At 43.9% G+C, this 70,968-nt stretch overlaps 3 protein-coding genes across 6 annotated transcripts; 1 reads left to right on the top strand and 2 right to left on the bottom strand.

Annotated features, from left to right (window-relative positions):
* Positions 1 to 2,950: 2,950 nt before the first annotated feature.
* On the top strand, positions 2,951 to 18,554 carry Cdkn3 (cyclin dependent kinase inhibitor 3). Of its 2 annotated transcripts, none has more exons than XM_057786488.1 (8): positions 2,951 to 3,006; positions 5,113 to 5,195; positions 9,611 to 9,666; positions 10,047 to 10,091; positions 13,165 to 13,387; positions 14,930 to 14,961; positions 16,376 to 16,476; positions 18,345 to 18,554. In XM_057786488.1, the coding sequence occupies exons 1-8, from the start codon at positions 2,998 to 3,000 to the stop codon at positions 18,429 to 18,431; spliced, it is 636 nt and encodes a 211-aa protein (XP_057642471.1). In that variant the 5' UTR covers positions 2,951 to 2,997; the 3' UTR covers positions 18,432 to 18,554. The 2 variants fall into 2 exon arrangements, with proteins under 2 accessions (XP_057642471.1, XP_057642470.1); XM_057786487.1 differs by having other exon boundaries at positions 16,373 to 16,476.
* Positions 18,555 to 21,907: 3,353 nt separating this feature from the next.
* On the bottom strand, positions 21,908 to 34,070 carry Cnih1 (cornichon family AMPA receptor auxiliary protein 1). 2 transcript variants are annotated; one of them, XM_057786464.1, is made up of 6 exons: positions 33,877 to 34,070; positions 29,214 to 29,282; positions 28,934 to 28,981; positions 25,343 to 25,455; positions 24,244 to 24,387; positions 21,908 to 22,772 (listed from the first exon to the last, which is right to left on the bottom strand). In XM_057786464.1, exons 1-6 carry the CDS (start codon positions 33,955 to 33,957, stop codon positions 22,745 to 22,747), a joined length of 483 nt encoding a protein of 160 aa, XP_057642447.1. In that variant the 5' UTR covers positions 33,958 to 34,070; the 3' UTR covers positions 21,908 to 22,744. The 2 variants fall into 2 exon arrangements, with proteins under 2 accessions (XP_057642447.1, XP_057642448.1); XM_057786465.1 differs by lacking the exon at positions 28,934 to 28,981 and having other exon boundaries at positions 33,877 to 34,066.
* A 16,373-nt stretch (positions 34,071 to 50,443) lies between these two features.
* On the bottom strand, positions 50,444 to 64,441 carry Gmfb (glia maturation factor beta). 2 transcript variants are annotated; one of them, XM_057786248.1, is made up of 7 exons: positions 64,302 to 64,441; positions 58,829 to 58,925; positions 57,410 to 57,459; positions 56,894 to 56,943; positions 56,070 to 56,155; positions 55,380 to 55,453; positions 50,444 to 54,136 (listed from the first exon to the last, which is right to left on the bottom strand). In XM_057786248.1, the coding sequence occupies exons 1-7, from the start codon at positions 64,302 to 64,304 to the stop codon at positions 54,065 to 54,067; spliced, it is 432 nt and encodes a 143-aa protein (XP_057642231.1). In that variant the 5' UTR covers positions 64,305 to 64,441; the 3' UTR covers positions 50,444 to 54,064. The 2 variants fall into 2 exon arrangements, with proteins under 2 accessions (XP_057642231.1, XP_057642232.1); XM_057786249.1 differs by having other exon boundaries at positions 56,070 to 56,152.
* Between the last annotated feature and the right edge of the window lie 6,527 nt (positions 64,442 to 70,968).

The following is a 70,968-nucleotide window of genomic DNA, read 5'->3' as shown; positions in this document are numbered from 1 at the left end:
TTGAACGAGAAATACCAGTCCCCCCACCCACCCCCCTTATGCACATGTATCTGAACACTTGGCCCTAAACAAGTTGCACTGTTGTGGAAGGTTATGGAACAATTAGGAGGTGGAGCCTCTCCAGAGGAAATGGGTCACTGGAGACAGGTCTCGAGGCTTTATTGCCCAGTCCTGTGGTCCTGGCTGCCGATGAAATGTGATTGGCTGGACGCCTGCTCTTGCATCCATGCCCCCCTTCCCTGCTTTATTTCTTCTCTGCCATGGTGGGGATGAGTCCCAGGAAACATAAGCTAGGATAAACCTTCATCACATCTTGTCAGGAATTTGACCATAACAATGAGACAGGTGACCAGGCAGAAAACTGAAACCAAGATGTGGGGCCGTTGCTATCATAAACCTGACCAGGTGGCTCTTTGGTGTTCAGAGTTGATTTGTGGGAAGAATGTGGACGAGTTTGAAGCTGTGGGCTAGAAAATCCCTAGGATGATGTAACTAGAGCTTAAAGAGTCGTTCTGGTAGAAGTGTGGAAGGTTAAATCCCAAGGCAAATGCAGACAGCGGACAGCTGGCTTAGGAAGTTTCAGGGAACAAGAACTCCACCAGAAACTGAGCTAAAGACCATTTTTACTACTTTCCTATTCCTGGACTAAAACACTGACAAAACCAACTTAAAGGACAAAGAGTTTGTTTCGGTTCACAACAGAGGATGCGGTCCGTCATGACAGGAAGGTCCTGATGGCGAGAGTTTAAGGCAGCTGGACTGTGACCTGCCATCAGGAAACAGTGAGCTAACTGTTTCTGCTCACTTGGGCCACGTAACAGATGACTAAAGTAACACCTAGTGTCTTACCTATGCTGAAGGATTATAAAGCTTCTGCTCAGGAAGAAACTGGCATAGAAACAAGCTGATAGCACTGGATAGATGCTCAGAGGTTGCTGCTCTTACAGACTTGTGTTCCGTTTCCAGCACCCGCTGGGGACAACTCACAGTTGCCTGTAACTCTAGCTCCATTGGGTCCAAAGCACACTTCTGGCCTTCATGGACACAAGGCAAGTACATGGTACACACACACACACACACACACACACACATTAAAAATAAATCTTTAGCCAGGCAGTGGTGGTACATGCCTTTAATCCCAGCACTCGGGTGGCAGAGGCAGGTGGATCTCTGTGAGTTCGAGGCCAGCCTAGTCTACAAGAGCTCGTTTCAGGACAGGCTCCAAAGCTACCGAGAAACCCTGTCTCAAAAAACAAAAAACAAAACAAAACAAAATCTTTAAAGGAAAGAAGCTCATGATGACTCCTGTCCTAAGACCTATCCAGACATGCTTTGTTAGTTACTTATCTTCACACTGAACAAATGCATGGCCTAGGCAACTCTAGGGAAGGCTTCTTCTGGCTCATTGTTTCAGACGCTTCATTATATCACACGAGTGGGCATAGAGGAGCAGAACAATTCACATGGTGGTGAATCGTGGTGAAGAGGATGAAGGGGCCACTAGAAGTAGATAGGACAATATACTCACACTGCCCACCCCTAGGGACCTACTTTCTCAAATGAGGTCTTTGAACTCACCACATTCCATAATGAACATGGACAATTCTATATACAGCATTTCCCACTCCCCAAGTTTCTAGAACTTCCCCAAATAGTGCCCCCAGCTGGGACAAAGCATCCAAAACATGACCCTGTGAGGAATATTTAAGACTCAAACCATAACCCATGTTTATGGTAAGCAAGTGAGGCTGGATGTGGGATGTGGTTTCATGGGGTTCTGTTGCTTTAGCAACATCCCTAGGTCAGCCCCTCGCCCCCCTTTCCAGTGTTTCCATGTCTGGGCTCCTCGCGCCTTGCTCCACACACACCCCGTGTGCACCTTACTATCCTGTAAGCCCTGCATCCCACCCACTGCCTGATCCTGCTCACCTCTCAGTGTCCTGGAAGCTCAGAGTGAGGCAGATGTTCTCACCCGACTGACCTCTGAGAGAATGGGATAAGCTGTCAGGGAGCGAGCCCTAATAGCCAAACGCTACCTATTTCACAGTTCCACACAAGCCGTTCTGGCACACTGGGAAATGTTTGATTTTTTTTTTTTTTTATAAAGCCAGTATCCTAGGCACATATCAGAATGTAGGTGCTTAAATCCTGGATGATTCTTTGAACTATACACACTCATGGAGGCTCTTCTATATTGTACCATGACCAATAGTAAATTTGTGGTTAGGGATAACTAGTTTGCTATGTCTACTGTGACATCGTTTAAGGAAGTGGACTTACGTTAAGAGAGAATAGCTGTAAAGTAGCATTTATTGCTTTGTTGTTCTAACTTAACCTTTGATTTTGGAGATAAGCGATCAGTATAGAAAATCGTATCGGGCCACTATGTTGATTAATGCTGTACATCAACCTAGCTGAGCCAGGGGCTCAGATATTTGGATAAACACTATTACGGACGTTTGGGGATACTTTTAAGTCTGTAGACTTTGCGCAAAGCTGATTGTCTTCCCTAGTACTCAATTGAAAACCTGACTACTACGAAAGATAGACTCCCGCACAAGGAAGATTCTTTTGGCTTATGGTTTTCACAATTCATTTACAACACAGGCTCTTTCTGGTCCCACAAGAGTCGGCCTTTGAACTTGAATTGTAATCCTTTGAGTCTGCGGCCACCAGCCTCTACAGAACCACGCCCCGCCCCTTGCTACGTCCACGCCCCCAACTGGCTGAGGGGGCGGAGCCCTCCAGCCAATCAACTTCCTCCCGGGCCCGCCTCCCGCGCGTCTTTCAAAGACTTCCTTCGAGCCAATGAGCAGTTAAAGGTTAAGCCAGGGCTCGGAGGAAGAAACAGAGAGAGGATATGATTGGTTGTTCGACGGCGCCGCGCCGCCTCCCACGCGGATGGACCAATGGGCTGACGGGGGACTGACTAGGCGCGGGCTGCGACGCGGATGCTGCCAGAGCGGCCGCACTGGTTACGGCGAGCCGCGGCCAGCCATGAAGCCGGTGAGTGGGGCCGGCGGGACCCGAAGGAACCACGCCGCGGGGACAGGTGCTGGCCGGTCTCGGCTGCGTGGCTGAGCGGGCAGCGGTGCGACTCGCACAGTAACCGTTCTGCGCGTCGGGGAGGTGGAGAGTGGCGGAGCTGACCGCCTGCGGGGGCTCACGACATCCCTGTCAGAGAAGGCCAAGCCAGTAGGCTTGAAACCTCAGATGCAAAGTCTGTCACAACCCGGTTTGTGGGTGACTTGATGCCTCTGATGCAAAGGTTGTCACGACCCCGTTTGTGGGTGACGTCACGACCGCCACCCTCCCTCGGGGTCCTCTTGGGACTGCATCCTGTTCCCTGAAGGTCAGAATCACTGGGCATGGGGAAGCAGGGACGCCTAGCATGTTAGGATTTATCCACACCTGGCTGGGAGGGGTGGAGTGAACGGGCCCTACAAGCTTAAAATCTTGGGATTTTTTGGGGGGGAGGGCTGGGGGCTAGTCAGGAGTTGAAGCCTCACCTGACACCTGACTACCTCATAGCTGACACCTTATTTAAAGGGTTCATTTGGGTTCTGTTTATTTTATTTATTTTTTTTTTTTTTTTTGGTTTTTTTTCGAGACAGGGTTTCTCTGTGGTTTTGGAGCCTGTCCTGGAACTAGCTCTTGTAGACCAGGCTGGTCTCGAACTCACAGAGATCCGCCTGCCTCTGCCTCCCAAGTGCTGGGATTAAAGGCGTGCGCCACCACCGCCCGGCGGGTTCTGTTTATTTTTATACCGAAGAGCAGTCCTAAGAAACCCCAGTCCATAGCCTAAGTCAGTCGTCATGAGCTCCTCTGGCAAGACCTTTCTACAAGGGCTTGAAAGCCAAGCAGCCCGTTATTTGCTTACTCTTGTGAGTCCTGTATCCACGAGATGTCAGCTGTCCTTCACTCCTGCCTTCTGACTCCAAAGAAGAGGAATAAGCTATCTGATCTCTGAGTAGAGAGGAACTGAATACAAGTAGTGAAGCCTCTCTTTCCTCCTCTCTTGAGGTCTGCCTGCTTTCTGTCTGCTCTCTGGCATATGGGAATTCTGGGCTGTCCAGCACTGCCTGGGAAGTGTTGGATCCGTCACATTCCGGAATGATGTGGGAATCACTCAGACACACATTCTTTTTTTCCACTCAATAACACGGAAGATGGCTCCAACTAGGGAGTGGGGAAAGATATGTTTTTCTTCCATATGGAAGTTCTGCATCCAGAATTGAGCCCCAGTTGCTTAGATCAGCATGTAAGGTCGGTCTGGGTTCTTCTAATCCAGTGACTCATAAAGATGAGGGGGAGCTGGTTCACATGTGTTCACCCATTTGCTAGGCTGTATGGGGTCATTTTGTAGAAAGAGGCTGAGCAGTTCCCACTGGCCTTGTCTCTTCTGAGTCATCCCTACTGAATGCACAAGCCTCCACCACATTCTCTCTCGTGCTTTCTTTTGAGCCAGCCTGGCTATGTATTCCACTGTTCTAGATCTTGTACCTCAGTTTCCCCAGTGCTGACATCATAACTGGCTCAGCTCTTGAATCTTCACACTGACTGCTTTAACTTCCCTGTCTACCTAGAAACCTGCAGTTTCTTCAAAGCTTAGCTGGATGGTCTCTGTGAAACCCTTTGCTGCTCCCTCAATGGCGAGCCGTTCCCTCGGCTCCTCAGCACAGTTTCTGCGATTTTAGCACTTCCGCCATTCTATACTCTTGCAGACTGCTGTCTCTTTACCTATGTTAGAGGTGGACTGTGTATCACAGGATCTCCAGAGCATGTCAGCACAAGATCAATCCAAGAGGTGCTTGAAAAGGAACAGGCAGATTGCACTTCAGAGCTGCACCCGGGTGCCTTGCTTGAGATTATCCAAGGACCAAATCCAGGAGTCAGATATCCTTTTGGTCTAAGTCTAATTCTGCCCACCGTACAGTGCTATGATTAATTAAATGGTCAACACCAGTCATTTATTGATATTGCTGACAGTTCAGATTAATGACCAAAAAGACACAAGTATTAATTCACTGGGTGTTTAATCAAGGATTGGCTATGTAAAAAATCATATGCAAATATTCCTTTCAGTAATTTAATATAACATTTCTTTTGAAGCCCATTTCAATACAGGCAAGTGAGTTTGATTCTTCAGACGAAGAGCCTGTTGAAGATGAACAGACTCCAATTCAAATCTCATGGTACGTTAGCATTTCAGTGGTAATCTACAGTGTTTGATGGTACAGCAGTTCCGGGCAAGATAATTCATGTAATTGAGAATAGCAAGTCTTATTCTTAAAACGTTCCCCGAGGCGGGCTGGCGGAGCCAGCGAGCCAGCAACAAGCGGCGACAAGCGGCTACAGTTTCCCACCAGCAGGAGGGCAAGCGCCGCGCAGCTGGTGGCGGCGGTGGGTAACAGACACGTAAACACAAAGATAGGCATAAAGCATTTTATTGAGGGAGAGAGGCAGAGAGAGAGAGAGAGAGAGAGAGAGAGAGAAGAGATAGAGAGAAAGAGGGAAAGAGACAGAGAAAACGCGTACGCACGCCGCTGAAGAAACAGAAGAGGGAAGGGGCAAGATGGCGACGAGCAGGTCAGAGGTAATGGGAGTGGGCGTGGCTTGTCCCTTAAAGGGACAGGAAAGCACAACATTCCCAGGTCTTCCTTATAATAAAAAGCAGGAGACGAGACACCACAGCCCAAAGGAACTGGGGCGGCGAACTCTCAAGACTGCTTCCTGATGATTGTGGGCGTCGTCTTTTGGGGGGAGGGAGTGAGAGAAGGCTGGGTGCTGGTCGCATCCTGGCATGGCTGGTCTCTTTGCTTTTGACCATTGTCTGTGGCATGAGAATTGTCTGGTGTCCCTAAGGTATTGGCAGAACAAAAACAAAGTTAAATTAAGAAAAAAAATTTTAGGACCAGGGAATTGAGGGGGTATCTGACCTGTTTAAGATGGATTTCTTAATTCGGCTCCCTGGAACTCACGAGAACTCCTTGGGTTTGTGAAAACAGAAGTTTTAGACATATACTGACTGTGGCATAAGAGATAAATTTGATTTGAAATCTGATGAGGTCACCTTGCAAAACCTCAACCTGGCGAAACCTCTCAGCTGTCAAACTGTCAGAGATCTTTGAGAAGGATAAGACTTTATTTGAGTTACTGATTAAAAAATGACAGAGAACTTACTTGATTGGCACCCAGAGCTACTCTTTTTTTGGGTCCTCCGTGGTCGCTGAAGGTTGTATTTGACCTTTGCTGTTTAGCGCAGGGCCTGTCAGGCTGTAGAAGACCCTGTGGACTAAGAAATCTGTAGGAAGACAGGCCTACCTTGACCTGAGCAGCTAGGCTGTCGATTCCAGCGATTTCGTCCATGTCTGGAGGTCTTTACTTTAGACGAAAGGCAGGTTTTCCCAATGGTCAGCGCTCTGCAGTCGAAGCAAAATGCAGAAGGACGTTGTTCTGCGTGTGTCTGTCTTCTGTCTTCTTTGGAGGGAGCAGAGAGCTGCTACTAGGAGCCAACCTGTCTCTTTTGTTGTTGTTGTTGTGAAAAGTTTTTTTTAATAATTAAATATTTAAATATCACATTTCCCAGATCTCTGAGCAGTTGAGGGCAAAAAACTGTTTGTAATATAAGGTTAGTGGCGGAACCGACAATGGTAGAGAACAGCTTAAGAGACTTAAAAGTACATACCAGTTTAAAATGTATGGTTTTGAAGTCTGAAATGAAAGCTGGGAGTAAAACCGGGAGAGTGTGGTCACGTGACCTGGCCATCAGCTAAGATGGCGACTGCCGGTGTAGTCTGCTCTGTTGGAGAGCCGCCGTGCCATAACAAAAGCTGCAGAGGGGCAAAAGGCTGGAACTGAAAAAAAAACTGCACTAAGCCACGGCTGGAATTGAAAAAGCTGGAATTGAAAAAGCCGGGGAGCCGGTTGCTATCCAGAGCCAAAACGTGAAAACCCGCAGTACGAACACCCAGGACCGCATGGAAAAGCGTCCTTTGTCCATGGGTGGGGTGCTATGGCCTAGCTGGATCCTGGCGACCCAGAAACCAGGAAGGCTGGGGACGCCGCTCCGAGCGACACTTAACCGTAACCGTCGAGAGAAGAGAAAAGAGGAAAGAAAGGAAATGGAAAGAAAAGATAAAGAAGCTGAGGATCTGGTCCCCAGTCGAATGCACTGCACGGGAAGTGTGTGGTGCTAAGGCGAGCAGACCAGCCCCCGGGACCGATCCAAACACGGCTCTGGCAAAGGAAGCAACCGCAGCAGAACGAAAGCAACTGTAGCAGAACGGGAGACACTCACCGATGGAAGCGCCGATTGAAGCAATTAGGGAAGCTGGCGAAGTGGAAAAGAACCCGGTTCAAGAGTCACGTGGCACCAATCTTATTCTTAAAACGTTCCCCGAGGCGGGCTGGCGGAGCCAGCGAGCCAGCAACAAGCAGCGACAAACGGCTACAGTTTCCCACCAGTGGGAGGGCAAGCGCCGCGTGGCCGGTGGCGGCGGGTAACAGACACTTAAACACAAAGATAGGCATAAAGCATTTTATTGAGGGAGAGAAGCAGAGAGAGAAAGAGAGAGAAAAGAGATAGAAAGAGGGAAAGAGACAGAGAAAACGTGTGCTCACGCCGAAGAAGCAGAAGAGGGAAGGGGCAAGATGGCGACGAGCAGGTCAGAGGTAATGGGAGTGGGTGTGGCTTGTCCCTTAAAGGGACAGGAAAGCACAACAGCAAGTATTCTGCCAACCTAGAATTTTCATCTTTAAGAGATTTCCCTATTCCATGATTTATTTACTATCTGATATGAAATAAAACCACATATCTCTCTTGCGGACATTGAAGAAAAAAATCTTTGTAGAAGCCAATAAGAAGTGGAATATTTTGAAATAATCTCCCACTAAAATTTATGTATTCTTTTCGAATTAGAGAAACTATTGGAATACCAAAAATAGGGTATTTAATAATTTAGCATTAAGTTAAATCCTATTTAGTACACAGAACTATTTGTCATGTGATGTATCTATCAGCAGACCATTTAATATAAAAGCCATATCAATATAACTGCATCTCTTGCTATGACAGACTACGGCATACACAACTGAAGGGAGAAAAGGGTGGTTTTAGCCATCAGTTCAGAGGTTTCCATCCATATGTCGGGGAGGGTGTGTGGCAGGGCAGAGGAGTTCAGACCACGGCTGCCAGGAAGCAGAGTGGACAGTGACACAAGGGGCCAGGGAGGGGCATGTCCCCAAGGACATGCTTCCCAGCCAGCCGAGCCCCTCCTCCATTCCCCTTCCAGCCGTACATTTAGATTTTGAATCCAGCAAGAGATTGAGCCCTTCTTAGGACCTCCTGGCCTCACTGTCTCTAGAAATGTACTACAGAAACACGCAGAGGTGTGCCTTCCCAATCGGTTAGGTGGTCCTTAATCCAGCCAAGCTGGTCAACATCAACCATCACAATCAAAAAGAGTTTCTCTGTCAATCAACTTCCAAGTCTTGGCATGAGAGTTATGGTTGTGCCAGGGTCTGTACATCCAGCAACCAAATGGTTCCTCTCATCCCCATAAGGCCAGCGTCTCACTGGGACGTGGCTTAATGATAGAGCACACGGCTGTCAACCCCTGCGTTCAAGGCCCTGCACTGGAAATAGAAGTTCTGATCTCTCAAGAAAATGCTAAGCACTAAGAATTGTCACGAAAGGTCCTTTATTCTGTCATCAAATAAATGTTACCTACCAGGCTCCTTTTTAAACTCAAAACCGCACCTACTTTTCTGTCCCAGCTGTTACCTGTGATGCCTCTGGCTTTTCTCTAAACTCGTCTCCTGACTTACAGACAGAGCCTCTGTCCCTGGGTATACAATTAATTATTTCTGTATGACAATTTAACCAAAAAAGCTTTTAACATTGCAAAATTAATATTAAAATGGAATTTTCCAGTTCATTCAACTAAGGTTCTTACTGACTGGGCATCTCTGATCTAAAATCTTAAATAGTCCAAACCTCCAACTTTTTGAGAATCACACTGGCACTTGAAAAGATTTTTTATTCTGAGCATTTTGATTTTTAGATATTCGGATTGGGATGCTCAGTTGGCCAAGCCTTTGCAATCATTCTAGAATCACTAAACTCCAAGCTCTGAAAAACATGTGGTCCCAAGCATTTGGGATGCATACCACAGGTTACTGGCTCTACCTACCTAAAGGGGATCTTTATGGTAAACTTAAATTAGCTTGTTTTTCTGAAGATATAAATGGTATGAAAGCCCTGCTTTCCAAATTTCCAGTCATTCTAGGCCTTTGGTGTTCCCCATCTGATTAAATGGCATTTTGCAACCTCTGAAAAACGCTAAAACACACTCACTCTGTGGCAGATGCTCCTGTTGAGTAGACTAAATTTCCATTTCTAGCCTTGTTTTGTTTTGTTTTGTTTTTTGTTTTCAAGACAGGATTTCTCTGTGTAGCTTTGGAACCTGTCCTGGATGGAGTTCACTGTAGACCAGGCTGACCTTGAACTCACAAAGTTCCACCTGAGCTGGGATTAAAGGCTTGTGCCACCACCGTCCAGCTCCATTTCTAGCTTTTAAAAACTAAGCTTCGTAATTTTTCTTCACAGGTTACCTCTGTCACGAGTGAACTGCTCACAGTTTCTCGGTCTATGTGCTCTTCCAGGTAGGTAAAAACACTCGGTTGGCTTCCTAGTAATATTAGGGCAGACTTTTGTGAGATGACAGGTTGATCTCAGAGCACTGGGCAGCTTGTCTTCTGGAAGCCTTCGGGAACACCCTCCACACCAGGGCTACGCGTCTGACCAACCTAGTTCAGCGAGACTTAAAGCCCACAGCCAGGAGCTCCAGCACTGGGGTTTCTGTCAGTAGATTTTACCAATTTCTGCAGCTGTTTCTAAGATTCTAAGAAATTAATATGTATACTTAGAATGGAATTGAAACATGAATAGCCATGTAAAATTTTTGTCTACACTAGATTGTATGTGTTCAAATATGCCATATTATACAACCCTAAAATAATTTTTTTCCTTGCCTTATCTATAGGTTGTAAATTTAAAGATGTTAGAAGAAACATTCACAAGGATACAGGTAAGGTCACTATGAGAAAAACCTGCTACTAGCTTTTGTGTTTGTTTTAAACATGAAAATCTGTCAAGCTATTCTCTTCTCAATATATAAAATCGATTTTTATGACATTTCTAACTGTGAACCTCTTACATGTGAAGCGGTATCTGATGGGCCCCAGGGTTCATCATTTATCTGGGGATCACTTTGCTTGTCACAAGTCTGCTCACACATAGAAACTGTGTCTGTTCAAAGGAGAAAAGTTTGTAAATAGAAAACTGGCATACTGCGGTGCCCATGTCTTTGAACACACTGTTCCTTGCAGACTTGACTGTGGTAGCATAAATTTAGCCTGAGCTGGGAGCCCCTGGGTAGCAGGAAAGTTGTCCACCCTTGGTCAGAATAAACCAGCATGCAAGTGGGCCAGGCAGCGTGAGCCATTTTTTTTGCTCAAGGATGCTCATGCCGCTGCAGTCTCTGCTCTCTAATGATAATCCCAGCAGTCTTCCTGCATATTATATGACAGTGACAAATGGGAAATTCCATATTTCATTCTGATTGGGCCGGAATATTGTAACCTACTTAAACACTAAGAGCCTAATCACACAGAAAATAAGTATCTACGCTTGGTTTGAGTCTGACTGGTACAGAATTTTTAAACTCATCATACTTTGTCCTACTTGTTCTGGTAGGTTAAGGTTCTGGTAGTTGGTTAATGTACTTTATTTCTTACCTATCAAAAAGATGAGAAGAAAGGCATGGTGGTGCAATCCTTTAATCCAAAGGGCAGAGGCAGGCAGATCTCTGTGTGTTCAAGGCCATTCTGGTCTACGCGCAGCAAGCTCCATGCCAGCCAGAGTGACACAGTGAGACCCTGTCTCAAAATCAAAAGGAATGAAGAGTCTAATGCTTGGATTGGCCTTTGTGGTGTTTATAAACATGTTCTGCTTTAGGTATACATTTTCCATTTGGAGGACATAGCAAATACTATTTAAATCACTGGTTCAAAAACTAACCTTACACATTTTGGAGTTTCCTATTTATTTAGTGGCTTTTGTAATAGGAAGATTCTAGTTTTTTCATTAACTTTATTTTTTTAACAATGAAATCATTCATAGGATTTATTATATAGAACAGATCAAAACACTTGGTGAGAGGCCTAGAACTTCCTGTGGTGTATCCTCCCTGGAAAATCTGAAAACCACCTTATTTTAGAATCTGTCAAGTGTGTATGGAAGACAAATAGATTATCCCTTCTTCTGAAAGTTTTATTAAATATGTTAAAATTATTTTACAATTATAACACTATGATAGCTTTATCAAGATGACACTATCTAAGCGGGACATGATGGTGCATGTCTGTAGTCCCGGCACTGAGGAAGTGGGCTGGAGGACATCATGCTTCAGGCCCCCTTAGATTATACCAAAAGTCCTGACTTAGAGAACAAACACAACGAAGTGCAATCACAGCCACAAATGGAAGCTGTGTACGGAATGACACTTTCTAGTTGCCACATTCAAAAAGCTAAGACATAACTACCAGGCATGGTGGTGCACACCTTTAACCCCGGCACTCAGGAGGCAGAGGCAGGCGGATCTCTGTGAGTTCGAGGCCAGCCTGGTCTACAGAGTGAGTTCCAGAATAGCTGGAGCTGTTACAGAGAAACCCTGTCTCTAAAAACAAAAAGAAGACAAAGAAGTTAAAATTTTAATAATTTAATATATTCTACATATCATCATTTAATCAGCCTTTAAGTAGAAAGCAAATTATCCTTTTTATATTATTTTTAGTGAACAAAATAATGGGATTTATTACAACATTATTATATTTGTTCATGTTCACTTCAGCATCTTACCTTTCTCCCCCCAGGTAGTCTCCTCTGATTTCACATCTGATTAAATATATGTCTTTAAAATATAAGTTGCACATATGAGACAAAACATGTAATCTTTTTCTTCCCTCCACATTCCTCTCTTTCCTCCTCCTCCCTTTAGATCCTTTCCTTCTCCATATAATCTCTGTTCTTTCATATGTGTGCATGTGTATGTGTGTATATATATATATACACATACATACATACTAGGAATATCATACAGAGGAAATATGCAATCAAGCAAATTATTAGTAAGATCATTTCTATCTTTATTCTCTTTGTCTTTAAAGTAAGATATATGTTTTACACTTCAACTGCAAAGACTTTGTGCTTAGATAAATGTCCACAGGTTGGTGCTCAGAATTATTTGTTTTTAACTAAATAATCCAGAATGAATATTGCCATAAAGAAGGTCCAGAAGCTGGGGAACGGCTCAGTGGTTAAGAGTAGGTGCTGCTCTTGCAGGGGACCAGGATTCAGTTCCCAGAACCCACATGGGGTAGTTTTTAAACACCTGTAACTCCAGCTCCTGGAGATCTGTCACCCTCTTCTGGCCTCCACAAGCACCTGCACACATGTGCACATACCCTGACACAGACATACATATATGCACATAGTTTAAAAAGAAAATCTTTTTTTTTTTTAAGTTCCAGTATAAAATCCTAGAGAAATATTTCTTGGTTCACAGTATTAAAGTGAAAAGCTCTAAATCATTAAGGTTAGTGCAGTTAATGCCTTATTTTCTTAAGACCGAGTCTATAAAAGTAAATTCATGTTGGTATGGTTCGGTGCAGAACAGCGGAAGAACACAGGGCTTCAGCTGGAGATGATTTATAACACCTGCCCGAGAAAGGCAGGGTGAGAGCGCACATGGCTAATTCGTGGACAAAAGGACAACTTAGAATAGTGCTATCGTTCCTTCTCGAGAGTTTAAATATTAACTATTAAAAGCAGGATTTATTGCAAGGGAAACCCATGTTTTGTGTTATAGCAATACCATCAGCCTATCTTGAAATTCATTCCAAAGCATTTTACTTATAAATCAACCTGGTTTAATTCTCATCAGCTTTTGGCTCAGGTACTTTCATCAGACATATCAGATAGATTTATAGATTCTCAGCTGTTACTATTTTGGTTGAAGAATGTAACTCTATATATACTCTCTTGACTACTTAAACATGTCTGTTTTATGTGTGCATCTGTGTGTGTCTTGGTCTTGGCAGAGGAACTAAAGAGCTACGGGATCCAAGATGTATTTGTTTTCTGCACCAGAGGGGAGTTGTCAAAATATAGAGTCCCGAACCTTCTGGACCTCTACCAACAGTCTGGAATTGTCACCCATCACCACCCAATTCCAGATGGAGGGACTCCCGACATAGGCAGCTGCTGGGGAATCATGGAGGAGCTGGCCACCTGCCTTAAAAACCACCGGAAAACCCTGATACAGTGCGTTCTTTCCCTGGACAGCCCACGAGCAATATGCCAGTCACAACGCTTCCTCGCTGGCCATGACCTCCCTCCTCTTGTCAGGACTAGAGAGCTGCTGCGTGGAAAGTGCTAGCTCAGGGCCTGGTGCAGAGGAAGCAGTCAGACACTTCCTGCTACTGCCCTTCAGGAGGAACGGCAGGGAGTGCATCTGAGCATCTGAGCGCAGAGAGAGGAATTGCTCTTCACATCTCACTCAATTGTTGCCTCGGCCCATCAGCTGTTTTCATGGCAGTAAATCGCTTATCTTTCAAAATTCACAGAAAAAAAAATCCCTACAGAAAGCAGTCTTTTAAAATATGACTTCCGAGGGCTGAGGAGGCGGCCCAGTGGCTAACATATTTGCCACAAGTGTGAGGGCCTGAGTTTGATCTCCAGCACCTGAGTCAAAAGCTTGGCATGATGGAATCTCCTATAAAACAGCAGGCCCATCTCGAAGTCACGCAGAGGCAGAATTTCAGAATACACAAGTGTGTATGATTTCTTTGTAGGCATATGCAAATTAGCATCAGGTGCAGCAAGGAAAAAATACAACTTTTAGGCCCATTTTCCAAACAGTTTCAAAATTTCTTTTTCAAATATTTCACAGCAACTTCTGTTTTGTGGAGATTGATGTAGACAGGTGGATGGGTGTCCCTGCATTGGGAGAATGCTGCAGGCTCCTAAGATAAAAGCACCCAATGCATTAGGAGAATGCTGCAGGCTCCTAAGATAAAAGCACCCAATGCATTGGGAGAATGCTGCAGGCTCCTAAGATAAAAGCACCCAATGCATTGGGAGAATGCTGCAGGCTCCTAAGATAAAAGCACCCAATGCATTGGGAGAATGCTGCAGGCTCCTAAGATAAAAGCACCCAATGCCTGGGCTTTTGCTTATTTCCCTACAGTGTACTTTTTAGAGTCTTTGAAAACAATTGTCCAGCTTTGATAGCTGTTTTGCAGAACTGTTAACATCTTCACAGTGCTAGGTCATTTCCACTAGCCTTCACTGGTCTCTTCCTCCGCCTGCCTGTGTTCTAAGCCCAGGATAAACACTGCCTCAGGCAACTCTCTATTATTAACACAGGTAATGGTAAAAAAGCAAACCAAAGACCTTGGCCAGCTTCAGGATTCCAGCCCCTCCCTAACACTGATCTGTCACCTCTGTGCTTGACAGATGACGGATCATTCATTGTGTGGATGGCACTTGGTCCAGAAGCACTCAGATTTTACCTAAAAGACAAGATAGCCTTGATTCCTAGTTCTTTAGTGCTCCATTTCTCAGCCATGGGTCTTGGGGTTCAGCAGTCACTAAGGCGGCCTTTTTTGGCCCTTCCAGGTATTCAGAATCCCTCCCCATATGAATGAGCGCACACGGCTCTGGGGTGGTTAACTGTGCATGCTACTCTGTGCAGTGCTGTGCTGGGTTGCTGGAGAGGTAACAGTGGGCAGCGGAGAGGAAGTCTTGAGCTGTACTGGGATGGAATGAAAATGGATGCACCTCAAAACTCTCTTTCCCTTTCAGCTGCTATGGAGGACTTGGAAGATCCTGTCTTGGTAAGAAATAGATTTCCACTAACTCTTTAACTACAAAAAAGGCAAACTCCTTCGAGAGACCTTGTATCACTTTATAGTTCAGGAAAGAAAACACAGTGTAAGTTTATCAAGACTCGGGGATTGAGTAAAGCCTTAAACTTGTTTTTTCCTGGAAAACCTGGGTGGGTGTGCCAGCTGTTCTCAGCCTGGCCTAGGAGGATCACTTGCAAGTCTTAGCACTGTGTCTGGGTTTTCCTAATGTTCTTCCCATGAAGTGTTATGACACTGACAGAAAATGCTAAAGAATATCTGGTGCCTCAGTATAAAACTCACAGGATAGCAGGAGGAGCAGGAGCTCACGGTCATCCTTGGCTCTGTGGTGAGTTCAAGGTGAAGTAGGTTTACAGAGAGACCCTGACTCAAAAACCCCAAACAAATAGGAAACAACAATGTAGTATAGTTACTTACTGTCTATTATTTTTTTTTAATTGATTGATTTTTTTTTTAATGTATATGAGTGCTCTCTCTGCATGTCTGTCTTTATGCCAGAAGAGGGCATCAGATCCAACTAGATGGTTGTGAGCCACCGTGTGGTTTCTGGGAATTGAACTCGGGATCTCTGGAAGAGCAGTCAGTGCTCTTTAACACCGAGCGATCTCTCCAGCCTCTGTGTATTAATTTTAAAGTGTGCTGCCAAAAAATTTTATTGTAAAACAGGATAAACAAGATCCAAGTGAACAACCTGTGAAAGGATACTGCCAAAATGAAAAGACTACATAGACTGGGGTGGGGGATGGCACAGCATTACGTGGTAAGGGAACACATCTAGAATATGTAGCGTACCCATACAGATAGACTAACATGAGAAGACTGTACATAGAATGGGGGTGGGTGGGGGATGGCACAGCATGTACGTGCTGAGTACATCTAGTAGCGTACCCATACAGATAGACCAACATGGCAACTAAACAGTGAGCAAAGGACCTGAGTAAACATTTCCCCAAAAAGCACATGAGAACGGTGTGCAGTAATGTCAGCTAGCTATGGCTGCGATGTTAAAATGGAAAGAATCAGCGTGCACTCCAAGAAACAGGAGCTCAGCACTACTGTTGGGGATGTAAAACAGAGCAACTGCTCTTTAAAATTAGTCTGTTTCTCAGCCACAAAAACAGAGTTACCATGACTTAAAACTCTACTTCTAGCTCTGTACACAAGAGAAATGCAGCCCGCATTCACACAGAAATGTGTGTAGCGACAAAGCCGTTAGTATGAATCACGTAAGTCTCAAAAGCGCAGACTATAGTGTCTGTCTTTTAGCAATCATACTGAACAGAGTTTGCTGTGGCCACGAAGTCTAATTGACTATCTAGTCTCTTTACAACAAAAGCAAACCAGTTTTTAATAACCCATTATTCTTCTGTCATGTTCTCAGTAGCTGCTTGTCTCCTCCTATACTTGTCTGACTCAGTATCACCACAGCAAGCCATAGACAGCCTTCGAGATGTCAGGGGATCTGGGGCCATACAGACCATCAAGGTAAGAGGGCCTTGAGCTGACATTCCAAATTCTGATGCTCATATATGGGTTTACCTTTTGCATTTACGTGTAAATACAACCAAGCTATCTGCACAAGCCACTGAATTTTGAACAAAATAATGATGTTAAGCTCTGCGTTTTGCTTGCTGAGGGATGTGACTATTCAGCTCTGCCCCAGTCAGTTGTGGGGATGATGCTCACACTCGGTCAGGAAATGGCTACTGTGACCTTCATTTTCTTGGGGAGACTTGCAGCCCAAGCAATCTAAAGACCTTCTGTGCCCGTGACACGTTGATGAGTGGTATCAAAACTGCGCAGCAGTGCTTATTTTATTGTCTGTTGCCATGGATACCAGATGCCTTCCATTCTCCTGAACATGCAGGAAGAAGGCAGCAGCACCACACCAGATGTGACAATCACGGATGGCCCAAGTTCATCTGCCCACCCCCAACCCCGTGGTACCAGCTTAGCCTGTTATCAGCCTGGTGCTCACGAATCCTCACTCACAGGCTGCCTGTGGTCCAGTCTCCCTTCCCTGGGTTAACGGACTACACCAGCATCAAGTACTGGGACTTACTGTACTAACTCATTCATTCAGGTCAAGCAAACTGCTTCTCAAGGTTTAAACATGGCCATTCATAAAATACACCTTACTGCGTCTACTTCTCTACAGAAGTTCTGAAAATAGAACTCCCTTTATTCTGTTAGCATCAAATACTTCTAATTTAGGAAGTTCAGTCTCCTTTTTCTAACAAGAGCCATGGTCCGATATGTACGCACTATACACGTGTCACCGAGAACGAGGCCCACACTCGTGGGCGTCAGCTCATCCCCTGGACATCCCATAGCTAATGGGCCCTCCCCACCTCTCCCAGGAAAGCCAGCATGGCAGGGTTTCACTATCAGGGATGGTGGCTATCAGCTGTCTTTTGGAAAGAGAATTCAACTTCAATAAATCATCAAAAAGCACTTACTTAGCTTATAATGTATAATGATGTTTGGTTTTTAAATTTCTTATTTATGAAAATTATCCCAAATGAATTATCATCAGAAGTACCAGTAGCAGGGCTGGAGAGATGGCTCAGTGGTTAAGAGCATTGCCTGCTCTTCCAAAGGTCCTGAGTTCAATTCCCAGCAACCACATGGTGGCTCACAACCATCTGTAATGAGGTCTGGTGCCCTCTTCTGGCCTGCAGGCATACATGTAGACAGAATATTGTATACATAATAAATAAATAAATAAATATTTTTTTTAAAAAAAAAGAATATTTACAAGCATGCCCTAATGACTTCTTTAAAAAAAAAAAAAAGTACCAGTAGCAGCCAGGTGGTGGTGGCGGCACACACCTTTAATCCCAGCACTCAGGAGGTAGAAGCAGGCGGATCTCTGTGAGTTCGAGGCCAGCCTGGTCTACAAAGCCAGTTCCAGGACAGGCTTCAAACTACAGAAAAACCCTGTCTCGAAAAACCAAAAAAAGGGGGGCAGGGAGCACGAGTAGCTTGGGCTTCTACAAATACCTGTTAGACTGTGTCACTGTTGTTAGAGAATGCCCTCCTCCATATTCAGTAGTGGAAAAAAAAAAAACACACAAGCAAAAAGTAGGCCCTTCCACATTGGACAGAAGATGCCCTTTGACTATTAGTCTCAGCAATAAAGGAAGCATTGTATAGACTTAGAAAACCCTCTTGTGAATTCCATCCTGCCTTTCAGTAAGGGTAGCTTCCTTACCCAACCTCACCTCTGACCCTGCCCCTCCCACCTCCTGGTTTGGCCAGCACCTCCTCCTCCTGTTCTTAGCAAGTATGGGGTCTATCAACTCTGGTCCTAGTTTTCTGGACTTCAACGTATCTTTACTTTTTTTTTCCAGCAATATAATTATCTTCATGAGTTCCGGGATAAATTAGCTACATATCTATCATCAAGAGATTCACTATCAAGATCTGTGTCCAGATAATGAAGATTTCAAATACATGCCTACATGCGAAGTTCCCAAGTTCTTTAGCATAATTTGTATTGAAGCAAAACCACTAGTGCTACCATCCTGAATATAAATGTTATGTGTGGATCCTCCAAAAGCTTTGGGTCATGAATTTGCACAACTGATACAGTTGGCTTTCTAGACGTGCACTGACTTCCTCGCTTACCTAGAGGACGCCAGGGAAGAGAGGAAAACACTGGGCTTTCATTGCTTTCCCCGCTTTGGCCTCCTCCGCCGGTCGCTGGTAGGCGTGTGACACAGTAAAATGGAGTTTTTGTACGCAGACTCAGTTGACACTACAGGTGGAGGTCAAGGGGCAGGAGTCAGTTCTCCTCTTCCTTCACTGGGTTCCAGGATCAAACTCAGACCATCAGGATTGGTGGCAAGTGCTTCTATCCGCTGAACCATCTCTCACACACCCTACTCACTACTTGTAAAAAACTTTTACCCTCCCCCCTCCTGCCATTCTCTTTTCCTACTTCACTACTTACAGAATCACAAGGGACTCTGAGCTTAGAGCCGGCTCCCTCCCAGCTCACCTCACCACCGTGGGGACAACCTAGTGCTTCCATGCACACTTGGGGTGTTTCTTCTCTTCATTTTTGAGATAGGCTTTTACTCTGTAGACCAGGCCTTGAACTCACAGAGAACTCCTGCCTCTGCCTCCCTCAAGTCCTGGGATTAAAGGTGTGTGCAACCACAACCAACATGATTCCTTTAAAAAATACTGAGAAAGATGGGAGAATCATACAGCACTAGTACCAAATGTTTAATCCAGGGACATTTTTAAAAAAAACTCAAGACAATCCCAAAAGTTTTGTATTTCTTGTTTTGTTTTTGGTTTTTTGTTTGTTTTTTTGTACATACTGCAATTTCAACCAATTTTAAAATCACAGTACCTGGAGTCTTCAGACAGCGACTGAGACCGACACCAGCAAATCTCCATGTGTGGAGAACGAGTTCCTCAGGATTTGTCCACCAGGATTTTTGAGATAGGGTCTCATTTTCTAGACCTTGCCAAGTAGGCTAGACTGTCAGTGAGCCCAGGACTCTTTATGTCTTCATCTTCCCAGCACTGGGATTACAAGTACACATCAGATTCTTCCCTCAGTATCGAGAAGCAAACGCATGTTCTCAGCTCCCAGGGCAAACACTCCATCAACAGGACACCTCCCTAGCCCCAGACCCCAGCAACTTCTGCAGTCACTCCTCCCAAGACAAAGCTCATTCCTGAGTAATCCAACAACTGGATTTTCAAAGTACCTCTCAGTTCCCACTGCAAGTGTCTGTCAAACTTCTACATTCAGATGCTTGATTAAACTATTCTAATACCACGCACATGGGAAAATTTTTAACTACACACAGCAGGGAAACATTAGTCATGGAATATACTTGTGTGGTGAGGTTTAGAAACATGCAATGCCCGACTGGGCAGTGGTGTGCACATCTTCAGTCCCAACAAAGGCAGGCAGATCTCTCTGAGTTTGAGGCCAGTGTGGTCTACAAAGTGAGTTCCAGGGCAATCAAGGCTGTTAGACAGAGAAACCCTGCACTGCAGAACACACAAACAAAAATGAAGTACAATGCCAATATTCCAGGGAAAGTATTTTTTCTGCCCAAAGTATATGATCTATCTAAAGGCAATGGGGACACAAAGGCACATAATCTAGGGTCCTGGTCTAAGCACGCTACACTTGAAATCAGCACATAGATTACATGGACTCAAGCACTACTCATCAACGACACAAGTAGTTGAGACAGTTTTTATTAAATATGCAAAAGTGAAACGAGCACACTCTAAGGCCTAAGGGAGGGCTGTACCACCTCCAAGCTTAGGCTTTAACGAACCATGACTGCATTTCGTGATTTCGTGTTTTCCTTGGTTTTAGGATCTACTGTCATCAACCCACTTAAGAAACTCATTCCGCAGAATACATAAGCATTACCAATCAAATATAAGTATTTAGAAAAGGCACTGTATAATAACACTGCCATCTGGGAGACACCGGTCTTCTGCATGTCAAGACGCTCATGTCTTCCACAATGTTATCAAGAGATGAACGCAGAGCAAATCCCTCGCTCTACCTCAGACTCACACCTTGTGCTTGATATCACTTTCCGAAGTAAATGGAATATGCAGCTGTTACACACTCCTTTCGGACACTGGAGATTTCTGAACTGTAGCCACAGTAAATGGCTCTGAGAAACAAGTCAAGAAATCCAGGAACAGAACATCTTCTCTAAGCATCACTTTGGAAGATTCACTCAGAACCATCTCCTAGGTTATACTGCTAACTATCAGACACTTTCTAACTACTCATCTGGCCACAAATCAATCGGTCTGAATAAAACACCTCAAAGTCACCTGAAACCAACATTATTACAGCTTCCAGCGGAGATGAGCATTTATGAACAAGGCTAAGCAATGGAGCAAGTTTTCTTTCCCCTCTAAAATATTTGTTATGCAAATTTATGACTTGCATCTGATTATTGAGCTGTACATCTGTGGATATTAAGTGACAAATAGCTGGATATAGATACTTTTTAATACAGACCATTTGAATGGGCTGGATAAAGTTCTATAGTCACACCTACAGTAAGAGCTTACTTACCCTGCAAGGAGAAAGATACACAGAAATCACTAGTTATGCTCCATTAATTATATCTAGGAACACTATAAAAAAAAAAGCATAACACAACTTTAAGACCTTCCTATACATTAGATAGGCCCTCATAACATATGGAGTTGGGAGGTAGAGGAGCTCCATGTCAGCTCCTAGCCTGAGAGGAGACACATCTTGCCAATGACCTGTTCTTGGTTTCCCAGTCACACTGTTACTCAACATACAAACCTGAATGAAAAGTCAGACAGGTCATTGTGTAAGTGAAACTTCAGTTACTAATGCTCAAATACATGTTAAAAGTGGCTTAGCACGTCATTTCCTATCACTTTCCCTTTAACTCAAGCTTCAAAGAGCCTGCTGGCATGATACAGCACTATTCAACAGCCAGCTCAGCAGGCATTTGCTGCAGAAGGCCTAACGCAGAAGAATCTACAAGGAACAGTTGCTGCTCCAGATGTGACACAAGAAGACAGGCACAACGGGGAAACCTCTGAGAGCTAGAGAACTGGCTAAGATGAAGGGCATTACAGGAAAGCACAGCATGAGCTTCTGACGTCAACTGCCTGGACTCCCCCCAAATGACAGTGACGGGCCTGTCTGTACCAGAGATCAGTGAGAGGACGATGGTCCTGTGTCTGCAGAGGGAGGATCCCCCAGATGGAACAGTGATGGGCCTGTCCAAAACTCTTCAAACTCTGGATTCAGAAGTATTGTTTTAAGAAAATACACAATATGGTGATTAAATTTTAAAATGACATTATGTCTTTTATTGTGATGGATTGACTGAGGAACAGCCGCTGGTGATCTCGAAAACAAGGCACCGGAAAGCATCTTCATCTCAGAGTTTATTGGGTTGCACCGAAGGAACAGCAGGTGGTTACACAGTTCTCTCATTCACTTTGGAAATCTAAAGTACTTGCAAATTCTTAAGAATACCTCGACCACTGGATTGGAAGAGTAAGCATAGTATAACCAATTTCTTAGTAAATAATGTCTTACAAATAAAAATACATTTAAAACCGCTTTAAATGCATTCTTTACAGGTAATTCAGCATATGTTTGTATCACTTATGTTTAAGAATTAAAGCAAGTGTATTACTCTGATGGAAAGGAGGGAGACCCTCTCTCATGCAATGTACAGGGATACTATTCAAGTCGACAGGGAAGGAAACCCCACCCTTCCTACTGCCACGTCCGTACATAATCATCTACAGCGATCAGTGCGGAAGCCCACGGCCTTCCCCACAAGTCAGACATACATTTTCAGTTCACCAGAAGCACCTCGTATCTACAGCTAATTTATCTTGGAGCCCAACAAGCCCTCTACACCAAGCTCCCAAAGGACTCAGGGCAGTCAGTAATTAATGAAATCACTCGGAGGGTTATGGCTGTTCCTTAAGAGTGCAAGTTCAACCTGTCAACACCAGAGGTGATCATTTTATATTAATTTATACGTAATTCCATTTAAAGTCTTTATCCAAGTATAACATATGAAAACAGTCTTTCCACAAGCAAAAAATGTGGAAACATTAAAAAAATGAGTCATTTTTAAAGTAACTGATCAGATTCCATAGGCTACTCTTGGGAACAGGACCTTGCTGGATAGAATCCCTTCATCAGCGGCGTTTTGCATGCACTTAACTGGACCGATTCTTCTGTGTTGTTCTATGAGCTCACCAAAACATAGATCATGCTGAAACGAGGAAAGAAGCTGTTAGTTCAAACACTCCTGATCACAAAAGAGCCGAGCCCACTTTATATGTCCTGCCCATACGCAGTATCACAGCATCATAGAAAAGACACTGCCAAGTTCAGAGCGTGGTTTTAAGTTGCATTTATGGACTTTTGCCTACTGCCCTGATTCTTTTCAAATTTTAGCAAGCAGAACAGTGTGACCGAGCACTCAATGAGTACCACTACTTAAAGAAGCCATCCAAACAGCGCTCTCTCTGGACCAGCACCACAGGAAGAGCATCTCTGGAGAGCCGGCTTGGTGCTGCAGCTGCTCGTCCTCCCCAGGCATGACCTCACTCAGTCTCCAAGCACTCAGGGGGCTGTGCTTGTTACTGGTCCCATTCTATGCAAGGGAACGGTCAAAAAAGGAACGTTCCAATTACAGCCTAGAACAACTCTAAGCAACAGAAATGGGGACAAGAAGGTATACAACGGGGAGGGGGGTGAAGGGGGCAGTAAATACATGATTTAGGCTCACAAAGTAACAAGGGCAATTCTGTATCAACAGTGACTTTAGAAAGAAACTGAGAAAAGGCAGAGGAGGGGGAAATATGATCAAAACATAGTGTATGAAAGTCTAGAAAATAATAAAAAAACATTTTTAAAAAATGGGTGGGGGCACTGGGGATGGTACACATTCTGATCCCCAAACAAAACTAGGAGCTGAACAGACGTGGACAGTTCTAAAACAAACATGTCCTGGTGAGCACTGCCTACTGCGTGCATCTCCAATCCAAGTACTCATGTGTTTTCTTTCCGCAAGTATACTTTAAATGCCTACTACAGTCCAGTAACCCAAGAGTTAGCTAAAACACTTAAGACCACCGGGGCCATGGTGGCACATGCCTTAAATCCCAGTATTTGGGAGGCAGGTGGATCTCTGAGTTTGAAGCTAGTCTGGTCTACAGAGCGAATTCCAGGACTGCCAGGGCTACACAGATAAACCCTGTCTTAAAAAAACAAAAAAAATTAAGAGCTTGAAAATTAGCAAGAAAAAGAGATGGAATTTCACCATTCAGGACCTAGTCATAGCTAGAGATGGCACAGCACTAAAGGTAAGGGTCACAACCAAAAAGACTGAACCTATCATTATAGTTCACCTATGGGCAAAGTCTTCAGGTGCACAGACAACAGTCTCTCAACAACCTAACACTTTGTTTGCCCTTTTCTATAACAGAAACTTATATGATTTAGAAACAAATGTGAATAGAAAATTAACAGATAATAAATATAAATTAATAGAACTTAGTCATTCCAACTTACAATAGCCAATTTTTAATACTTTTATTATTTTTTGTATTTGGGTGTTTTGCTTGCATGTCTGTGTGCCACATGTGTACAGTACCCTCCGAGGCCAGTAGAGGGCATCGAACCCCCTGGAACTGGGTTATGGGGTTATGCTTATGAATGCCATGTGATTTCAAACTTACCCGTATAGGTAGTAAAAAAAGGCTAGAAGGTAAAAAGCTAGTTTGCACCATCCTTCCTTCTGACAGTAAGCTAGAATGTCTGCATTCATGATGGTCGTCGGGTCATAGAGTCCAGGGCCGCTCATCACCGGTCTGCTCATGTACCTGAAAGAAACACAGTCGTTACAGGAGGGGAGGGTTCTTCTCCAGCACTTGCTACAGGAGCAGCGCTCTAGAAACATAGCACACTTTTGCTTGCAGGTCCAGGTCCTTACTTTTACATCTAAATCTTAAAACTACAGACACTAAACAACAAGAATGGGACAGCTACATCTGGTCTCTTGGAGCTCAGAGATGCAGGAAGAACAGGAGTAACTGTAGAAGGGAAAGTTAGGTGTCTGCTTTCTTCTTTTTAAGATTGGTATCTACATTATGTGTATGAGTGTTTGCCTGCATGTAGGTATGTGCACCTCTAGCCACGAGTACAGTTTCTCTGAAAACTCCACTCGGTTATAGACATAATAGCATTGTACACCGGAACAGTCTTAAACACGGCTCCTAAAAGTGAGAGATAGGAGATTCTGACGTGCCCATTCAAACAAAGCTTTCAACTTATGGGCAATGGGGGAAAAACTCTATTCAGGTCAGGCATTAATTGTGTAAGCTTATATAATCTGATTTCATCTATAAAATACTAAATGCTTTAAAAGTTATAAAATAAGAAATGAAAATTATAGTATAAAAAAGATAAGTATTGTACATTCGGGCTTCCATGACATTTAAAATGGCAGAACTAGGCTGAGCCACTAAAGGTTGTCAGTTGAGGGAGACAGCTTGACATTCGGCTCAGAAAATCTTCTGAGGCCAGAAGTGCTGGATCTTCATCTCTGAGTTCACACGTGCACATGTGCATGACAGACAATTCACTTATACACGTCAGACTTGTATGTGCTATGTCAAAGCTCCTTTAAGGACTATGGAAGCAAGTCCGGCAAGGGCACAGCGATCTGAGCTGAGTCCGTGCTAACTAACTCCATCTGCCTGTAGTAAAGATGACCGGAGCAACCACAGCCAAAGTCAAAGTTAGTTAAGAAAACATTTAAGTGTATTTAAGTATTACCTCCAAATATGATATGCCAAAAGGGGCATATTGAGACCCAGTGTGAGCCACTCTGCTGCACAGAGAAACATGACACAGAAGAAAGCATGGATGAGGTACTCTGGAAGGACAAGCTGAAAGGAAAACAAAGCGATTATCACACTGCCTGGCTCGCAGCTGCTTATCTGGAAAGCAAGTGGCAACCAAGCTTCCATTTTAAAACATCACTGTTTCCTAGAATTGAAAATCAAAGATGCTACTGAGTCCTACTTCCGTATTTGACTTTTTACTGAAAGTGATTATAGCAAACTGGCCAAGGGATATGAAGCTTTTACTACAACAATAAGATGAGATATTTAAAACTCAGGTTCTTAGAGAAGCAAGTTAAACTGCAGTTACCACCCAGACTGTTCGATTATTTGTGAATCAAGTAGAATGCTTTTATTTCCATCATTCAGCAATAAGAATACAAAAATGAAATAACCAGAGCACATGCAACATGATAAAAATCCATAAAACAAACTCCCATTTATAAGTTCACGTTAGTTTTTAAGCCTTAGACGAAACCAAGACTGCTGCATGTATTTAGCAGGTCACATCACTTTCCCACAGGCTGTGCAATGGAAAGCCAGCCAGTCAACATCTCAGCACAGCTGGGGAGAACACCGAGCCACACAATGCAAGGGACACATTTTCTGCAATGTAGGAGGGAAAAGACGCAATTCTTAACCATGAAGAAATTGCCAGGTCCCAGAGTTCCCATTAGCCTTTGTGTTCTCTTATGCCTACCTATCAACAAAATGCTACACAGCCGAAGACCAGTAGAATCTCAGACCTCAAAAAGAAAACAAGCCTTTTGGTAAGTAGTAATGAGGAAAAATTAATTCAAACGACATGCATTTATAAAATGACCAAGAGTTAATGATTTGTTTTAAATCACTCTTTATCCTAAAAGGTTCAATCTAATCCAATGAGTTATTAAATAAAATACCAAAACTATCTGAAGCTACTTCTAGCTCAAACCCCTAAGTCACAGCTGCAAAGTCCAAGTTATCAACTAGCTTTGCACCAAGTTAAAACAGTGAGTCAGGTCCTTCCTGTGTAAGCCCTGCTGTTAAAGTAAAATTATCCTGCATATTCAAGACCATCTTCTAATACCCCATATTACTTCTTCCAGCTGAAAGCCATATATGGTGAATTAACTCTACCCAGAGTTAGAAATCAAGCCCAGGGCATGGCACATGTTCTGAGCAACACTCAGAACTGAGTTATAGCCCCAATCCCACCATCAGATTTTAATCAACATTATTTTAAATAAAATCCTAGTAGAGTCGACTAATCTAAGTCACTAACCAGATGTTTTCTGCAAATTTAGGCAATAATAAGTAACTAATATAAGCCCCACATACGCATGCATGCATATTCACGGATGTATGTATCGATTTCAGGCTAAATTTCTATAGACAAGAAAATGTCAAAGGACATCTTTGAAACTCAGTAACCAGAACCAGAACAGACCAAGAAAAGCATGCATACAAGCTACACTGGAACTGCTCTTGTGACAGCAGTTTAATTAAAGGACAGGATGCTGCTCTAAACCCTGTCCAGCCTACTGCAGCCCTGAAGCCACTGAGGCCTAACAAAATGAATGACTTTGCAACACTTAGACTGAGGGAGGAGAGCGGGCCTCTGGAGTCACACGCCCCCCCCCAGACTCGCCCTTAGAGAGCGCGCTACTCCTGCATTCTCCTGCAGCTTGACCATTCCAGTAAGAACCAGACCCCACTGTCGCTCCTCAGAAACGTCCAGAAACATTTATCACATACTTCTCACAAAAAGCTGAGCGCTCCGATCATTCAATTACCACAGAACTCATTCTATTAATGACCCACAGCTCGTATTAAGACTAGTATCCAGAAAAAAGTACCTCTTGCAAACATGGCTGAAATGATTCGAACTGAAACATGTACAACTGTATTCTCTTGGTAAGTTTACATTTTTAAAAATAATACTTGTCTTCCCCCATACTTTGGCAGAACTGTCAAAACAAACTTAAATAGGGAAAACTGTCAGATGCACTGCTGTTCAGCCAATTATCGGCACCCTCTCCAAAACACAGCTCTTGGGGCTACAACGACGGCCTTTCCCCTCTGGGAGCTGCAGGCGTCCAAACACATGTCTTCTCTCAGTATGAATTCCTTCCCATTGAGAAGAGTCAGAAATCACACACTATATTCAATGATGAAATCTGTCCCTCTTAAAGTTACAATAAATTAAGAAAACACAGTTTGAGCTTCAAAAATTAGGATGTCTAGCTTGTAACTGTGGTCTCTGCCTTAACTTCTGACCTAGCACTGGTCAGTGCACCTGGACCTCATAAAGCAACTCAATCAACTGTCCTACTCTTGAGAGTAACTACTCACCCGTGAATGAAAAACTCCAGGGAAACGCTTCTGTGCCGGGCCTGACACCCAGCGAAGTGTTCATTTGATTCTAGCTAGCAACCTCACCAGCTGAATATCGGAATTAACAAACTGCCGAAGAACATGAAATACTATTAACAGACTAAGAAATCCCAGCTGCCTGACAACCGCTTTTAAGGACTGAGGCAGACACTCTACAATGCACACCAGTTACTTTCCTACAGAAAACAGCTCTGGCCTCTTTCTTCTTACGAGCAAGGGAGCCAGGAAATTAAAAGTTGGGATTGTACCTACCTGGAACCTGACTGTAAACGTTCTCCACAGACACACTAGAGAACTACAGGGAGCCTGACTGTAAACGTTCTCCACGGACACACTAGAGAGCTGCTGCACCGCTCACATTTACAAGAGTCAAGTGGCACACGGGCTTCTCCAAGAGCCTGAGAATGCGCCTGCGCTAGTCTCCTCCAGTTCTGAACCAGCACTGAGGGGTAACCCTGTTTCTACTGTTTGCTGCCATATCACTAGCAGCTCTTCAGTTTCTGACCAATCAAACCTACAGGCTAGAGAATTTTCCTCAGATGCTAAAATGTATCTAGACCCAACCTAAAACACCACAGAGACAATAAATCTACCACAGGAGACTCAGAACTCTGAGGCAGATACAATAGACTGGGGCATTTATATACAAACTGCTAGCTACAAAATTCTGGCATCTTGAGGCATCACCACAAACAAGACTGTGCTCCAAGCCAAGAGCTGCAACAAAGGCTGAGAGAGCAAAGGCATAAACCCATTTATTCCACCAGCCACATAAGCAGAGATAAAAGCAGACATGGCAGCTAAGTCCACACTAGAGTCCATGTGTCCAAGTCACAGCCTGAGAAGAACTCCCCAGGACTAATGTTAAATCTGACATAGGCCGCCTTTCAAATACTGCACTACATAATTTAATATAGATGTGCCTATGGCCATAACATAAAAAAAGCATACGCATTTAACAGCTTTCCCTACTTGACTGGGCCAGCAAGCAAACATTTGCATAAAATATGAAGTTTCATGAAATCATAACCCTCAACAGGCATATGAACAAGCACATTGAGCAGAACAATACAGATACAAATGCCCTAGCCCACCCGCGAAATGATGTGGCATTAAAACATTCAACTTTTAAAAAAGCAGTACACACCTTTAGTGCAATTTTGACTCTTTTAATCTTTTTGACCTTTTCAACTGTCTTTGGCCGACAATGTAAAAAGCAGATTGGAAGAATGTTAGTACGGCGGCTGACATCACCAGATTAATAACACAACAGTCGAGTCTGACAGCAAAGGGGACTTTTTATTCTGCCTACTTCAAGAACATTTGAGACAGCATGCTACTGAGAAGATTGGCCATCTTCAGGTTATATCAAGTTAAAAGCAAGTAAGTTTTTAAAATCTAAACATAAATGTGATGTCATAACTTACAGGATTCAGGGTATTACACTGGTCTATAGGGTTCTTGTAATCAGTCTTCAGCTCATCAAATGCTATGATCTAAAATGAAATTACAACAGTTAGAACCATTCATTGTAACATACAGCGACAACAAGCCTGCCCCAACCATCAGAACATTGCAGAATAAAACAAAGTGAAACATTTTGGTTACCAATTTACACAAAAACTCCAATGTGCCGAAAAGAACAAGAACTAAAGCCCTGACAACATGTCACTGTGACCTCAACGATCTGAGCCCACTGTGACCTCAAATTTCATTTTACCCAATGCTTCCAGTCCAGTTGTTTCCTCTATGTGCAAGAGCTCTTCCTACCTATACAGCTACTGGTGTGAAGTGTTCCTCATCCTGAAAACCCCTCTTCTGGTCCCACTCCCTCTGCAGTTGTTCCCTGACTCAAACTGTATCCTTGTGAGCATCTCCTCTGGCAACCCTGTTAGTCTGGCATCACTTGCTCTGGAACACTGCATTTGCATGCAGATGTGTCTGCCCCCGGGGACTGTGTAGGCCTTGGGGAGAAAGACCATTTTTAATTATCTGTGCAACCCTCTCCCTTGGCACGGTGCTCTGAGACTCTAGAACGGACTCCAACAATTCAATTTATTCCCAATCACATACATTGCTAAGGCTCATGCTTCTAAGTGAACGCAGCTTTGCACCTAAGCATCTTAACATCCTTACAGGGAACTGCAAAGTTAGAAATGTACAAAGAATCAAAGCTGGAGATATCCACCACTTTGTGGCACTAACTTAGGTGTCAGAGGTCAAAGCAGAAGGCTTGTGAGGACCTGTTGCCTCTCTCGCCATCAGATGTGTATGGGATTGCTTGCGGTCATCGGCTATCAATGGTTACATATTTCTAGCTTTCACTGTGCTAACTTTTCAGTTAAAATTCTTTGTTTCAAAAGAGTACAGGTTTTCTTAATCTCTAGACATATATAAAATACCCTAGCCTTCTATAATAAAAACTCTAAACAGAAATAGAAGGAAAAGTAACTGAAATATTAAAATGTAACATCCAAGGAAACCTGAAGATGAGAGGAGAAGGGGCATGGGAGGAACTGGAGGAGAGAAAAGGAGAGAAATGATATAATTACATTTTAATTTTAAAAATATAAAAAAAATACTTAAAAAGATAGACGACTATTGGGCAGAGGCCCCTGCTCAGCCAGAGGCGACACCAGCCTCCAGAGCGCCAGTGTCTGCTGCCAGCAGGAGAACTGAAGCTGGGGAAACAGCAGAAATGGGGCCTCAAACCAGGTGTGGAGGCAGCAAGAAAATTCACATGTGACCTTTCCACCAGCCTGGAAACAAACTTTACAGAAGCCACCTACAACTCACACGTGGTGGAGGAAGAACAGAAGCAGCGAACTATGCTAAGCCACAATAAACACCCCGGTTTCCATGGAACTTATAAGCACACCTTTCTACAGTCCTAGGATTACAAAAATAAGATCATCTCAAATTTAAATTTAAAAATGTAATTTTCAGGGCAGCAAAGTTTTCACTGTGGACATTACCATGGCCCAGGGTCTGAAGTATTAATTAATTAATGTGCAGCACATTACTGAATGGACGGGAGCTTTAAAAGTAGGGAAAAAGCCGGGCGGTGGTGGCGCACGCCTTTAATCCCAGCACTGTGGAGGCAGAGGCAGGCGGATCTCTGTGAGTTCGAGACCAGCCTGGTCTACAAGAGCTAGTTCCAGGACAGGCTCCAAAGCCACAGAGAAACCCTGTCTAGAAAAACCAAAAAAAAAATAAAAATAAAAATAAAATAAAAGTAGGGAAAAAAACACTAGGCTAAAAATTTTAAATGTATAGAATTCAACAAAAGGGATTTCCTTTGTCAATAATTTCTAGCAAAATAAATGTTGAAAGTACAAATGTATAGTTTGGCAGAAAGAAGCTTTGATCAGCTATAAATATTAATAGTCAGCTACATCAAATTATCCACGGATAATCCCCAGTCTACTTTAGTAGCAGAAGTTCAAGACAAGGGCCATAACTGCAATAATATGATTATTGCATTTAGCAAGACTCAAATTAATAGCAAATTAACACAAAACCATTTTTGGAAACAGGGCTTCACGTAACTCAGAATCAAAAGTAGCCAAGAAAGAGTTGGGGGACTTCTGGTCATCCTGTTACTACCTCCTCCGTGTTGGGATCACAGGTGTACAGCCCTCTGCTGGTTTGTGTGGTGGGATGGATGCGGTACATTCCTCTGCTGGTTTGTGTGGTGGGATGGATGCGGTACATTCCTCTGCTGGTTTGTGTGGTGGGACGGATGCGGTACAGCCCTCTGCTGGTTTATGTGGTGGGATGGATGCGGTACAGCCCTCTGCTGGTTTGTGTGGTGGGATGGATGTGGTACACTCCTCTGCTGGTTTGTGTGGTGGGGTGGATGCGGTACAGCCCTCTGCTGGTTTGTGTGGTGGGGTGGATGCGGTACAGCCCTCTGCTGGTTTGTGTGGTGGGGTGGATGCAGTACACTCCTCTGCTGGTTTGTGTGGTGGGGTGGATGCGGTACACTCCTCTGTAGGTTTATGTGGTGGGGTGGATGCGGTACACTCCTCTGCTGGTTTGTGTGGTGGGACGGATGCAGTACACTCCTCTGCTGGTTTGTGTGGTGGGACGGATGCGGTACACTCCTCTGCTGGTTTGTGTGGTGGGACGGATGCGGTACACTCCTCTGCTGGTTTGTGTGGTGGGGTGGATGCGGTACACTCCTCTGCTGGTTTGTGTGGTGGGGTGGATGCGGTACACTCCTCTGCTGGTTTGTGTGGTGGGGTGGATGCGGTACACTCCTCTGCTGGTTTGTGTGGTGGGGTGGATGCGGTACAGCCCTCTGCTGGTTTGTGTGGTGGGATGGATGCGGTACACTCCTCTGCTGGTTTGTGTGGTGGGACGGATGCGATACACTCCTCTGCTGGTTTGTGTGGTGGGGTGGATGCGGTACACTCCTCTGCTGGTTTGTGTGGTGGGATGGATGCGGTACACTCCTCTGCTGGTTTGTGTGGTGGGACGGATGCGATACAGCCCTCTGCTGGTTTGTGTGGTGGGATGGATGCAGTCTGAGATGTAGAGGGTTCACCAACCAAGCCGCATCCCTGTCAAAACTTTTTTTGATTGGACAGTTTCTTTCAATAAACTGTTGAATGGGTCTCTGTAGAGCAATGGACACTAGACATATACTTGAAATTATTCCCCAAAGAGTACAGTAATTATCTGAACTAAGGAATCCCTGGGTCTAAAAGCTCCCCCTGGATCTGTGGTACAATCTCTCAGTCTGTAACAGTACTTAAAAGTATCTTCTACCTTACCTAGACACCTTCCTTTCTAATGAAATTACCCATTTTTTTAAAAGTGTAGTTTGGGGGTTTCTTAAACATAGAATGTGGAAAATGTGGGGAACGCGCCCAGAACAACTCTCTTCTATTAATCTCCACCATCCCAAAGGGCACTTGTAAAGACACATCTACAGAGGGGAAGGAGCCATGGTGGGGCCAGCTCGTATTCCTAAATTATCTCAGTGTTCTTCCACCAAAGGGCAGAAGATGCCATTCCAGTTTTTGGTTCCTACTAACGAGCGTTTTAAAGCAGCAATCACTTCTGACCCAGTGACCAGCCTACACCAGCACTCCCCACTTCACAAGGCTCTAAAATAAGTACAATCGCACTTCTGAGACTTCTGCTACATGGTACTGCTGCCATTTGGTCAGGCACACGATGGTGATGGAACCCGCTCCTTCATTCAAATTATACTATTATTCCAGAAGGTATTGGAAGGGTAGGAACAAATGAGATCAACTTTTAAAGATTGGTGATCTCCAGGGAGCTCTCAGTGCTAAGGCGGTAGAGAAACTATCTCTAATAGAACTGTCACCGGGGCCTGGCACAGTTAAGACGCGCGTCCACCCTACAACGATATGAGGAGCTGAAGGTTTCTGAAATTTTCAAAATCAAATTAAAACTCCCTTTATTAAATCAAGCAGCCCTGGCCACAGTGGTGGGTTAGAAGGTTGACTCCTGAAAAGCTCCCGCGATTCAAGTATGACTTAAGGGGAAAACTCGGAAATCTGGCCAACTTAGTAATCAATCCAAGCTGCTTCAAAGTCCACCAGGAGCCAGTATCCGTGCCACAGTGTCCTACTAGAAAAGCGCCCATCGGGTAGTGCTGCAAAGGAGAGTTGGAAATGCGGCTAAAGTAGCTTCTAACTCTCTGATTTTGGCAGTGCTCCAAGGAAGCCTTAAAAAGCAAGCTGTTTTTCAAGGATAAAAATTCGGAAAACTTCACGCCGAGAGTCGCCGCTCGGAGCGCACTGGGCATCCTCCCGGATGGAGGACGCGGGCCGCCCGGGCGCAGCCACGGCGCCGCCCGGCCGCCCCGCCCAGCCCCGCTCGTGAATAGCGGAGCGCGGCCTGGACCCGCAGCGGCGGCGCGGACACCGGGCTCCCGCACACCGGGCCCTCCGGACCCCTCGGCCGGGAGCGCGCAGGCCCGCGTCCGCCGCCCCTGCGACCCGGCCACGTCCTAGCGCGCGCCGGCCGCCGGGGCCCCGCTCAGCTGCGGGCCCGGAGCCGCGAAAGGCTGCGCAGTCGCTCGCCCTCCTTCCCCCTGTCCGGGCTACTCACGTGCCAGATGGCGAAGAAGATGAGCGCGGCGGTGAGCAGCAGCGCCAGCATATAGCAGAAGGCCGCGAAAGTGAACGCCATGGCCGGGGAGGAGCTGCCGGGCGCGCCGGGGCCAGCGGAGAAAGGCGGCGCACGGCCCTCTGGGTAAAACCATTCACTTCCCCCGGCCTCAGCCGCCGCCGCCGCCGTCGCGGCCTCCGCCCGGCGCGCCTGCGCACAGGGTCGCCTGCGTGCGCGCCCCCTGATGGCCGGCGTCTGCCTAACAGTTCTGTTGTCAACAGTTGATCTAGTTTATTTGAAGTGTCGTTAAATGAATGCCTAGTTTGTTCCAGAGACTGTTCTCCTGCTTGAGATGCAAAAATAAATTTAAAAGTGCCTGTATTGAAAGGATTTAATCTACTACCAGAAAGGAGAGACTAAATAACAATGCTATAACCTGTAAGCAGGTAATCGTGCGTGCTATGAAAGGCCATAGAAGGGCACCCATCCCTCCTCCGAGCGCCTATCCCTCCTTGAAGCTAATCTGAGGTTTATGTGATGATAAGTCCAGGCAAAGAGAAGGGAGCGCTAGTAATACGGGGAAATGGTTCGAATGAGCAAAGGTAGAGATGGAAAAAAGGAAAGGAAAACTTGTGTGCAAATAGCTTTGGGTCTGTTAGTGGAACTTGCGTGAAAGAGCAGAGAGAGGTCAATTCATAGACACCAAAATATGTTCAGTGCAGGAGCTCAGGTTATAACCAGACCCCCGAGGTTTTCAAACTTTTTTGCTTATCACAGGATTTCAAAGATTTTGTTTTTCTCATTGCAAACCTGTAACATCATAAAGACTACAAATTAGAAAGTCAGAGGTGGAGAAAAAGAAACAAAAACAAAATAAAATTTCTTCAGAACAGAAGTTGTTCCACTTTTAATGGGGGCTGCAACCCACAGAAGCAATTCACCTGCTACTCTACTCGCTGCTGCTGCTGGAAGTGAAAACTACTCAAGGCTTCTTAAGCAAGAAAGACTTGCCAAATTTGCACTGAAATTTGCTCACACTAGCAAACCGTATAGAATGGTTTAGAAGGTATATCCAGTCTGTCTTAGGGACTCTCTGCAGTGGTAGACACTTGCCCTACTGGAATCCATCCGATACAACAGCCACTGGCTACTTGTAGATGCAGAGTGGCTAACGTGGGTAAGGAATTAAACTTTAAATTTTGCCTCACTTCAATCAATTAAAACTTATTTTAACGCTACATTCATTTCTGTATTGTGTGAGCACACACCATTGGTCTGCGGTGAGAGGAGGAAGCCCTGAGTGATTGTGTGCTATTATTGACATGGGCATGGCCATATCAAGTATTCTAACGCCTCAGATCCATAGGAAAATGGCAAATCCAACCTCACCCCCAGGCTCAGGGAAATGGCAAAGCCTTTCTCTGATCTGTGTGTGGATGCTCCTACGGAGGTTTACTAACCTGTCTCCTTGTTCAGCTGTATGCAATAGCCTCTTCTCCCTGTTCACTGTACATAATAAACACAGGGAGGATGTTGTGCTTTCTCTACCCAAGAGCCCAGTCCACCTGACCCCAGCTGTTCTGTTCTTTTATCCATTTACTTGACACCCCAGTCAGGTCCATTCCTGGAGACCATGGAACGATTACTTATCGGTCAGTGAACAAATTAGAGGAATCAGTTCTACCATGTGGATCCCAGGGACAGAACTCGAGGTTTAGCCAAATGCCTTTACCCATGGAGCCAACTCTCCAGCCCTCGGCTGAACTTCAAATACTGCACACAGCTAAGGTAGTGAACAGTAAAGGTTTGTATCACCGCGATAATATGGCATATGAAAATTGTATGTTTCAGATAGGCTCTCTCCAGTCCTAGAGGATCTGATACCCTCTTCTGGCCTCCATTGGCACTGCACTCACGTAGGACGTGGAGGCAAAAGACCCATACACATAAACCAAAACCAAACCTTTAAAAGTAGTTACTGGGCCACACTGGTCATATTGCTAGCACTCAGTGTCCTCATGTGACTGAGTCACTATGCGTACAGGATATGTCTGCCATCACAAAGATAAAGTATACCAAATGAATTGTGTAGAATATCTTGCAGCTGTGAACTGCTGGCAAACACATCCTCTTTAATAGGGCAAAGAGCCAGTTGAATCAATCAACCATGCAAGGCAACAGACAAGGGAACTAATAAGTCTACCTGATGTTTTGGAGGACCATTACCAACAGTGAACAATCTATGCCCTGGGCCCGAACAGCTCCCAGGATTCACAATAACTCTCAAAACACAGGAGTATTTGCAGTACACATTAAGTTCCTGGTTCTACTATAAAGAGAGATGAAGCTGGATACTGACTGACCTAGGCACTCTCTTTCCTTCTGTCTCTCCGGGCTCTTTTCCTCCTTGGCTCAAGCTGTCTTTCCATGAGTTTGCCTCCACGCCCCCTATTAATCAGGCCCTCCAACTCATATAACTAGACACTGCCAGTCAGACATTGGTGATCTAAAGGATAAATCCTACAAAGCATCTAGTGTTATCATTTATAAAGACATGTGAGTCACCTGAGGCCGGTCCCATAAGGGGCGACGGGGGATCACCCGAGGCCTTGATGGGTCCCCTAGTGGGTGCCCTGAGGCCTCCATGGGAGACAGACAGATATGCCAGGCAGAGAGAGTTTGGGTATAGAGTTTATTTAGTGGGTTATGGAGAGGAAAGGGAGGGGGGGGAGAAAGGGGAGAGAAGAGAGGCAGAAGATAGGGGAGTGAGGGGAAGGGAGGAGAAGGAGGCAGTAGTTACTCTTCAGAAGGGGGAAGGGGGAAGCAGGCTGGGGAGGAGGTTGGGAGTAGGCAGGGCTTATCTCTTAAAGGAACAGTGTACCCAGGTGACAGACCAGTCAGCAGATTATAACATCTAGTGTCTGCCCCAGACTAGGTAATGCTGGTGTTACATGATGAAGGGGAAATACTAAGCCGTTTTAAAGGGATGTGCAGGACCTCAGGAACCAGCACCATCTTGCCAAAATCTAGGGAGTTTCTTAGCAACCAAATTTGGTTTTTCATTCCTTCATTTTTTTTTCCTTATCACCTACCTGTCCGCAGGTGCTGCCAACCGACAACAGAATACACTTTGCCCATTGTTCTTCCAGGTGGAAGACCAGAGCATTGTAGTCAGTACTAATCCAGTTCACACCAAGGAATCAATCCTTCTTTGGTTCAGGAGGCTCTGGAATCCTTCAGCCACTGCCAGGAGAGGTCAGAGTAGGATATTTAAAGATGAGGTGTAACAGAAAAGGGCAAGTCTTGGACAGATCTCAATCTACCTTCATTCAGCTCAGGACTCCCGTAGAGGTGGAACAATGGGGGGCATGTCATCTCAAGTTACACAATGCTTTGGGAGGTGTCTTAGGGTTTCCATTGCTGTGAAGAGTGCCAAGACCACAGCAACTCTTAGAAAGGAAAACATTTCATTGGAGCTGGCTATAGTTTCAGAGGTTTAGTCCATCATCATCATGGTAGAAAGCATGGTGGCATGTAGGCAGACATGGTGCTGGAGACAGAACTGAGAGCCCCACATCTGGATCAGCAGGCAGCAGGAAGTGAACTGGTTTGAGTTTCTGAGACCTCAAAGCCCACCCCATTCTGAGACCTCAAAGCCCACCCCCCAGTCATGTGCCTTCTCCAACAAAGCCACACCTACTCCAAGGCTACACCTCCTAGTAGGACCGCTTCCAACGGGCCTATGGGGGCCATTTTCCTTCAAACCACTACAGGAGGATAGAGAACTGCTCCTTGGCTAAAGATACTCTGTGCACAAAGAATATTGTAGGACAACAGGTCTCAATCTGCCATAAGAGGTTTGTGTTTTTGGAGAAATAGTAATCTTACCTGGAAATCATAAGTGACTGTGAGTAACACAGGAATCTACATGTGTGCCCAAGACATAAACCTTGGAGGGAGTAGCTATGAAATTGGAGAAAGCAAGAAAGGGAACAGGAATTATGGGTTGCCTCTAATCTACTGTTATGGTTTGCACATTAAGTGTCCCTTAAAAAGATTTCCGTGTTAAAGGTTTGATTCCTGATCTAGCAGTGTTCAGAGGCAGGGCTTTAGGGAAATGAAGCGTCAATGGATTCCTTGATGGAGTCATAGTGAGATGGCATTATTAGGAAGTAGCAGAAAGCAGGAAGTGGGGCTTAATTAGACGAAGTAGGTCACAAGTGGGATGTAGTGGTTTGAATAAGAATGACCACCATAGGCTCATATATTTGAATGTTTGGTTCCTAGAATGGAACCGTTTGGGAAGGATTAGGAGGTGTGGCCTTGGTGAAGGAGCTGTGTCACCAAGGATGGATGGGTTTTGAAGTTTCAAAAGCCCATGCCAAGCCCAGTCTCTCGCTTTGTTTACCTGCAATTTGCAGATCAGATGTGATCTCTCAGCTACACCCCAGTACCATGTCTGCCTGCTGCCACACTCCACTCCAAGTCGTGATGACAAGAGACTAACCTCTGAAGCCCCCAACTAATGCTTTCTTCTGCCTTGTTCATGATGTCCTCTTAGAGCAAGAGAACAGTGAGAAGACAGGATGTGTCCTGAAAGACAAACCATGCCCCTAGCTTAGTCCCCTCTCTGCTTCCTGGCTTCCAGGAGTGGGCAACTCTGCACCACCTCCCTGCCCTGCCCTGATGTTCTTCCATAGCATAGCAGAACATAGACTATAACTTCTGAAGTCAGGAACCCAGATAAGTCTTCATCCTCAAAACTGCCAAACTCAGGTGTTTATCACAGTTTCTCACAGCATCATAAGTGTGACAATTACACACACTTCTTTCTCACTGGCAGACCTCAGAGTTTGCTCAAGGGTTTATGGTCCTTTTGCTATTGTTCAGAGGAGGATCCTTTCCCAGCCCAAGGTCTTGGGAAAAGGTAACTTTTATTCCTCAAGAGTGATGAATGACTTTCCTTTGCACTCTGAGATGGCTTGAATGAGGATGTTAAAGATTTGGAATGCTTGGTCTTCCATTGGTAGAACTGTTTGGAACAGATTAGGAGGTGTGACCTTCTTGGAAGAGGTGTGTCACTTGGGATGGGCTTTGAGTCAAAAGTCAAGCCATTCCCAGGTAACTCTCTCTGCCTCTTGCTTGCTGACAAGGACATAGCTTTCTGCTCCTGCTCTGGTGCCATGCCTGCCTGCCTGCCTGCTGCTGCTGCTGCTCCTGCTCTGGTGCCATGCTGCCCACCATGATGGTCATGGATTCACTCACCAGCTGCTAAAACTTCCAATTTACTCTTCTGAACATTGCCTTGGTCATGGTGTGATGTGGGATTCCCCTCTGTATGCTGCAAATACCATTGGTTAATAAAGAAAATGTCTTAGGCCTGCACAGGGCAGAATAGAGGTAGGCGGGTAAACTAAACTGAATGCTGGGAGAAAGAAGGTGAAGTCAGGAGAAGCCATGTAGCTGCCAGGAACAGAAATGACAGAACCTTGCTGGTAAGCCACGGTCATGTGGCAATATGCAGACTAATAGAAATGAGTTAAATTAAAATGTAAGAGTTAGCCAATAAGAAGCTAGAGATAATGGGCCAAGCATTGGTTTAATTAATACAGTTTCCGTGTGGTTATTTCGGGGCTGAGCAGCCAGGAACGAACAAGTGGTCTCCTATAACAATGGTGTCTCATTAGAGTCATTTAAAAAAAGAGCTGACAATTGGTTGCCCATACTAATTTTTATTTTATTTTATTTACTGTCAATTTGACACAAGCTAGAGTTACTTGGGAAGAGGACCCTCAATTGAGAATATATAGAATATACCCACAGCAGATTGGGCTGCAGGCCAGCCTGTGAGGCACTGTCTTAATTGATGACTGCACACATGGTCAGTCCCAGGGCATATTAATAAAGACTCAACAGTAAACAGTGTTCCTCCATGGTCTCTACTTCAGCTCCTGCCTCCAGGTTCCTGCCCTGCTTGAGTTCCTGTCCTGACCTGCCTCCATGATGCACTGTGATCAGACCATGTAAATCAAATAAACCCTTTTCTCCCAGATCGCTTTTTGTTTTATCACAACAATAGAAACCTAATACATTTCTGTTCACTATATATGTCTTAGTTAGGGTTTCTATTACTGCAATGAAAAACTATGACCCAAAAGCAAGTTGGGGAAGAAAGGGTTTATTTGGCTGACACTGCCATATCATTGTTCATCCTTGAAGGAAGTCAAGGACAGAAACGCAAACAGGTCAGGATCCTGGAGGCAGGAACTGATGCAGAAGCCATGGAGGGGTGCTGCTTTCTGGCTTGCTTCACATGACTTGCTCAACCTTCTTTCTTATAGAACCCAGGACCAGCAGCCCAGAGATGCCACCCACAGTGGGCTGAGTCCTCCCCCATTGATCACTAATTGAGAAAATGTCCTACAGCTGGACCTCATAGCAGCATTTCCTCAACAGAGGCTCCTTCCTCTCTGATGACCCTAGCTTTTGTATGTGTGTCAAGTTGACACACAAAAGCAGCCAGTACAATATACCTCCCTAAAGCATAAGGCCAAGGCTGTGTTCAAAGAGAAAGCATTGAACCCAGCAGAATGGGATTTCTCAATATCAGATAGCTGTGTCGTCCACCGTGGCCTTTGCTCGAGGAGTGCCTATTACACAACCATTAGGAAAGCAGTTAGTGTACGAGCATACAGACATGACTTAGCCAACAATCTCACATGTGCTAAACTGTGTCTATTTGTTCCTTGTCTTAGTTCGGGATTCTCTTGCTGCAGTGAAACACCATGACCGAACAGCAAGCTGGGGAGGAAAGAGTGTATTTGGCTTACACTTCCACATCACAATCCATCATTGAAGGAAGTCAGGACAGGAAGCTGGAAGTAGAAGCTGATGCAGGAGCCATGGAGGGGTGCTGCTTACTGGCTTGCTTCCCATGGTTTGCTCAGCCTGATTTTTTATAGAACCCCAGACCATGAGCCCAGAGATGAAACCACCCACAATGGGCGGAGTCCTTCCCCCATCAACCACTAATTAAGAAACTTCCCTACAGCCGGATCTTACGGAGGCATTTCCTCAACTAAGGCTCCCTCCTACTCTACCTTGTGTCAAGTTGACATAAAACTAGTCCGTGCAGCCGGGCGGTGGTGGCGCACGCCTTTAATCCCAGCACTCGGGAGGCAGAGGCAGGCGGATCTCTGTGAGTTCGAGACCAGCCTGGTCTACAAGAGCTAGTTCCAGGACAGACACCAAAACCACAGAGAAATCTTGTCTCGAAAAACAAAAAACAAAAAACAAAACAAAACAAAAAAAACTAGCCCGTGCATTCCTCGTATTTTTTGTCTTTTTTATAATGTTGATTAAGGTAAAGTTTGGGGACAATGAGACACACAATACACAGTGGTCCCTTCTATATCCACACCCCTCCCTCAGGAGACCAAAGAAAGGTCTTGCCAACACTGCACGAGGTTCCCTTGTGTCCCACTCCCAGGTACTAAACGCTCTGCTTTTCATCACAGAGCATAGCTGTTTTATGTTCTTGAATTTTACTGAATGAAATCGTTTATGTCTTCTTTGTTTTGTCTTTCTTGGCTCAACATACGTTTGAGTTTCTTTTTTGCTTGAGATTCTTCCACATTGCTCTTTATATCTGTATTTGTTCTTAAAGTCAACTTTATTGAGGTATGACTTTATAAAATACAACATATTTCCCATTTAAGAGTACAATGAGTTTAGATAAAATTATACACTCAGTATATATCCTAGGATAACTACGAAAGCCAGAAAAGGAAAAAGAGGCAGTTGCCAGGGTGGGGGCTGAGGATGCAACAGAGAAGGGAATAGCAAGGTCCGAGTGACCTGAGGGGGGCGGGAGGGGGCTGACTGGAGGAAGGAGATGTACCTGAGAAGAGAGAAGGGCCAAATAATGGTAACAGTGTCGGGGAAAGTCATAAGGAATCAGACTTTGAACTATACCTTTAAAAAAAATCCCAGTAACAAAAGTGCATTTGTGTACAAAGATGCACATAGAGTCAAATGAGACTTTCTCATCTGAGGGGACAATTCCTCCAAGAGTCAAAGATCACCCTAAAAACCCAAAACCAGGCGTTGAGAAGCATTTTTTGAGTTGTAGGCTAGGGTTGTCCCAGAGACTCCTGAAACATTACAGGCTCTTGTTCTTGCCCTGAGTTACTCCCTAAGGGCTAGTTTTCACTGTGCCAGAAGGTACCATGCAAGTTTCCAAAATAGGGAAGTGTTTCGGGATATTTGATCACACTGTGAACCCCTGAGACTGTGTTAATAAAATCAACCTTGAATGGGGGCAGAGCCAGCAACTAGTTGACAAGAATTAGCCATAGAGAGTATATAGAAAGACAGATAGAAAGTCACACAAGGAGTAGGGAGGGACTTAGAGATTTGTGGTCCTTTTGGTTTGGGACGAATGGAGAGATGTTCTCTTGATGGGGCTGCAGCCGACAGGAAGGTCAGCTGATTGTTTCTCGGCCCTTCTGACCTATCAAGTTTTCAGCCCAACACCTTACTCCCAAGTCTTTATTGGTAGATGGAACAATAGAGACTCAGGTAAAAACTTCATTTGGCGGCAGCAATCGAGCTAGACTAGAACTAGAACTCCCGCCAGGAGCACTGGCTGCAGGGCAGCAGGACAGCAGGGCTGCAGATGGTGGTAGACTCAGGTGCAGCCACTAAGCCACGGAAAAACAACAGGGAAGCAACCAACAGTCCTACCCAGCTAGGATACATACGAACCGTAATAACCAGTATGGCAAATAACCTTAAGGGTGCAGTATAGTACCACATATAACTTGGTAGTGACCAATAGCGCTGTAACTGGACTTAAGACCTGCTGAACAAGACAGAAATCACGCCTGGTACTGGGAACCTAGCCAACCACCTAGGGTTAGTGAAGGCATGAATCTTGGAGAACCTATAACTACCACTTTACTAAACTAGTATAATCCCTAGCTATTTGCTAAACATCTGTCCTTATACCCATAGATAAGTGTAATTCTCACCCCTCATCAAGGAAACTTCTCTTTGGAACAGACAGGGGCCATTACAGAATAGTGGATGCATCTCTGATACAGCTCCCACATCTGAGGTTCAGGGGTCACTGAAGAGAGGATGGAAAGACTGTAGGAGCCAGAGGGTTGGGGAAGGGGCTGTGAAATTGTGTTTCCTATGAATGTGAGAAGCCACACCCTTAAAGTCTCACGGACATGACTTCTGAACAACATTATGCCAGCATAGTCTCAGTCCCTCCAGACCTGTGCACATCTGGAAAACCCGCGGGTCTTTCTGAGCATGGTAGATGGAGGGAGAGGCAGGCTGACCTCTGGGAGGCTAACCATAGCTACATAGTGAGACCCTTTCTCAATAAAATAAAATAAAATAAAGCAAAAGCTTGGCTGTAGGCAAGCCTATAGGGCATTTTCTTAGTGATTAATGTTAGAGGGCCCAGCCCATTGTGGGTGATGCAACCCCAGGGCAAGTGTTCCTGGATTCTAAAAGCAGGCTGAGAAATCCATAGGGGACAAGTCAGTAAGCAGCACCCATCCACGGCCTCTGAATCACCCCCTGCCTCCAGGTTCCTGTCCTGACTTCTTCAGTGATGAACAGTGATGTGGAAGTGTGAGCCAAATAAACCCTTTCCTCCCCAGCTTGCTTTTTGGTCATGGGGTTTCACTGCAGCATAGAAACCTTAAGACACGGGGCCTTGAAGGAGCGAAGGTTTCAGTTCCTAGGCTCCTGGCTTTCCCTCTGAAGGGCTGTGGTTACCAGTCCTAAGGCAGCTCTATCTGAGGTATCCTGTGTTCTCTTTGCCAACACTGTCTGAGTTAGCTCTCTGCTGATAATGGCCCATTTTCCCAATACAAATAGTATACAGCGATTCTCAACCTGTAGATCACCACCCCTTTGGCAAACCTCTATCTCCAAAAAAATTTACATTACAATTCATAACAGTAGCAAAATTACAGTTATGAAGTAGCAACAAAAATAATTTTATGGTTGTGAATCACCACAACATGAAGAACTGTATTAAACAGTTGTAGCATTAGGAAGGTTGAGAACCATGGGAAGATGCTATACTTCTTTTGTTTGTTTGTTTGTTTTTCAAGACAGGATTTCCCTGTGCAGCTTTGGAGCCTGTCCTGGAACTCACTCTGTAGACCAGGCTAGCATCAAACTCACAGATATTCATCTGTCTCTGCCTCCCGAGTGCTGGAATTAAAGGAGTGTGCCACCTCTGCCTGGTGATGTTATGTTTTTTTAATGAACTTGCTTGGCCTAAGTCATCAGCTTACACAAGACCTCCCGGTCCCAGCTATTGCTTTTTGTCTTCTTTATTTGGCATCCTCTGTCCTTCCACTCACCATTCAGAACCCTTATTCCTGTAAGTTTGGTCGGGAAGAAAGGGCTTATTTCAGCTTCCATTTCTCAGGTCACAATCGAATATGTCACTGAGGGAAGTTAAGGGCAGGAACCTAGAGACCAGAAGTAGAAACCATAAAAGAGTGGTCTTGCTCACCTGCTTTCTTACATAATTCAGGGCCAACTACCCAGGGGTGGCACCACCCACTGTGGGCTGATGAAAAATCTGGGTCCATCCCTTTTCTCCTTCCCCTTGCTCCTTTCTTCTGGCTGCTCAATTTGGATCGCGTGATTCAACCAGTAGCGGAGGATTCTGATTTGTGAGTTTACCCCTAAATAAATAACTATCTATTTCTCAAGTCTGAACTAGTGTGGAATTTCTTTTAAGCATCTGGTCACACAGGGTTTCTCTGTGTAACTCTGGCTGTCCTTGAACTCACTCTGTAAACCAGGCTCACCTTGAACTCACAGAGATCCACCTGTGTAACATGAGAGCCGGGCTTGCTGGAGTTTCCATCCTGCACAGTTCCCACAGCCAGCAAGTCCCAAAGAAATCACACAGAGAGTCTATATTAATGATAAACTGACTGGCCCATTGTATCAGGCTTCTTATTAGCTCTTATAGCTTATATATTAACCCATTATTCTTGTCTATGTCAGCCACATGGCTCAGTACCTTTTTCAGTGGGGCAGGTCACATCCTGCTTCTTCGGTGGTCTGGGCAGGACTGCTGAAAGAGCTTCCTTCTTCTCAGAATCCTCCTGTTCTCATTGCCCTTCCTGTCTGGTTTTCCTGCCTATACTTTCTGCCTGGCAACCAGCCAGTCAGCATTTATTTAAAACATGATTGACAGAATATAGACAATTGTCCCACACCACACCTGTGTCTGTGTCCCAAGTGCTAGAATAAAGGATTGAGCCCCACTGCAAAGCTACGAACCAAGCACTCTTAACTGTTGTGCCATCTTTCTAGCCCATGTGAATTTTATTTTAATAAAGTTATTATTAAAGTCTGATCATTGAGCATGGCAATGTCATTTCAACAGGGTAACAAAATCTATCTGCAAAAACCTCACTAAATTTAGTACAAGAAATCTACTTCATCCCTCTCATTGGGAACTGGTCTGGAAGCCATTACAGACTTAAATACAGGGTTTACAAGTAAGCAAGAATGTTCCTTCTGGCCAGACCACACTGGCAACCTCTGGGGATCTCAGATAGAAGTTTGCCTCTGTCAAGAGACTGGACGATGAAGTGGGGATGCAGCTCGGTGGGAGAACACAGACGAATGTGTGAGGTCTAATTCCCAGATCTGGGTGCACAAAAAGACTCTCTTTCTGTGTCTCTGTGTGTGTGTGTGTGTGTGTATAGAACACAGACAGATGTGTGAGGCCCAATTCCCAGGTCTAGGGGTACAAGAAGACTCTTCTCTCTCTTTTTTTATCTGTGTCTGTCTGTCTGCTGTCTCTCTCTCTGTCTCTCTCTCTCTCTCTCTCTCTCTCTCTCACACACACACACACACACACCACACACACACAAAAGCACCAGAGAAGAGTGGAGGTGGAATATGAACAAAAAAAGTCACCAATTCTAATTCCATATATTAAATGAGATGATAAAGGCAGGGTGAAGTGTTGTGTGATGTTTTACTCTTTTGGCTTTTTGAGGGGCCCACCACCCAGCTCCCAGATAAATCACACATGGAGGTTTATTCTTAGTTGTGAATGTCCAACCTTAGCTTGGCTTGTTTCTTATCAGTTTTTCTTAAATTATCCTGACTATCTGTTGCCTCTGGGCTTTTACCTTTTCTTACTTCTGTATATCTTACTTTCAATCTTACTCCATGGCTGGCTGGGTAACTGGACTAGCACCCCCTCCTTGTTCTTTCTTTGCTTGCCCAGTCTTCCTAGATTCCTTCTCCTACTCATCCTCTCTGCCTCTCAGCCCCGTGTGTCCTTGCTTCTGCCTCACTATTGGCCATCCAGTGCTTTATTATACCATTGGGTGTTTTAGACAGGCAAAGAATCACAGCTTCACAGAGTTAAACAAATGCAGCATCAACAAAGGCAACACACCTTAAAATAATATAATCCACAGCCTCAGCAGTTTTTAGGAAATCTACAAAACTTTAACCTTGATAATCTTTTTTCTTTCTTTTCTAAGATTTATTATTTTTTTAGGAGGCAGAGACAGGTGGATCTCTGTGAGTTGAGGCTAGCCTGATCTACAAGAGCTAGTTCCAGGACAGGCACCAAAGCTACACAGAGAAACCTTATCTCGAAAAACAAAACAAAACAAAACAAAACAAAAAAAAGATTTATTATTTCTATTTTATATTTGGGCCTGAGGTCTCCAGTTCCTGGAGTTAAAAGGTTGTAGGTCACCTGACATCAGCGTTGAAACTGAACCTGAGTTACCAAGGTTGTGGGCCACCCAATGTCTGCACTAGAACTGAACCTAAGTTAACAAGGTTGTGAGGTGTGGGAGGTCCTTCTGTCTATGTGTTGCTTTTATTGGTTAATTTTTATTGCTTTGAGCTTACGGCAGGGAAGAACAGAAGTAGGTGAGGAAAGCTAGAATGTATGTTGGGAAAAAGAAGGGCAGAATCAGAGAGAAGTCATGGAGCCACCACCAGAGTCAGACATGCTTTTTAGCCAGTAAGCCACAGTCATATGACAATACACAGATTAATAGAAATGGGTTAAATAAAGATATAAGTGTTAGCCAATAAGAAGCTAGAGCTAATGGGCCAAGCAGTGATTTAAATAATACAGTTTCTGTATGATTATTTCGGGACTAAACAGCCGGGAACTAACTAGCGGCCTCCTCCAACGGTTGTGGACTGCCCAACGTCAGCATTGGAAATGAGCCTGAGTGAGTTACCAAGACTGTGGGCCACCCCACTGTCAGTGTTGGAACTAAACCTGAGTACTCAGGAAAGCAGCATTCCCACCTGCCGAGCCATCCACTCGTCTCGGCCACAATAATCCAGCCTGGACTATAACAGTCTTATGATCCAGAAACAGGTAATTCCATGTCAACTTGGCTAGCAGAAGTCATTTCCACATTAAACATTATATCGAGAGAGAGAGAGAGAGAGAGAGAGAGAGAGAGAGAGAGAGAGAGAGAGAGAGAGAAAGACTCACAGTTGGAGCTGATACACTTTCCATTGTGGAGAGGCAACACCCATCAGGCAACAGGCTTGAACATAGCATAAGAGACAGAAATGGAAATTGTTTTGCTTCCTGTCTGCCTCTGGAATGGGAAAGCCATTTTCTGTGCTCTTGGACTGTTATTTGCACCAGTGGCTGCCCTGTTCTTAGGCCATGGGTCTGATACAAGAATTAATCCTCCAGCTTTCCTGAGTCTCCAGCATGCTATAGGAAGATCCCATATCTTCTCAGATCTATACTCATTCAGTCCAATTCTTCATAGTAAATAAAGCAGATTAGATACCTGGCTCTTCATGCATTCCATAGCTATGGATTGAAACTACCACAGATTCAAGAAATAAATATGTGGAAAAGGTCTCATTTATACTGAGCATTTATAGTTGTGGTAGTTTGAGTGTAATTGGCCCCCATAAACTCATAGGGAGTGGCAGTATTAGGTGTGGTTTTGGTGGAGTGGGTGTGGCCTTGTTGGAAGAGGTATGTCATTATGAGGATGGACTCTGAGGTCTCATAAATGTTCAAGTCACACCCAGTGCCTCCGTTCACTTTCTGTTTCCCAAGTAAGATGTAGGATGCTCAGCTACCTCTCCAGCACCATGTCTGCCTGCATGCCACCATGGTGAACCAGGATGATAATGGACTAAACCTCTGAACTATAAGCCAGCCCAATTAAATGTTTTCCTTTATAAGAGTTGGCATGGGGGCTGGAGAGATGGCTCAGAGGTTAAGAGCATTGCCTGCTCTTCCAAAGGTCCTGAGTTCAATTCCCAGCAACCACATGGTGGCTCACAACCATCTGTAATGAGGTCTGGTGCCCTCTTCTGGCCTGATGGCATACACACAGACAGAATATTGTATACATAATAAATAATATTTTTTAATTAAAGAGTTGGCATAGTCATGGTGTCTCTTCACAGCAATAGAAATCCTAAGACAATAGAATATAGTATTTTTGCTATTATTCCCTAAACAATGCAGTATAATCTAGGGGCTGCAGACTCCTGGCCCCTTGACTTTCTTTCCCTGCTTCAGACCCTTTGCCTGCTGGAGTGAACTGAACAAAACAATTTTTTGTCCTGTGCCCTGCAGCTGCTCTGAGCACAAGACCCTCATGAGTTCCTGATGGCAGGGGAATAAATTCTGGTGGGTTTTACAGCTGGAAATCCTAAGGGCTGGGGCATGGCTATCACTTAAGGATCCCTATATAAGCTTCTCTGGAACACAATCAAGTTGACATTCTTGTATCAAGGAAGACCCATGTCCCCATGTCTCTGTCTGTGTGTGTGTTTTTAAGTCTCCAGCCTAGTTCCCGGCTCATGTACCATCCCGTAATGCAGGCGCTACAGCATAACAACTATTTACATAGGATTTACATCACATGAGGTATCAGGAGTAACCTACAGGTATCTATATACAGAAGGATGTTCATAGGTCATGCAGAAATACTGTATCATCCTTCTTAGGGGAATCAAACAGCCACAGACTCTGGTACCCAAGGAGGGATGCTGGCACCAATCCCCTGTTAATCCTAAGAGATGATACTGTTTGTCTGTGCATGTGTGCTGAGAGTGTACATACACGCACATGTGTGTTTCTTGCTGAATCTGTTTCTCTGGAGAACCCTAATAGGTACAGCTCCTATTCATCTTACCGCAAAGATATCAATCACTACATGCTTATCAACACTTCCTGTTCTATCAATATAAATGAAATATCTCTACATAGGGAGGTGAAAAAGATAAGACTTCCTGAATAACTTGGGAGAGTGAAGATCATGGAGGAGGGTAAAAGGGGAGAGGGAAGGAAGGTAGAAAGGTAGAAAAAAAATGTATGGCTCAAAAAAAAAAAAAAAAAAAAGGAACTATGCCATTTGGATAGGTGGTGGTGGCGCAGGCCTTTAATCTCATCACTTTGGAAACAAGCCCTGTCTCAAAAAAAAAAAAAACTAAAAAATAAACTATCACAGACAGAACACACACTAGAAGCTTCTCTCTAGAAATTGCACAAAGATCTATCGTTAAGTCACCCAGATTTTGTCTGGAGATATCTTCTCTAAAGAAAAAGAACAGGTTTAATGGGAAATATCTATAGGAATATAAATATTCATAGTACTGTTAATCATGATTGTGCATTACTGTGAAAAATCAAGACTGCATCTAGTTTATACCCAAAATGTAAAAAGAGATTTGGATAAGCATAAAACCTCAAGCAAGTAGACCTTTCGATGAATAAAATAAAACTTTAAAGAGTAATTAGAAGAGCTAGTTCCCGGACAGGAACCAAAAGCCACGGAGAAACTCTCTCTTGAAAAATACAAAAAAAAAAAAAAAAAAAAAAAAAAAAGAGTAAGCTAATGTGGCCCCTGCACCTGGGCAGTTTTGTTAGAAATGTAAATTATCTAAGTTATCCTGCCTCCTTCTAGCAGTGATCCTCAGAGACCCTTCAATCGAGTTCCTCAAGTTGTGCTGACCCCAACCATAAATTTATCTGTTTGTCTGTCTGTCTAGGTTTTTCAAAACAGGGTTTCTCTGTGTAGCTCTGACTGTCCTAAAACTACCTCTGTAGACGAGGTTGGCCTTGAACTCACAGAGAGTGTTACAAAGAGTAATCACAAATAGTACCTGGTAAACTACAGAGCTGTTAGGGATTTGCATGTATCTGTTCTAATAGACACCCATGGCCACACCCTGCAGCACAGTCCCTTGGGCGGGAAGAGTGCACTGTGACAGGATTGCTTAGAGGCACACTGACTTCCTAACTCCTAATCTCCCTTTCAAGGCCAGGCTCAGCGCCTGGAATTGCTCATTCTACCTCTACTGCTATTCACCATCATTTTTGCATCAGACTGAGTTTTCATTCCATCAAGTTGCCCAAGGATTTCTGGTTTTTGTTATTATTGTTATTTGGTTTTCCCCAACAAAGTAAACTGCTAAATGGGCACATGACTCACAGAAACTCACAGGAGGGGTGGAAGGCAGGTGAAAAATGAAGCACTAGACGTCCTTTCATGTTAGCATTTTATTTAAACCAATACAAGCACCATGCTTACCAAAGACTCCAAAATAAACATGCGGTATGAACTAGCAGAGACTGAAACACAGCTTAAGGAGGAGTGCCAGTTGTTGGTTTTCTTAAACAGTGACAGAGAACTGTGAAAATCCACAAGACTAAACCACTAATATTTTAAGCCTCCTGAATGAGATTATATTGGACCATCAAAATCAGTGGGACTTGCCCTGGCATGTTGGTGATCTCAAACAATATTCAAGTATTTATATTCTAAAAAGCAAGAAACTGTCTCTATCACAGGCTCAGTGTGACTGTTTCAGACACTGCAGGGATATGCTCACGGGTCTGAAATGTCAATGGCCTAGCAAACATTCGCCTTGGAACCGTCAGCACGAAGAGGCCTAGGAGATTATGTACATTCTTCCAGAAATACAAAATAAGATTCATCTAGAAATGTTCGCAACATTTCTTCATGTAAGTTGTAAAGGCTCAAACTTTATGGATTCCAGTATTATCAGTCTAGAGAACAAATAAGGAATACAACCATATTAACACTCAATAGAACTGATAGAATATACCCTACTCTCTACTTCCCAAATATTGGCATTTCAATCCTTATGAAAATATCCATTCACTAGTCCATATACAGACTGAGGCCCTCACACGAGTTTTACAAGTGTCCAAAGATTCCTTATGTGCACCTTCCTTTGTTTCTGTCTGGGTGGGATAAGAGCCAAGTTTAATTTGGCAAAAAACTCCTCTAACTGGAAACCATTAGTGAAAGTGTCAGACCAGGATATAGTTTATGGCTAAGTTTGGCTCCTGAAAATAGGAGACAAAAAGGGAGGGAAATGCTCACACACATTTGCTACAAATCATTTAGTAATGACAAACAATCTAGTAACACCCCTCACACAAGAGAATGTTTAACTGCACTAGGCTTCCAGTAAACTTTTCAGATAGACAATTCCAACAGAGTTTAGAAGTCAATTAAACAAAACAGTCAACCAGCTTTTCCCTAACATAATTGCTTCAATATCAGAACAAAGTGATTACCGTTCAAAACTCAGACATTTTGGAATTTCAGCACAGTAACCTGAGAATACCTTTCTTCATACATCACCCATGTTGTCACAAAAACTGTATTATACTTTGTAATTCTTAGTTGGCTCTGACATTAGATGCTATGCACAACTTAGAGAAGATCAGAAATTTCCAAACAAACCAAGGCTGACTTAGAAAACGAAAGAGTTTCCTGGAAAGAGTGGCTTCCAAAAAGGAAAAATTAAGAGTTAAGGCTGAGTAGGAATGGTTGTTCCAGAAAGACGTGGAGTGTAAAAGCTGGAATTATGGAATTGGGACATACTCTTTATGGAAAGGTAGAAAAGTAATAAAAATACTTTAAAAGAATGTAAATTTTAGCTAAATGGAAATGTACATAAATATTTGAGGAATACTTTGGAGCATAGGACTTACAAACCTGCATTAAGGACAGGCAGAATAAAAATGTTCTATTGATGACCCAATCCAGTGAGCTGCCTTCCAAAAGGCACACTTACTGGGAAGGGTTGGAAAAGCTCAAGAAGCAAGCTGCTGGCAGCCACAGTGCTGCTGCTGGAGGACTGGAGAGTCCTGTGTACGGCAGGCCAGTGCCCTTGACCTGATGGAAGCCCTCAAGATTTCCAAAACTAAGTTAAATGTGCAAGCCAAAAGAAGGAACCGTATTAAAAATGTACACTCTTGTAGCACTACTTTCAACAGCATACTTATGCAACCAGCTGAAACAAAACCTTATTTGCTTCATTCAAAAACATTAAAGTCACTCTCTACTTGGATCTCATTTGCTTTCTGTAGGATTATAAGCAAGCTATTCTCTAGCCCATAAGAAAAAAACCTGCATTGTATCTCAAACTTCTTGGGTGAACTTTTCTCATTCTCTGGAAACCAAAATAAAGGACCTTTTCCATTCATGAGCCAATGCAAATACCTCCTTTAGCACTTGCAATTGCTTCCTGACATGCAGGGCAATGAGCACACATTACACGCCACTCCACTGTCAAAGTCCAACTACCTTTCCTCAGAAAAGCTGCCACAGAACCTAAGCAAGATGAACAGTATGCAATGAACTGCACCAGCGTAAAAATGCTTTTGCTAGGTTTTGTTTTTTTTTGTTTGTTTGTTTGTTTTTGTTTTGAGATAGGACTTCTCTGTGTATCCTGGTTGTTTTGGAACTAGCTCTGTGGACCAGGTTGGCCTCAAACTCAGAGATCCGCCTGCCTCTGCCTCCCAAGTGTTAGAATTAAAGGCATGTGCATTACCACTGCCCAGCTCAAAATGATTACCTTCTTAATATAAGAATTTGATCAGCCTCTATAGTCTCCCTACTTTTCTCTTTAAGTCAAATTACTATTCATCAGTTTCTTACATGTTTTCTTAAGTGTAACGTAATAACTGCAAGTAGGTCAGAAGTCTTGCTTCCTAACAATGGTGCTACCATCTAACGTGACTGGCTTTGTCCATAATAGAATTTCTCCTGACATTTAGGATAAATTGATATGTTGCTATTAACTATGACCAACATTTTAAGTAATGCTTATATATGGCACAAAACTAATAGTAATTATACCCCAAATCATAATTCTCACCTACCACATATTCACGACTTTGGGCAGATAGTTGGAATTTTAAAAATAACAAGTTGGTTTTATTATAAACTTCAGTTATACATATTAGAAAATTATTTTACTTGAACCTTTTAAAAAAGTAGTAATTTTGCCAAATTTAGAATACTGGCAGTGTAGAAGTCTTAAACTAATGTTAATGCTGACAAATCAAAGGCACAGTATTAACATATTTAAAACGGTGCTCACAAGACATTAGGAGGTGCTTTATAGTGTTACCAAGCCACATTCCAAGTTCCCTATTAGTGACATAATCAGGAATGAAGCCCTTGATTACATAACTCACCAGTTTCTAAGACTAGGGTTCTATTTCTCCTAAGAAGAAAACCTAATAATCCTAACTCTACCATAAAACCCAACTCACAGACCTTAAGAATGAGTGATTGATATAGTTTCTACACTTGATTACTTGATTACTACAGGAAACCAAGAGAGAAGGAAAACTTATGGAAAGTGCAACAGAGGTTCTACTAAATCACTGCTCTTGCCTCAAAATTGGCCAGGTTGAGACTTTAGCCTGAAGGAACCTGGCAGCGTGACAAGTGATGGAACACTATCCACACTTACAGACTGCCCGCGCCCGGGGTGGTCAAAGGAGGACCTGCTGTCTACCATAGCCTAATACCCACCTTCCTCTAGTGTCTGCAAACAGTACATCCTGAACCATAAATCACAGAAATTAGTCATGAGGGTGCACATCACCCCTGGAGAAAAGTGTCCAGCTAACAATGACAAACACAAGGCCACACATCACAAAGTTCCGTTACTATGAAGATGATTTCCCCTTTGCTCAGACTGCACAAATGAAGACGTTTTCTTTACTGCAGGAAACAAACTGTAAGTAACAGTGCATTCTGAGGCATAAATTAACTATTTATGTCTGGTTCCAGTATGGTCAGGTTAATACATAAATACTTTAGAAACACAGAAGTTCACACTAGTGGAAAAATCCAAGTTTCTCACGTAGCCATTCTTCAGTTAGGTCTTCAGTGTTTCTTATTTCAAATACCTTAAGGAAGGAAAAAACAAAGAAACTGAAGTCATAGTCCATCCCTCTAAAAACAAACCCTACATTGCACTGAGTATTAAATACCACGTTCTGTTTCCTTCATATTGGTCAAGACAATGACTTAATCTGAGTAAATCAGATGTACCTTCTCAACAAAATTTAACTCCTTTTAAGTGCTAAATACTTAAGTTACCAAAGAATAGCGATCAAGATAGCATAAAACCTGCACTCTTAGAACCACAAATTCTAAACCAGCACATACATGCTCAAAGAGTAATTTTGTAAACCTTGCCCATTAGAAAAGACAGCCAAGCATACATATCTAAAATCAACCCAGCGAGGAGCTGAAGAAACATAAGGCCACGCTTTCACAGTCTGAGTATCAGATGCTAACACCAGCTGCTGACTAATTTGATGAGGCTACACTCAAAGTCCACAGCTACAGTTCTCCAGCAGAAATCTGACTCAGCCCAGGGAGCACAACGCTAGAGGGAGATGAAGTTACAGCAAACAGATGGGATCTGGAACCAGATGTAAATCGGAATCTTAGCTCTAACTAACACACAACCCTGAACAAGTCATTCATCTTCTGATGCTGCTTTTCTTTCTACCTTTAATGGCACTTGTATCTGTGTGTGTGTGTGTGTGCGCGCGCACAAATATGAGCCATAGTATGTGTCTGGAGGCCAGAGAACAACTTGCAGAAGTTGGTTCTCTATTCCTATCATGTGTGTTCTAGAAATCAAACTCAAGATTATGAGGCTTGGCGCTAAGTCGCATTATCCAATGAGTCTGTTGATGACCGTCAATCCCAACACCTGTACAGAGCGAGACGCCGGCAGCTCTAAGAGCCATGTGCAGACTGCATGTCAGCTCTAGCACACTATGGTGCAGACAGTAGCAAAGACCTAATAGCTTTGCGGTTACCATGACCTTTGCTTTTCTCCTTCTTCTTTTAGGATAATCTCATTATGTGGCCCAAAGTAGCCTTGAACCCCCAGTGCTGGGTTGACAGGCATGTACCACTATGTGAAGCTACTCACATTTTGAAAGTTACTTTTTTAAAATCAAATTATTTTAAAAACACATTTTGGTTCAAAGATTACTATAGTTCTCCTCCTAGTACAAAGCTTTATTCTATGCAGCACATTAGTCACAGGGCTTCGGCTAGGGAGAACCCGCCTGCAGTTGCTGCCTGGTTGTCATGCTGTCCGCTACAGGAGACATGTCAGGCAGACACTACCTTGGTCAGTTCAGCGGTCTGGACTAGCTTGTTCTTACTCCCTGCGTACATCATCTGCTGCTCAGGCTTGCACCCTGGAAGACACAGCACAGAAACAAAGGTCTTTCACAATGATCTGGTTACTAAGTTTACAGAAGCTTTGATCTAAATGTATATGGCTACACTGTAATTCTTCCATGTATACTGTCTACACAAAGACAGACAACTCAAAGTTAAAATGGGTCTAGGTCTCCCATGAACCCTGACTTTCAGTCTTGACACTTAAAAACTTTATTCAGCATTATTTTAACTGTGATAGTACAAGGACCATCTTCAAGATTACAGGCAGATCCCTAGTACCTCCTTTTACAAAGATAAACATACACGTGGTACCACAGCCGCACAAAGATCACATACTTAACAAGACTAAAATATATACTTCTGATTCTAAATGGTGCCGTTATATTTCTGAATCATGAGAATGTATGATTGAACTCAGCAATTACACTTCTAGGAATTGACCAGCAGAGATAAGTGCGTCCCAAGAAAAAACACTTTATGGTACTGGCTCTAGAGTGTATAAGGTGTGTGCACAAACACACACATCAACTGACCTCAGTTTAGGCTACTGAACAACTTCATTTTTATACATAGCAAAGGCAGTTCAGTTGGATCAAAGCCAAGTAGACAATGTTAGAGAAAGCGACTCACCAACAGGGCTGGAGAAAATGAAGCACAGAGGGTAAGAGACTCTTCCGTCATCATGCTGGTACTTATAACTATACACAATGAAGGTTTTTCTCAAGTTAAAGAAACTAAAGCCCTGCTCTAGGACAGGCAATAATCAACATGCGGAGCTAGTGAATGGCCTTATCCATTCAATCTAACACCACACTTTTTTTTTTTTTTTTTTGGTTTTTCGAGACAGGGTTTCTCTGTGGCTTTGGAGCCTGTCCTGGAACTAGTTCTTGTAGACCAGGCTGGTCTCGAACTCACAGAGATTCACCTGCCTCTGCCTCCCAAGTGCTGGGATTAAAGGCGTGCGCCACCACCGCCCGGCTTTAACACCACACTTTTGATATCAGTCTACAAAACAGGCTCCAAGGACAAATTATAAAATCATGCAATCTCTCAAAAAGAAACTTGTTAAAAGTACAGCTTTAATTTTTCTTTTATCAGTTTTTACTATGTGCACATTAAAGAAAAAAATTTTTAAAACGAAATCTAAATGCATCAACTTTCCTTGTTCTTGTCTACAACACGCATAGGTATTTTAACTGGGCTGTGGCCATGGTGTTTTGTTAGCGTCTCAGTCAGCAGAATACACCAGCGGGTTCCAGTCTTTTATTTAGTCCTCTGCTCACAGCTCACAGCTGCCCTCCATCTCCCCTCACCGTCCCCTTCCTCCCACAACAGTCCTCCCATTCTCTTTGCACGCCATATAAAATATATCTGTTGAAAGCTGAACAAATAGGGTCATAAATAAAATCCTGATGACTAACAAAAATTGTCCCAAACCACTCAGAAAAGGATATCGAGGTTGCCGCTCAGGCAGTTCATCTTTAAGTTCATCTGGGGAGATGCCCTGGCAGCACGGAGAAAAGAAACTTTAAAGCATGTTCTTAGCCGAAGATCCCCCAGCACCCGATCTGCTGCTAAGAGCTAGGAATTCGCTATCACATCACAAAAGCGCTTCTATTAACAAAAAGCGGGGCTAAAGGGCAGTGTTCCTACTGTGCTCAGGTTCCAGTGTCGGGAAACACCCGCAGAGGAAACAGCAACCGCACTAACCCCTCCAGTGGCCGGCTTTAGTTTGAGAGCACTCTGTGCACAGCTCGGTACAGATCGCCAGCTCCCACTTACCACGCTGGATCTCAGTGCTTTACAGAAGGCAGTTAAATCAGCAGACAACGTGGAAGCAACAGTTAGCCATGCTCTTCATGCATAATCAGCACTTATTTAAGGAGGTCCAGAACACGTAACAAACACGGCATTGCTTAGACAACAAACATGGCTTAACTATAAAAATTGTATTAGCACATTGAACAAACCTCAAGTTCTTCATCCAGAACCACCAGGCGTTTATCTTTGTCAATCTTCACTATAAGGAAAACAATATAAGTAAAGCGTGACTCCAGATGACCTAGACTACCCAGCCCATGCAGCCCATGCAGCTCTAGTCTGTATGGAGGGAGGGAGCACCTATAACTAAGACATCAAGAAACACAGCATAAATACACCGGGGTATGAGCTTTTCCACTTCTGGGTACAATTCCCAACATGGAACTTGCCTTTTAGACTCTTATCAATCTTCACATGGACTGCATGGATGGAGAGCTTCATGACTCCAGAGTATCTTTCCAAATAAAAAGAGGCTTGGAAGAGTAACTCTGACCAAGACTCTATGTGCAACATGATTAGAATTGCCAAAGAAGAGCTGGCCAGGGCTCAGAAGAGAGAAACCCAAGACCCCCAGCTTCTCCAACATTCAAATTTCATGGTATATGGTCATTAGTCTAAGGAAGTGAATTACCAATTCCACCTCTGTTCAAATATTCAAATATAAATGATATAATCCAAACCCAAATCAAAGGAAACTTAGGTCTTTCTATCTGTGTAAAGAATAAACTACGTTGGAGTTTGTAGTAAATTCACATTCAATCCTATGGACATACAATGTGACTTCAAACAGCCTCATCTGTTGGGGTAAACAGCACCATCACATCTTCCCTAGTAAGAACCATATGGCCATAAAAAAAACCATAAAAAGGGACTGGAGAGATGGTTCAGCAGTTAAGAGCATTGGCTGCTCTTCCGGAAGTCCTGAGTTCAATTCCCAGTCTCCCAGCAACCACATGGTGGCTCACAACCACCTATAATGGGGTCTGATGCCCTCTATTGGCATGCAGACATACATGTAGAGCACTCATACAGCAAAAATAATAAACAAAAGAACCATAGGACCACATGATAGTATTTGTAACAGAACCAAAATTCATAAGGTGTCACCAGTTGACGTAACACCCACCTGCCTGATGGATCTGTTAGGTCAGGTCTACACTTTTACATCTTCAGTCCCTCAACCTTCCTTCACCTAAATCATTGCCCAAAAAGTATTAGCTACAAAAACAGGTAAAGCCCTTTCCACAAAACTGAAGTAACATACAGTTAGAAGGAGACGGATGCTGAACTTTACCATTTGGGTGTGAATGTTAGCCCCCTGAGAAAGACAAAAAAGTCACTACAAATGAGGACCTCATTCCTAAGGAGCCAAGACAATCAGCTTATGAGTGGAGTTGGCAGTGACTAGGGAGTGGGAGGGAGGTGGCACGAGCACGTTCTTAACTTGCAGAGGTGGGTGACAAGGACAGCGGGTGGGGAACTGTTACTTTCTAAAGGCTCGGCACGGTCAAAGGAACTGCAGGAGAACACAAACCACATCACAGAGTTTCGAGGCAACTTCAGCTTACTTATAATGGCAGCATTGTGGGTTTCTTTTCGAAAACGAAACTTTCTCAGCTTTTCCACTAAATCTTCAGCAACATCACAAACCACCAAAGACTCACTCTACAAGAGAGAGGGGGATACATACACTTAAAATGCCATGACTTCAATATTTGTGCACATTAAAGAACTTTCAGCTCTACCGACCTTTGGATCTACACGGATTAGTCATACCTGTTCATCTCTAGTGTGAGCTGCACTTTAATCCTGTCTGGCTAACAAATACTTCAAAAACCAAGCACATACTAAGAAGCATTTTATGTGAAGTGAGAGGTAGGACAGAAACATGGAAGTGAAGGACTGTCAACTGCGTCAGATAAGCAAGCACAGGATTTCACACTGCATGGCAAGACCAGGAAAATCATTTTACTTTTTGGAGTTTCACAATTATGAAGAAAATAAAAATAAACCTAACAGTAAAAATGAATAATTTATATCTTAGTTGACTACAAAGATATAAAATTAGCTATTAAGAATGTACAAAAGTAGAGCTGGAAAGATGGCTCAGCAGTTAAGAGCACTGGCTGCTCTTCCAGAGGTCCTGAGTTTGGTTCTCAGCACCCACACTGGTGACTCACAACCACCTGTAATGAGACCTGGTGCCTCTTCTAGTGGGCATGAAGACAGAGTACTCATGCATTTAAAATACATACATAAACAAATCTTTAGCTGGACAGTGGTGGTGCACACCTTTAATCCCAGCACTCAGGAGACAGAGGCAGGTAGATTTCTGAGTTTGAGGCCAGCCTAGTGTATAGAGCAAGTTCCAGGACAGCTGGGTCTACACAGAGAAACCCTGTCTTTAAAAAACAACCAAAGAATGTACAAAAAGACAGGCAATACTCTGGTGACTGCTCAGTTCGATTCCCCCTTATAGTATATTCAATAATCTATTTCCTTGAAAAAGAGGAACAAATGTACAAAAGCAAAAGCAGATGAAAAAATATAAAAGCCAAAAGAAATGCTTAGAGATTATGAAGATATAATAACAGATCTTCCCCAGAAATCATCAAATGCTTTCTTCTTTTAGTGGTACAATTTATCACCACAAACAAGAGGACAAAAATAGTTTTATATTTTTATTTAGCTTTGTTTTTGCTTTTTGTTTTGTTCTGTTTGAGAATCTTGGTAAATAGCCCAGGCTGTCCTTGAACTTACAATCCTCTTGCCTCAGTGTCCTAAATGCTAGTATTACAGGGCATGGCTATGACATCCAGCTAGCTGTTTTGTTGTTGTTTAGTTAGCTGGCTTTGTCTTCAGGTGCACAGATAGAAATTCTATGTGCACATACATCCATTTATGTGAATTTGGGCATACATGTGTCACAGTGTACACGTGGCAGTCAGATGATGATTTTGGGTGCTAGTCTTAGCCTTCCACTATTTGAAAGAGGATCCCGCTGCATACTATGTGAAAAGGTTAGCTAGCTGGTGAGCTTTTGTGCATTCTCCTACCTCTGCCTCCCACCTGGCTGTTGGATCACTGAGATTATGGCTTTTCACAGTTCCAGAGCTTCAAACCCAGATCCTGTGTTTGTACAGTAATTACTTTAAATACTCACCCATCAAACCCGCCCTCAGCTGGCTGGTATTTGACAGGATCCCCCCCCTCCCCGCCCCCAAGCTCGCTCAAACTTGTAATCCTCCTTGCTTTAGCCCCTAAAGCAAGAGTATAGATATTGCAAGTGTGTGCCACCATGCCATGCTGTGATGCTTATAGTGGTAAAACTGCAAAATCATCCAGGCGTGATGGTGGACACCTTTTATACCAGCACTAGAGAGAAGAAGCAGGAAGATCTCTGAGTTTGGGAAAGGTTGGAGCTACAGAGTGAGACCCCGTCTCCAAAAAAGGAAAAAAAAAATAATTAAAGGAACCTAGCAAAGCATACCAATGTGGAGAACAGAATAGCGAAATGCTATGCATTAATCATCCAGCTCCAATCACTGCCCACAGGACATCACTAAGCCCAATGGACAGTCTCACCCAAAGGCTACAGGTCATTCACCTGGAAACATTGTACTATTCGCCACTTGAAGACATCACTTGTCATGAGAAACATAAACATTGTAGTCATTCTGCTTGAAAAACCCTCCCAGAATTCTAGTCTCTAACACCTAACTAATGTTCAAATCCCCTCATTGTTTTACATTTTTTACGGTTGGTTTGAGTCAAGTTGCACAAAGTTCACTTACTTTGGACTTTTCATATAAGTTTCTCCTTCCTCCCCTTCAGGAAAATCTGGACAATTCTCATCAGAACCTTAAAGCACCAATCTTAAAATCCTCCCAATCTTAAGTTTGAAAAAAAAAATGTAATGGAAGCCTGAGTGCTTGATCCTGTTGGACTAAAGACAGCATCCACTAAAGCAGGAAATGGCTATCACTTTAACTGTCCTTAAAATTCTGAACTCTGATATCAGTAAGCTGTGACGTGTGTCATATGATGTGTAATTACACAATCAATCAGGAAGTATACACCAGCCAAGGGCACCAGCCAGCAAAAATACCACTGCTGGGACATATGTTCAGTCTTCTACCTGTTTTTATTTTATTTATTTATTTATTTATTTATTTATTTTTTGCTTTTTCGAGACAGGGTTTCTCTGTGGTTTTGGAGCCTGTCCTGGAACTGGCTCTTGTAGACCAGGCTGGTCTCAAACTCACAGAGATCCACCTGCCTCTGCTTCCCAAGTGCTGGGATTAAAGGCGTGCGCCACCAGCGCCCGGCAGCGCCACCACCGCCCAGCTTCTACCTGTTTTTAGAGAGATGCTAAGTCATAGGGAACTTCTGAAGCTAAGATTCAATCTTCCTTAATCAAAAATATAATGAAGCTAATAAAAACTTTTGATTTTTATTTAGACAAAACCAATTGGACATACGAGTCTCTGCTAATGAGAGCCACAAGTATAAGCGTGACATCATAGGCCAGGAACCCGTGAACACATGTTCAATGTGTAACTCTATTTGCTACCTACTTGCCTCATGTGACCCCAGCACGGTAAAAAAGATGAAAACATGCTTTGATTTAATTTGTGTAATTCAGTGTGTGTTCTCCCTTCCCAAAGCCACAACAAAACCCCATTCTACAAGAAAGACTCAGAAATCAGGAGTGGTGGCACATGCCCTTCATTTCAGCACTTAGAGGCTGAGGCAGGAGGATCAACTGTCTCTTCTAAAAAGGAAAGGGCGGGGAGAGAAGGGAATGGACTTAGCTTGGTCAGCTCTTAGTCATGTTTACATTTGGAAGTGGTTAAGAATGAGTACAAGGCTATAGAGACAATTCTAGGTGGTAAATGTTATTTAAGATAGCTGAGCTCAAACGTCCCATTTATTGGTGCACTCAATAAATGAATAGTTAATGAGCACCAACACTCTGGTGAGTGCTAGTGTACATGATAGTCTAGTAGAGAAGAGACCTACATCAAAAAGACCAGGCAAAAATTTGTAGGCTGGTCCCTATGATAGATGCCAGCACAGAGAAGCACAGATGCTTTGAGAAGTGACGGTGGTGAAGAACACCACGGTCACAGGAAAAGCCATCTAAAGTGACTGAAGTGAGCATAGCAGCCCAAATCATGAGACCATAGTGTAACTCAGCGGCCCACGATGAACAGGAGCGAGGACTAAGGCTATGGCCTGGAGGCACTCAGATTTCTATCCCATGGCAAATTGAAGCTGTCAACACACTGTAGGTATTGTGGGGAAGGCAAACATGGCCATATTTGATTCTGATAAGATCATATTTGTTTTGATATGCCGCAAACAGGCAGAGAGCCAGGAAGAACACAGCAGCACCAGTTACCATTTCGCATAAGAGATGGCAAGCGGCTGAAAGGCTGAACATCAGCATAAGAAAGAACTGAGGAACATCAGTTAAGTTATTGTGTATGTAGCACAAGGCTGATTCCTGCTTTGTGCTCCACACCATATCACTTACACTAACACCATCCCCATTTAGCAGGAAATGTTAAGGCTCAGACAGGCTACAAGCATCTTCCCCAATCTAAGACATACAGGTAGTGGACCCAGGAAGCAACCAGGTAGCCTGGCAGCTATAGTTCTTTCCCTTAGTCACCACACAGGAATTGGGCTAGATTCAATATGGAGGAAATAAAGGCTTACAAAGACAACTTCTAGACTTCTGGCTTGTGGAACAGACACAAAAGGCACCTTTAGTCAAGTTACAGAATTCTGGCTGAATGAAGATCAGATGTGGGAGCAGGAGGACTATGAGTTATTTTTGGACAAACTGAAGAGCCTCTGTGGTATCTGTGTGGTGAAGTGTTTCCTGGGTATATTTGTTTTGTTTTTCAGGATAGGGTTTCTCTGTGGCTTTGGAGTTTATCCTGGAACTACCTCTTGTAGACCAGGCTGGCCTCGAACTCACAGAGATCCCTCTACCTCTGCCTCCCGAGTGCTGGGATTAAAGGCATGTGCCACCACCGCCCGGCTTTGTTTCCTGAGTATATTAACCAAAAAGTGGAATATCACTTCTGGTTGGATCTAAGAAGTAAGGTCAGAGATGGGAACTCATAGCTCAATTCAAAGTAGGCGGTAACCGGAGGGAGGAATTCAGCAAAAGGAAATACAACAGAAAATGAAGCGTCAGGATGGAGCCTAGCTAGGGTTCTTATGAGCACAGTCCAGGAAATGGAGAACGGAATCCAAGAAAAACAGATGCATCAACAGGAGGAGGAGGAAAAGTCAGGAGTTCTAAATCCCAGAAACTTAGGGGGAAGAAGCATGGCGAAAGGAATGCTTCTAACAGGAGTGTCAGCAGCCTGGAATGTGGTTTAAAGGTCGTAATGATGAAAACCCACGACTTTCCTGGGTTCAGTGACCACGACAAGACCCGCTAGCGCCTAGCAGCTAGATGGAAGTGGTTCCCAAGAGAGGAGTTACTGAAAACAACAGTGTTCTCCTGTTGCTGTTTCCATGGAACTTGACCGTATTTTAAAAAGCACGTTGGGAAGGATCCAGAAGATCTTTGATGGCAACTGACTTAATTTTCCACTTTTATCTTTACGCTTGGGGGGTCCATCTTCAAGGAGAACTGAAGCCACGGACCCAGACGCAGCAAAACTAAATCTCTGACAGTTGCTTACAGGCAAAACCATAGAACCTCCGGTCACATGGGTTCCAATGGCCTCGACTTGAAGAAGGCAGGAATAGGGGTCTATGCAGCGGGAAACTGGGGGATGCAAGCAGAAAGAAGCCTGGGCGAGGGCAGAAGGCAATTGGAACCCAAGCGCTCGCCGCCAACGCCGTCCCTCGGGTCCAGTCCGTCCCGCCGCGGGGACCACAAGGGCCAGACCCCTGTCCACGGAGGCCACGTTCCAACCGGCGGCCCGCGGCGGGGGTCGTCCCGGCCGCCGCTGGAAGTCGGGAAGGGCCCGCGAGCCCGCCCAGCCCCGCGGTGCCGCCCTCCGCGCCACTCACCATTTTCCTTCCGGCCGTCAGCGGCCCGTCGCTGCAGGATCTCTCGGGCCCCTTTAAGAATGGCTCGGCAGCCACCTCCCTTCCTGCCTTGGCTGGCGCCCGGCTCAGCCTCCCCCACCTAGCTACGCGGCTGCCGCGGTCCGCACGTGACTGCAGACGGCGGGAGGCGAGGCCCAAAATTCAGCAGAACGCGTGCACTAGCGTACCCAGTGCTTCTTAAGGAAGCTTGTTTCGTCCCGCCCTCCCAGTTACCATGGAATGAACCCAGCCTCGAGGCGCAGGTTCTTGGAACCTTTAAATTTTCTGCAAGTTTCAATGGGAGAAATTTCATGATGACAAACCCGAATCAACGATTTTAGTGGTAAATGTGCCTGTTGGTAACAGCTTACTTCCAGATTGAATGCTTTTCAAACCTAGGCACGGTTTCCATCTTTCCACCTATCCCAGAGCGCCGTTCCTGACCCTGCCTGCTTTCCAGAATTTGCTCACATTTCTTTTCCAACTAGAATTCATATACTGGATTAAAGGTGATTGGTGTTGATTATGAGGACTCTTACTTTCAAGTCACTGCCAAACTGAACTGAAGCAGGACAAAGTTACGACCTTTTTATTTTATTACTACTGGTATTCCGAAACAAAGATAAATTTGTCCTCCTATGAAAGAATACGAGATACAAGAAAGGCTATGTGAATGAAAGGGTTGGCAACTTTACGGAAAAAAAAATTGTGAGAGTTTTTTTTAAACTTCTATTTAATATCCCTTTGGAACTTAATCCTTGGTCATGAAGAAGTAATTATTATCCTCAAAAAAATTACTAGAGCCGGGCGGTGGTGGCGCACGCCTTTAATCCCAGCACTTGGGAGGCAGAGGCAGGCGGATCTCTGTGAGTTCGAGACCAGCCTGGTCTACAAGAGCTAGTTCCAGGACAGGCTCCAAAGCCACAGAGAAACCCTGTCTCGAAAAACCAAAAAAAAAAAAAAAAAAAAAAAAAAAAAAAAAAAAAAAATTACTAGAACTGTGGCATCAGAAATTCAAAATCAAGAAAGAATGGGGGTTGACGAGATGGCTCAGCGGTTAAAAGCATTGGTTCTCTCGGACCCTGGTTGGCTCTCCAGAACCCATCCACGTGGTCACTCCCAGTACAACTCCAGCTCCGGGGGTCCAAGGCACCCTTCCGTCCTCCAGGGCTCCTGCATGCATGTGGTGCAAGCAGGCAAAACACCCATGCACACAAAGTAATAAAATAATTTTTTTCAAAAAGAGCAGAAGACTGGAAATAAGGGAGGGAGGAAAGAAAAAAGAAAAGCAAGCAACAACTTTGATTTCTAAAAATAGAGTTTTGGTTCTCCAAAACACAATCACATTTTTAAAAACCCAGGCATTTCCTTCTCTTTCTACTTTTCTTTTAAATTTTATTTACTTATTTTATGCATGAGTGCTCTGTCTTCATGTACACCTACATGCCAGAAGAGGGCATCAGACCCCACTATAGATGGCTGGGAGTCAGCATGTGGTTGCTGGGAACTGAACTCAGAATCTCTGGATGAGCAGCCAAAGCTCTTAACCGCTGAGTCATTGCCCCAGCCCTAGAAAACCAGAAATTTTCAAAACAGGGGGTCAAATACAATTTTGAAGTCATGTTAGCATTTTTTTTTTACCCAGATATTGATAATGGTAAATGTGGGATTTCCTATATACCACACCTTAGGGAAGCTGAGGCAAAGTCATTAGCAGGAAGGAAAAGCATTTTGCTTTGGATCTGTGGAAACTGGGAAGAACGGCTTTATTTCTACAGAACCTTACTTCCTGTTCTGCCTTTCTCCTCCAGCCTGAAATGGCGGAGGGGAAGGCGTAGTCATAGAAGGATTCAAGTTGGTGGGGTATTAGAGAAAGTCCTCTTCTCTGGGGAGAGGCCTTGAATTCGAATCTATACCATTTTAAATATGGTAGAGATGTATTTAGTGGCAGAAGTGGTCTAATCTGCTATCTTCTTTCTTTTTTTTTTTTTAAGAGTTTATTTATTATGTATACAACATTCTGCCTCCATGTATGCCCACATGCCAGAAGAGGGCACCAGATCTCATTACAGATGGTTGTGAGCCACCATGTGGTTGCTGGGATTGAACTCAGGACCTCTGGAAGAGCAGCCAGTACTCTTAACCACTGAGCCATCTCTCCAGCCCCCTAATCTGCTATCTTAAGATACCTCTGAAACCAGCTGGGACATGTAGAAGAATCTACATGTTCCTATAACATGCCTCCTTCCCCGGTAAAGTGGAGACAAGCATTCTAGCAGGCCTGTAGAGCTTAGGGGCTGGGATTAAAAGTGTCTGCCACAACTGCCTGGTCAGTTGGATAACTAGTGATTTCGCTCTGCACTCTGGTCTTCAGACAAGTTTGATTTCTTAGATTACAAACAAAATATCACTACAACATTCTTTTACTGGCAGAACTCAGAACCTCAGTGTCTGTTTCTCTTCTATGCCCACATGCTATGATTAAATTCTATAAACCTTGTCTAGAACAGACCTTTAGTGTCCTCTGCATCTCCTTTTCTAAGTATTAGAACTCTGGTCTTTAACTAAACATATGATTTCCTTGAACAAAGCCTATAGTTTTTAAAACTTCCTTGCAGTTAAATTCGGACATAAGGCTGACTTGTGGTCAATGGAATATGTAATATGTCCCTAGAACCTTCTTCAGTGGAAGTTGCCTCTCATTTTTCCTCCTCTCTGCTAACAAGGATGCAGACGTGGTGATGGCCCCTGGATCAACCATATTAGATCGTGGAAAGACCTGAGGAATAGGGGTCTGAATAGCGGAATCAAATAGAAGGAGTCTGGGTTCCTCCCACAACAGAACACAGTCTTGGCTTTTCATTGCCAAGACAACTTTCAGAGGAAATTGTAATTATATCTCTCTTGGCTTTCTGTTATTCACAGAAGAAAAAAAATCTTCTAAGTAGAATCTACTTTTCCGAAAGTCCTTGTCACTATCTTAGGGACAATTAACAAGATTTCGTACCTGACCTTTTGAAATAATCTGGTAGTTGCTATCCCATTACTTACACACACACCCTACTGTCCTTCCGATCAGTTACTTTGTACACTAGCCATAGTGATTTCTTGAAATTTCAGATACATTGTCAGCCTTGTGTTTCAATTGTTCTTATAGGGTACAGGCAAGCAGTTAACATGCAAGACTCTATTTGACCAGGGCCCTACATTTCTCCTAGTTCTCCATACTTTACCCTAACCTTTCAGTTTCTCAACTTCCATCTCCCGGCCTTTGTCTGTGTTAAAGTGACAGGTGTGCCCAACTTTTTGCCATTGTAACACAATGTTGTAAATTACAAAGTTCAAGCTGGAGAACAGCATTAATGGAGTTAGAAAAAAAAATGCAAAAGAAACATTCCATCTGTCTCCAGACAAGGTTTCACACAACCCAGGCTGGCCTCAGACTCACAATGTAGCCAAGTGTAACTTTGAACTTCTGAACTCCACCTCCCTTGGGCTGGAATTAGAGCTATGCACCACTGTGCTTGGTTTTAGTAAGTACTGAGAATAGAGCCCAGTCTTTAAGTATGCCAGTAAGTGTTCGATCAGCTACATCCCCAGTCCTCATAATATTTTATGTAAGCTGACGGTCTTTTTTTGTGGTTGGGACGCAGCCATAGCTCTCCTCGTCTGTTTGCATCCTGCAGGAGCAGATTAGACAGGCTGTGTCTTCCCCTCCTGTTCCTTACACCGGCAAGCCTGCTTGTGTCAGATCTCATGCCAAGCATCTGCTTTCTATCTACATCATATTCTTCCATCTCCCCCACTTTAAGTCTGAACAGTCCCTTGTCCCTCTTCTAACAGAATGTGGCGTGTTGCCTTTATTTTGTTGAAAGGTCTTTGGTTGGTGTGTATCTTTTTCCAGTAGATGATGTGCTTGTTTTTAAACCACAGTGACAACATTCCCAGGAGAAACAAGAGCGGAGGTTCATTTGGCTCATGGTTTCAGAGGTTTCAGCGTATGCCTGCTGACTCTGCTGTTTTGTGGTAAGAACAGAGTATCATGGTAGCAGGGCATGGCAGATCAAAGCTGATCACTCCATAGCAGCCAGGAAAGAGATGGAGAAAGGGATAAGAAATGGCTATTCCCATGGCTATTACTCCAGTGACCAGCTAACTCCAACTAGGCCCTACCTCTGAAAGATTCCACCACCACACCGTAATGTCATCAAATTATGAACCCATCAATAGGGTTAGTCTGGTGGTTAAGTCAGGGTTCCCACAATCCAATATCTCTCTCTCTCTCTCTCTCTCTCTCTCTCTCTCTCTCTCTCTCTCTCTCTTTCCAGGGCTTCTCTCTGGCTGTCCTTGAACTCACTAGGTAGACCAGGCTGGCCTCGAACTCACAGAAATCCACCTGTCTCTGCCTCCCTGAGTGCAGGGATTAAAGGCATGTGCTATCATCAACCAGTATACTGAATTTTGTTTGTTTATTTGTTTTGAGCCAGGATTTCACTATACAGTTCTGGCTGGCATGGAATTTGATGTGTAGACCAGGCTGGCTTTGAACTCACAGAGATTCCCCCTTATGCTCCCTCCTATGTGCTGGGATTTGAAGTGTGCACACCACGCCCAGGCAATGCAGTCATCTTTAATGATCAGATCACCAGCGGGGATCAGTCCTTTAACACTGCCTTTGGAGGGACACTCTAAGTCCAAGACGGTGCCATTGCCATCCTTCTCTACCTACTGTCCTTGCCTTCTACCATATGGCTCCAGGGGGCTCAAGTTGACCGTCAGGCAAGGTGGCAAGGGTGTTTAGGCATCTTAAATCTTTTTACTGTAGGTCAATGGAGTTTGAGCAAGACCAAAATCCTATCTCTGTGTTTAATGTTTGACTTTACCTGCAATTTTCTACATTTTTGTTTCACGATAAATATTCCTTTTTGTTTCATTGTAATAAAGTTGCCTTCTGATTGGCCAAGAATTTTGTTAAAGCTGCAGTTGAAATGGTGTGACTGTGTACTTGATACAGCATTTCTATTCTCTAGTCTCTAAAACACATTTTAAAAGTCCTACCTTAGTGATATACCCTAAAGAAATAATTTAGCTTTATGGATGTTCACTGTAGTGCTTGGTATAGTAATGTAAACATTTCCAACAATGAGCACAGATTTATATAACATAACCTTTACAAGTTAATATCTACTAATGAAAAATTATATAGAGACAAGCTTCTCAAACAGCAGTACTCCAGAAAATACAATGGTTATTTGGTCAAGGCCATTAGACAAAGTCAACTCATCTTTTTGAAGCAGGAATTTCCTGTTGACTTAGGGCAATGGCAGGGACCTTTAGTTATGCTCCTAATGCCCATTCTCCCATTCTTCCTTCCTAACAGACTGGGATTTGCGGTGGGAGGTGTTTCTCCCACCGCCAGGTGTGAGTAGGGCTTTAGGGCTCTAGTAAAATAGATACAAGTGGTTTTATGAGAGCCCTATGGGATGTTGCTTTGACACACCCACAGGGGTGAGGAAAGGGAGTGGACGTTAAGCTACTTCCTGTACTTAACATATTCTCCTTCAGCTAACATTCACTTCTGAATGAGTACACACCACGTTTGTCCCTCTGATTCTGGGTTACCTTACTCAGGATGGTTTTTTTTTTTGTTCCATCCATTTGTATGCAAATTTCAGGATGTCATTGTTTTTTTTACTGATGAGTAGTATTCCATTGATCTTGCCTGGAAGTGAAGTGTCAGACTTGTAGACACCCCATGAGAAGCCTTACCCTCCAGAAGAGTAGTTGGGGCGGAGTGGGAGGAGTGGAGAGAGCGGGAACGGGAATAGCTTTTTTTTTTTTTTTTTTTTTTTTTTTTTTTTTTGGTTTTTCGAGGCAGGGTTTCTCTGTGGCTTTGGAACCTGTCCTGGAACTTGGAACTAGCTCTTGTAGACCAGGCTGACCTCGAACTCACAGAGATCCGCCTGCCTCTTCCTCCCAAATTCTGGGATTAAAGGCGTGCACCACCACTGCCCAGGTTAAAAAACAAACAAACTGCCGGGCGGTGGTGGCGCACGCCTTTAATCCCAGCACTCGGGAGGCAGAGGCAGGCGGATCTCTGTGAGTTCAAGACCAGCCTGGTCTACAAGAGCTAGTTTCCAGGACAGGCTCCAAAACCACAGAGAAACCCTGTCTCGAAAAACCAAAACAAACAAACAAACAAACAAACAAAAAAAAACAAACAAAAAAAAACCAACAACAAAAAAAAACTTAATTAAAAAAAGAAAAAAAGGAAAAAATTCTCCTAATAAACAAACAAAAATAAGTTGCTAAAAGTCCTCAAAGGTCCGGCTAATTCTAATGTGAGGAGAAAAAGAGGCCGTGGGAGAACAATTGCTTTATTTCTAAGAGAATTTTGAATACGTATTGCCGAATTATCTTTGATTAAACTTACTTAGAAAAGGTTGACCAGGTTCCAATAAATCGTTGGCGGTAGAGACCATTTTCTTGATTTTTCGTGACTATTTGTAAATCCAGATCAAACCAGGAGTAAGTTTATTTCACTTCGTAGAACCTCCACTCCCCCCTCCGATGCCGGCCTGGCTCCTCTTCCCAAATTTGCCTAGGGTCTGTAGGGTTTCCTGGCGTACCTGAGAATCTGCAACAGCTT

This window comes from Chionomys nivalis, chromosome 12 (assembly GCF_950005125.1).
Source record: "Chionomys nivalis chromosome 12, mChiNiv1.1, whole genome shotgun sequence".
Lineage (NCBI taxonomy): Eukaryota > Metazoa > Chordata > Mammalia > Rodentia > Cricetidae > Chionomys > Chionomys nivalis.
The sequence above is the reverse complement of the archived record's forward strand: the minus strand, read 5'-3'. Positions and strand labels throughout refer to the sequence as shown.

Excerpts from the sequence above, each read along its gene's own strand:
- Cnih1 (XM_057786464.1), bottom strand. The coding sequence starts at position 33,957 with ATGGCGTTCACTTTCGCGGCCTTCTGCTATATGCTGGCGCTGCTGCTC. Across the intron at positions 29,283-33,876 it reads TCTTCTTCGCCATCTGGCAC|ATCATAGCATTTGATGAGCT; the intron begins GTGAGTAGCCCG and ends ATTTCATTTTAG. Across the intron at positions 22,773-24,243 it reads TTTTTTTACTACCTATACGG|CATGATCTATGTTTTGGTGA; the intron begins GTAAGTTTGAAA and ends TCCTCGTTTCAG.
- Gmfb (XM_057786248.1), bottom strand. Across the intron at positions 56,944-57,409 it reads TTCTGGATGAAGAACTTGAG|GGCATCTCCCCAGATGAACT; the intron begins GTTTGTTCAATG and ends CCGTGCTGCCAG. Across the intron at positions 56,156-56,893 it reads CTGCCTGAGCGGCAACCTCG|AACCTTCATTGTGTATAGTT; the intron begins ATATCCTTTTCT and ends TAACTTGAGAAA.
- Cdkn3 (XM_057786487.1), top strand. Across the intron at positions 10,092-13,164 it reads AAACATTCACAAGGATACAG|AGGAACTAAAGAGCTACGGG; the intron begins GTAAGGTCACTA and ends TGGTCTTGGCAG. Across the intron at positions 13,388-14,929 it reads CACCGGAAAACCCTGATACA|CTGCTATGGAGGACTTGGAA; the intron begins GTGCGTTCTTTC and ends TTTCCCTTTCAG.